Source organism: Ascaphus truei, chromosome 15, assembly GCF_040206685.1.
Source record: "Ascaphus truei isolate aAscTru1 chromosome 15, aAscTru1.hap1, whole genome shotgun sequence".
NCBI classification, from domain to species: domain Eukaryota; kingdom Metazoa; phylum Chordata; class Amphibia; order Anura; family Ascaphidae; genus Ascaphus; species Ascaphus truei.
In genome coordinates this window covers 18,691,801-18,763,889 of record NC_134497.1, presented here as the reverse complement: position 1 = coordinate 18,763,889, position 72,089 = coordinate 18,691,801, and the positions used below count along the sequence as shown (strand labels likewise).

General features: G+C 47.3%; 1 protein-coding gene and 1 pseudogene across 1 annotated transcript; one reads left to right on the top strand and one right to left on the bottom strand.

The window, feature by feature from the left end:
- The first annotated feature begins 21,532 nt into the window (after positions 1-21,532).
- Positions 21,533-22,720, top strand: LOC142466354 (uncharacterized; annotated as a pseudogene).
- Positions 22,721-33,413: 10,693 nt separating this feature from the next.
- Positions 33,414-64,544, bottom strand: LOC142466639 (uncharacterized). The gene is made up of 5 exons (XM_075571886.1): positions 64,506-64,544; positions 44,834-44,960; positions 44,532-44,630; positions 35,117-35,236; positions 33,414-34,962 (listed from the first exon to the last, which is right to left on the bottom strand). The coding sequence occupies exons 2-5, from the start codon at positions 44,865-44,867 to the stop codon at positions 33,809-33,811; spliced, it is 1,407 nt and encodes a 468-aa protein (XP_075428001.1). The 5' UTR covers positions 44,868-44,960; positions 64,506-64,544; the 3' UTR covers positions 33,414-33,808.
- Between the last annotated feature and the right edge of the window lie 7,545 nt (positions 64,545-72,089).

Below are 72,089 nucleotides of genomic sequence, written 5' to 3'. Positions count from 1 at the left end.
GGACAGGCCGGAATACACGGGATGTAAACGGGGACAGGCCGGAATACACGGGATGTAAACGGGGACAGGCCGGAATACACGGGATGTAAATGGGGACAGGCCTGAATACACGGGATGTAAACGGGGACAGGCCGGAATACACGGGATGTAAACGGGGACAGGCCGGAATACACGGGATGTAAACGGGGACAGGCCGGAATACACGGGATGTAAACGGGGACAGGCCGGAATACACGGGATGTACAAGGGGACAGGCCAGAATACACGGGATATAAACGGGGACAGGCCGGAATACACGGGATGTAAAGGGGGACAGGCCGGAATACACGGGATGTAAACGGGGACAGGCCGGAATACACGGGATGTAAACGGGGACAGGCCGGAATACACGGGATGTACACGGGGACAGGCCGGAATACACGGGATGTAAAGGGGGACAGGCCGGAATACACGGATGTAAAGGGGGACAGGCCAGAATACACGGGATGTAAAGGGGACAAGCCGGAATACACGGGATGTACATGGGCACAGGCCGGAATACACGGGATGTAAACGGGGACAGGCCGGAATACACGGGATGTAAACGGGGACAGGCCGGAATACACGGGATGTAAACGGGGACAGGCCGGAATACACGGGATGTAAAGGGGGACAGGCCGGAATACACGGGATGTAAAGGGGGACAGGCCGGAATACACGGGATGTAAAGGGGGACAGGCCGGAATACACGGGATGTAAAGGGGGACAGGCCGGAATACACGGGATGTAAAGGGGGACAGGCCGGAATACACGGGATGTAAAGGGGGACAGGCCGGAATACACGGGATGTAAAAGGGGACAGGCCGGAATACACGGGATGTAAAGGGGGACAGGCCGGAATACACGGGATGTAAAGGGGGACAGGCCGGAATACACGGGATGTAAACGGGGACAGGCCAGAATACACGGGATGTAAAGGGGACAGGCCGGAATACACGGGATGTAAATGGGGACAGGCCAGAATACACGGGATGTAAAGGGGACAGGCCGGAATACACGGGATGTAAAGGGGGACAGGCCGGAATACACGGGATGTAAATGGGGACAGGCCGGAATACACGGGATGTAAACGGGGACAGGCCGGAATACACGGGATGTAAAGGGGGACAGGCCAGAATACACGGGATGTAAAGGGGGACAGGCCAGAATACACGGGATGTAAAGGGGGACAGGCCGGAATACACGGGATGTAAAGGGGGACAGGCCAGAATACACGGGATGTAAAGGGGGACAGGCCGGAATACACGGGATGTAAAGGGGGACAGGCCGGAATACACGGGATGTAAAGGGGGACAGGCCAGAATACACGGGATGTAAAGGGGGACAGGCCAGAATACACGGGATGTAAACGGGGACAGGCCGGAATACACGGGATGTAAAGGGGGACAGGCCGGAATACACGGGATGTAAATGGGGACAGGCCGGAATACACGGGATGTAAAGGGGACAGGCCGGAATACACGGGATGTAAAGGGGGACAGGCCGAAATACACGGGATGTAAATGGGGACAGGCCGGAATACACGGGATGTAAACAGGGACAGGCCGGAATACACGGGATGTAAAGGGGGACAGGCCGGAATACACGGGATGTAAAGGGGACAGGCCGGAATACACGGGGTGTAAAGGGGGACAGGCCGGAATACACGGGATGTAAAGGGGACAGGCCGGAATACACGGGATGTAAAGGGGACAGGCCGGAATACACGGGATGTAAAGGGGACAGGCCGGAATACACGGGATGTAAACGGGGACAGGCCGGAATACACGGGATGTAAAGGGGGACAGGCCGGAATACACGGGATGTAAAGGGGACAGGCCGGAATACACGGGGTGTAAAGGGGACCAGGCCGGAATACACGGGATGTAAATGGGGACAGGCCGGAATACACGGGATGTAAAGGGGACAGGCCGGAATACACGGGATGTAAAGGGGGACAGGCCGGAATACACGGGATGTAAAGGGGACAGGCCGGAATACACGGGATGTAAAGGGGACAGGCCGGAATACACGGGATGTAAAGGGGAAACAGGCCGGAATACACGGGATGTAAAGGGGGACAGGCCGGAATACACGGGATGTAAATGGGGACAGGCCGGAATACACGGGATGTAAAGGGGACAGGCCGGAATACACGGGATGTAAAGGGGGACATGCCGGAATACACGGGATGTAAAGGGGGACAGGCCAGAATACACGGGATGTAAAGGGGGACAGGCCGGAATACACGGGATGTACATGGGGACAGGCCGGAATACACGGGATGTAAAGGGGGACAGGCCGGAATACACGGGATGTAAACGGGGACAGGCCGGAATACACGGGATGTAAACGGGGACAGGCGGGAATACACGGGATGTAAAGGGGGACAGGCCAGAATACACAGGATGTAAATGGGGACAGGCCGGAATACACGGGATGTAAAGGGGGACAGGCCGGAATACACGGGATGTAAACGGGGACAGGCCAGAATACACGGGATGTAAAGGGGACAGGCCGGAATACACGGGATGTAAACGGGGACAGGCCGGAATACACGGGGGGACAGGCCGGAATACACGGGATGTACATGGGGACAGGCCGGAATACACGGGATGTAAAGGGGGACAGGCCGGAATACACGGGATGTAAACGGGGACAGGCCGGAATACACGGGGTGTAAAGGGGGACAGGCCGGAATACACGGGATGTAAATGGGGACAGGCCGGAATACACGGGATGTAAAGGGGACAGGCCGGAATACACGGGATGTAAAGGGGGACAGGCTGGAATACACGGGATGTAAAGGGGACAGGCCGGAATACACGGGATGTAAAGGGGACAGGCCGGAATACACGGGATGTAAAGGGGGACAGGCCGGAATACACGGGATGTAAAGGGGACAGGCCGGAATACACGGGATGTAAAGGGGGACAGGCCGGAATACACGGGATGTAAATGGGGACAGGCCGGAATACACGGGATGTAAAGGGGACAGGCCGGAATACACGGGATGTAAAGGGGGACAGGCCGGAATACACGGGATGTAAAGGGGGACAGGCCAGAATACACGGGATGTAAAGGGGGACAGGCCGGAATACACGGGATGTACATGGGGACAGGCCGGAATACATGGGATGTAAAGGGGGACAGGCCGGAATACACGGGATGTAAACGGGGACAGGCGGGAATACACGGGATGTAAAGGGGGACAGGCCATAATACACGGGATGTAAATGGGGACAGGCCGGAATACACGGGATGTAAAGGGGGACAGGCCAGAATACACGGGATGTAAAGGGGGACAGGCCGGAATACACGGGATGTAAAGGGGGACAGGCCAGAATACACGGGATGTAAAGGGGGACAGGCCATAATACACGGGATGTAAAGGGGGACAGGCCAGAATACACGGGATGTAAAGGGGGACAGGCCGGAATACACGGGATGTAAACGGTGACAGGCCGGAATACACAGGATGTAAACGGGGACAGGCCGGAATACACGGGGGGACAGGCCGGAATACACGGGATGTACATGGGGACAGGCCGGAATACACGGGATGTAAAGGGGGACAGGCCGGAATACACGGGATGTAAACGGGGACAGGCCGGAATACACGGGATGTAAACGGGGACAGGCGGGAATACACGGGATGTAAAGGGGAACAGGCCGGAATACACGGGATGTAAAGGGGGACAGGCCAGAATACACGGGATGTAAACGGGGACAGGCCAGAATACACGGGATGTAAACGGGGAACAGGCCAGAATACACGGGATGTAAACAGGGACAGCAGAATACACGGGATGTAAACGGGGACAGGCCAGAATACACGGGATGTAAAGGGGGACAGGCCGGAATACACGGGATGTAAAGGGGGACAGGCCGGAATACACGGGATGTAAACGGGGACAGGCCAGAATACACGGGATGTGAACGGGGACAGGCCAGAATACACGGGATGTAAACGGGGACAGGCCAGAATACACGGGATGTAAACGGGGACAGGCCAGAATACACGGGATGTAAACGGGGACAGGCCGGAATACACGGGATGTAAAGCTGGACAGGCCGGAATACACGGGATGTAAACGGGGACAGGCCGGAATACACGGGATGTAAAGGGGGACAGGCCGGAATACACGGGATGTAAACGGGGACAGGCCGGAATACACGGGATGTAAACGGGGACAGGCGGGAATACACGGGATGTAAAGGGGAACAGGCCGGAATACACGGGATGTAAAGGGAGACAGGCCAGAATACACGGGATGTAAACGGGGACAGGCCGGAATACACGGGATGTAAACGGGGAACAGGCCAGAATACACGGGATGTAAACAGGGACAGGCCAGAATACACGGGATGTAAACGGGGACAGGCCAGAATACACGGGATGTAAAGGGGGACAGGCCAGAATACACGGGATGTAAAGGGGGACAGGCCGGAATACACGGGATGTAAAGGGGACAGGCCGGAATACACGGGATGTAAAGGGGGACAGGCCGGAATACACGGGATGTAAACGGGGACAGGCCAGAATACACGGGATGTAAAGGGGACAGGCCGGAATACAAGGGATGTAAACGGGGACAGGCCGGAATACACGGGATGTAAAGGGGACAGGCCGGAATACACGGGATGTAAATGGGGACAGGCCGGAATACACGGGATGTAAAGAGGGACAGGCCAGAATACACGGGATGTAAATGGGGACAGGCCGGAATACACGGGATGTAAAGAGGGACAGGCCAGAATACACGGGATGTAAAGAGGGACAGGCCGGAATACACGGGATGTAAACGAGGACAGGCCAGACTACACGGGATGTAAACGGGGACAGGCCGGAATACACGGGATGTAAAGGGGGACAGGCCGGAATACACGGGATGTAAAGGGGGACAGGCCGGAATACACGGGATGTAAAGGGGGACAGGCGGAAATACACGGGATGTAAAGGGGGACAGGCCAGAATACACGGGATGTACATGGGGACAGGCCGGAATACACGGGATGTAAACGGGGACAGGCCGGAATACACGGGATGTAAACGGGGACAGGCCGGAATACACGGGATGTAAACGGGGACAGGCCGGAATACACGGGATGTAAATGGGGACAGGCCGGAATACACGGGATGTAAAGGGGGACAGGCCAGAATACACGGGATGTGAACGGGGACAGGCCGGAATACACGGGATGTAAAGGGGGACAGGCCGGAATACACGGGATGTAAAGGGGACAGGCCGGAATACACGGGATGTAAAGGGGGACAGGCCGGAATACACGGGATGTAAAGGGGGACAGGCCGGAATACACGGGATGTAAACGGGGACAGGCCGGAATACACGGGATGTAAACGGGGACAGGCCAGAATACACGGGATGTACATGGGCACAGGCCAGAATACACGGGATGTACATGGGCACAGGCCAGAATACACGGGATGTACATGGGCACAGGCCAGAATACACGGGATGTACATGGGCACAGGCCAGAATACACGGGATGTACATGGGCACAGGCCAGAATACACGGGATGTAAACGGGGACAGGCCAGAATACACGGGATGTACACGGGGACAGGCCGGAATACACGGGATGTAAACGGGGACAGGCCGGAATACACGGGATGTAAACGGGGACAGGCCGGAATACACGGGATGTAAAGGGGGACAGGCCGGAATACACGGGATGTAAAGGGGGACAGGCCGGAATACACGGGATGTAAAGGGGGACAGGCCGGAATACACGGGATGTAAACGGGGACAGGCCGGAATACACGGGATGTAAACGGGGACAGGCCAGAATACACGGGATGTACAAGGGGACAGGCCAGAATACACGGGATATGAACGGGGACAGGCCGGAATACACGGGATGTAAAGGGAGACAGGCCGGAATACACGGGATGTAAACGGGGACAGGCCGGAATACACGGGATGTACACGGGGACAGGCCGGAATACACGGGATGTAAACGGGACAGGCCGGAATACACGGGATGTACACGGGGACAGGCCGGAATACACGGGATGTAAACGGGGACAGGCCGGAATACACGGGATGTAAAGGGGGACAGGCCAGAATACACGGGATGTAAAGGGGGACAGGCCGGAATACACGGGATGTAAAGGGGGACAGGCCGGAATACACGGGATGTAAAGGGGGACAGGCCGGAATACACGGGATGTAAAGGGGGACAGGCCGGAATACACGGGATGTAAAGGGGGACAGGCCGGAATACACGGGATGTAAACGGGGACAGGCCGGAATACACGGGATGTAAAGGGGGACAGGCCAGAATACACGGGATGTAAAGGTGGACAGGCCGGAATACACGGGATGTAAACGGGGACAGGCCAGAATACACGGGATGTACAAGGGGACAGGCCAGAATACACGGGATATGAACGGGGACAGGCCGGAATACACGGGATGTAAACGGGGACAGGCCGGAATACACGGGATGTAAACGGGGACAGGCCAGAATACACGGGATGTAAAGGGGGACAGGCCGGAATACACGGGATGTAAACGGGGACAGGCCGGAATACACTGGATGTAAAGGGGGACAGGCCAGAATACACGGGATGTACATGGGGACAGGCCGGAATACACGGGATGTAAAGGGGGACAGGCCGGAATACACGGGATGTACATGGGGACAGGCCGGAATACACGGGATGTAAAGGGGGACAGGCCGGAATACACGGGATGTAAAGGGGACAGGCCAGAATACACGGGATGTAAAGGGGACAGGCCTGAATACACGGGATGTAAAGGGGGACAGGCCGGAATACACGGGATGTAAATGGGGACAGGCCAGAATACACGGGATGTAAACGAGGACAGGCCGGAATACACGGGATGTAAACGGGGACAGGCCGGAATACACGGGATGTAAACGGGGACAGGCCAGAATACACGGGATGTAAACGGGGACAGGCCGGAATACACGGGATGTAAAGGGGGACAGGCCGGAATACACGGGATGTAAATGGGGACAGGACTGAATACACGGGATGTAAACGGGGACAGGCCTGAATACACGGGATGTAAACGGGGACAGGCCGGAATACACGGGATGTAAACGGGGACAGGCCGGAATACATGGGATGTAAACGGGGACAGGCCGGAATACACGGGATGTAAACGGGGACAGGCCGGAATACACGAGATGTACAAGGGGACAGGCCAGAATACACGGGATATAAACGGGGACAGGCCGGAATACACGGGATGTAAAGGGGGACAGGCCGGAATACACGGGATGTAAACGGGGACAGGCCGGAATACACGGGATGCACATGGGGACAGGCCGGAATACACGGGATGTAAACGGGGACAGGCCGGAATACACGGGATGTACACGGGGACAGGCCGGAATACACGGGATGTAAAGGGGGACAGGCCGGAATACACGGATGTAAAGGGGGACAGGCCAGAATACACGGGATGTAAAGGGGACAGGCCGGAATACACGGGATGTACATGGGCACAGGCCGGAATACACGGGATGTAAACGGGGACAGGCCGGAATACACGGGATGTAAACGGGGACAGGCCGGAATACACGGGATGTAAAGAGGGACAGGCCGGAATACACGGGATGTAAAGGGGGACAGGCCGGAATACACGGGATGTAAAGGGGGACAGGCCGGAATACACGGGATGTAAAGGGGGACAGGCCGGAATACACGGGATGTAAAGGGGGACAGGCCGGAATACACGGGATGTAAAGGGGGGCAGGCCGGAATACACGGGATGTAAAAGGGGACAGGCCGGAATACACGGGATGTAAAGGGGGACAGGCCGGAATACACGGGATGTAAAGGGGGACAGGCCGGAATACACGGGATGTAAACGGGGACAGGCCAGAATACACGGGATGTAAAGGGGACAGGCCGGAATACACGGGATGTAAACGGGGAACAGGCCAGAATACACGGGATGTAAAGGGGACAGGCCGGAATACACGGGATGTAAAGGGGACAGGCCGGAATACACGGGATGTAAAGGCGACAGGCCAGAATACACGGGATGTAAACGAGGACAGGCCGGAATACACGGGATGTAAACGGGGACAGGCCGGAATACATGGGATGTAAACGGGGACAGGCCAGAATACACGGGATGTAAACGGGGACAGGCCGGAATACACGGGATGTAAAGGGGGACAGGCCAGAATACACGGGATGTAAAGGGGGACAGGCCGGAATACACGGGATGTAAATGGGGACAGGCCTGAATACACGGGATGTAAACGGGGACAGGCCGGAATACACGGGATGTAAACGGGACAGGCCGGAATACACGGGATGTAAACGGGGACAGGCCGGAATACACGGGATGTAAACGGGGACAGGCCGGAATACACGGGATGTAAACGGGGACAGGCCGGAATACACGGGATGTACAAGGGGACAGGCCGGAATACACGGGATGTAAACGGGGACAGGCCGGAATACACGGGATGTAAAGGGGGACAGGCCGGAATACACGGGATGTAAAGGGGGACAGGCCGGAATACACGGGATGTAAACGGGGACAGGCCGGAATACACGGATGTAAAGGGGGACAGGCCAGAATACACGGGATGTAAAGGGGACAGGCCGGAATACACGGGATGTACATGGGCACAGGCCGGAATACACGGGATGTAAACGGGGACAGGCCGGAATACACGGGATGTAAACGGGGACAGGCCGGAATACACGGGATGTAAAGGGGGACAGGCCGGAATACACGGGATGTAAAGGGGGACAGGCCGGAATACACGGGATGTAAAGGGGGACAGGCCGGAATACACGGGATGTAAAGGGGGACAGGCCGGAATACACGGGATGTAAAGGGGGACAGGCCGGAATACACGGGATGTAAAGGGGGACAGGCCGGAATACACGGGATGTAAAAGGGGACAGGCCGGAATACACGGGATGTAAAGGGGGACAGGCCGGAATACACGGGATGTAAAGGGGGACAGGCCGGAATACACGGGATGTAAACGGGGACAGGCCAGAATACACGGGATGTAAAGGGGACAGGCCGGAATACACGGGATGTAAATGGGGACAGGTCAGAATACACGGGATGTAAAGGGGACAGGCCGGAATACACGGGATGTAAAGGGGGACAGGCCGGAATACACGGGATGTAAAGGGGGACAGGCCGGAATACACGGGATGTAAACGGGGACAGGCCAGAATACACGGGATGTAAAGGGGACAGGCCGGAATACACGGGATGTAAATGGGGACAGGTCAGAATACACGGGATGTAAAGGGGACAGGCCGGAATACACGGGATGTAAACGAGGACAGGCCGGAATACACGGGATGTAAACGGGGACAGGCCGGAATACACGGGATGTAAACGGGGACAGGCCGGAATACACGGGATGTAAAGGGGGACAGGCCGGAATACACGGGATGTAAATGGGGACAGGCCTGAATACACGGGATGTAAACGGGGACAGGCCGGAATACACGGGATGTAAACGGGGACAGGCCGGAATACACGGGATGTAAACGGGGACAGGCCGGAATACACGGGATGTAAAGGGGGACAGGCCGGAATACACGGGATGTAAAAGGGGACAGGCCGGAATACACGGGATGTAAAGGGGGACAGGCCGGAATACACGGGATGTAAAGGGGGACAGGCCGGAATACACGGGATGTAAACGGGGACAGGCCAGAATACACGGGATGTAAAGGGGACAGGCCGGAATACACGGGATGTAAATGGGGACAGGCCAGAATACACGGGATGTAAAGGGGACAGGCCGGAATACACGGGATGTAAAGGGGGACAGGCCGGAATACACGGGATGTAAATGGGGACAGGCCGGAATACACGGGATGTAAACGGGGACAGGCCGGAATACACGGGATGTAATGGGGGACAGGCCAGAATACACGGGATGTAAAGGGGGACAGGCCAGAATACACGGGATGTAAAGGGGGACAGGCCGGAATACACGGGATGTAAAGGGGGACAGGCCAGAATACACGGGATGTAAAGGGGGACAGGCCGGAATACACGGGATGTAAAGGGGGACAGGCCGGAATACACGGGATGTAAAGGGGGACAGGCCAGAATACACGGGATGTAAAGGGGGACAGGCCAGAATACACGGGATGTAAACGGGGACAGGCCGGAATACACGGGATGTAAAGGGGGACAGGCCGGAATACACGGGATGTAAATGGGGACAGGCCAGAATACACGGGATGTAAAGGGGACAGGCCGGAATACACGGGATGTAAATGGGGACAGGCCGGAATACACGGGATGTAAACAGGGACAGGCCGGAATACACGGGATGTAAAGGGGGACAGGCCGGAATACACGGGATGTAAAGGGGACAGGCCGGAATACACGGGGTGTAAAGGGGGACAGGCCGGAATACACGGGATGTAAAGGGGACAGGCCGGAATACACGGGATGTAAAGGGGACAGGCCGGAATACACGGGATGTAAAGGGGACAGGCCGGAATACACGGGATGTAAACGGGGACAGGCCGGAATACACGGGATGTAAAGGGGGACAGGCCGGAATACACGGGATGTAAAGGGGACAGGCCGGAATACACGGGGTGTAAAGGGGACCAGGCCGGAATACACGGGATGTAAATGGGGACAGGCCGGAATACACGGGATGTAAAGGGGACAGGCCGGAATACACGGGATGTAAAGGGGGACAGGCCGGAATACACGGGATGTAAAGGGGACAGGCCGGAATACACGGGATGTAAAGGGGACAGGCCGGAATACACGGGATGTAAAGGGGAAACAGGCCGGAATACACGGGATGTAAAGGGGGACAGGCCGGAATACACGGGATGTAAATGGGGACAGGCCGGAATACACGGGATGTAAAGGGGACAGGCCGGAATACACGGGATGTAAAGGGGGACAGGCCGGAATACACGGGATGTAAAGGGGGACAGGCCAGAATACACGGGATGTAAAGGGGGACAGGCCGGAATACACGGGATGTAAACGGGGACAGGCCGGAATACACGGGATGTAAACGGGGACAGGCCGGAATACACGGGATGTAAAGGGGGACAGGCCAGAATACACGGGATGTAAATGGGGACAGGCCGGAATACACGGGATGTAAAGGGGGACAGGCCGGAATACACGGGATGTAAACGGGGACAGGCCAGAATACACGGGATGTAAAGGGGACAGGCCGGAATACACGGGATGTAAACGGGGACAGGCCGGAATACACGGGGGGACAGGCCGGAATACACGGGATGTACATGGGGACAGGCCGGAATACACGGGATGTAAAGGGGGACAGGCCGGAATACACGGGATGTAAACGGGGACAGGCCGGAATACACGGGGTGTAAAGGGGGACAGGCCGGAATACACGGGATGTAAATGGGGACAGGCCGGAATACACGGGATGTAAAGGGGACAGGCCGGAATACACGGGATGTAAAGGGGGACAGGCTGGAATACACGGGATGTAAAGGGGACAGGCCGGAATACACGGGATGTAAAGGGGACAGGCCGGAATACACGGGATGTAAAGGGGGACAGGCCGGAATACACGGGATGTAAAGGGGACAGGCCGGAATACACGGGATGTAAAGGGGGACAGGCCGGAATACACGGGATGTAAATGGGGACAGGCCGGAATACACGGGATGTAAAGGGGACAGGCCGGAATACACGGGATGTAAAGGGGGACAGGCCGGAATACACGGGATGTAAAGGGGGACAGGCCAGAATACACGGGATGTAAAGGGGGACAGGCCGGAATACACGGGATGTACATGGGGACAGGCCGGAATACATGGGATGTAAAGGGGGACAGGCCGGAATACACGGGATGTAAACGGGGACAGGCCGGAATACACGGGATGTAAACGGGGACAGGCGGGAATACACGGGATGTAAAGGGGGACAGGCCATAATACACGGGATGTAAATGGGGACAGGCCGGAATACACGGGATGTAAAGGGGGACAGGCCAGAATACACGGGATGTAAAGGGGGACAGGCCGGAATACACGGGATGTAAAGGGGGACAGGCCAGAATACACGGGATGTAAAGGGGGACAGGCCATAATACACGGGATGTAAAGGGGGACAGGCCAGAATACACGGGATGTAAAGGGGGACAGGCCGGAATACACGGGATGTAAACGGTGACAGGCCGGAATACACGGGATGTAAACGGGGACAGGCCGGAATACACGGGGGGACAGGCCGGAATACACGGGATGTACATGGGGACAGGCCGGAATACACGGGATGTAAAGGGGGACAGGCCGGAATACACGGGATGTAAACGGGGACAGGCCGGAATACACGGGATGTAAACGGGGACAGGCGGGAATACACGGGATGTAAAGGGGAACAGGCCGGAATACACGGGATGTAAAGGGGGACAGGCCGGAATACACGGGATGTAAAGGGGGACAGGCCGGAATACACGGGATGTAAACGGGGACAGGCCGGAATACACGGGATGTAAAGGGGACAGGCCAGAATACACGGGATGTGAACGGGGACAGGCCAGAATACACGGGATGTAAACGGGGACAGGCCGGAATACACGGGATGTAAAGCTGGACAGGCCGGAATACACGGGATGTAAACGGGGACAGGCCGGAATACACGGGATGTAAAGGGGGACAGGCCGGAATACACGGGATGTACACGGGGACAGGCCGGAATACACGGGATGTAAAGGGGGACAGGCCGGAATACACGGGATGTAAAGGGGGACAGGCCGGAATACACGGGATGTAAAGGGGGACAGGCCGGAATACACGGGATGTAAAGGGGGACAGGCCGGAATACACGGGATGTAAAGGGGGACAGGCCGGAATACACGGGATGTAAAGGGGGACAGGCCGGAATACACGGGATGTAAACGGGGACAGGCCGGAATACACGGGATGTAAACGGGGACAGGCCAGAATACACGGGATGTACATGGGGACAGGCCGGAATACACGGGATGTAAAGGGGGACAGGCCGGAATACACGGGATGTAAAGGGGGACAGGCCGGAATACACGGGATGTAAACAGGGACAGGCCGGAATACACGGGATGTAAAGGGGGACAGGCCGGAATACACGGGATGTAAAGGGGACAGTGCCCGGGCCTGCCAAGGGTCATCACAAAGGATCCTGATGACGGCTGAATACAGGAACTACCGTCCGGGGTGATCCCACCCGGGTGGCTGCTGCAGCGACAGCGAAGGTCTGAGCCCAAACCTCTGGATGGACGCGCAGTGTCTGCTGTGTCCCTAACTGGCTCTGGATAGTAAGGGGCAGGGTCCCTAACCTGGGGCCTGTCCCTGACACAACTCACACTACTGGGTGACTCAGGACTATCTGGGGCCTTGGGGGCTGCTGGCCTAGTGCAGGGAGTCACTGACTCCCGCACCCTAGCTCCTTCCCCTAGCTTCTCCTGGCGCCGACTGCCCCTCTCCTCAAAACCCCGCGAAATGTATCTCTTTTCCTTGCAGGGCAATCCTCCAGCCCTATTGGCCACTCTGGGGCACCTGGTACCTTCCCCCCTTAGCCTCCCGGGAATTGTAGTCCCGTGGAGGCTATTCCTACATTGGGGCCGCGTGCCCTGCACTGCACTGCACATACGCAACTCCTCAATGGCCACCGCACTCCCTGGCCTCATCCGCGCATGCGCGATCACGTCGCATGCGCGCGCAACTACAATGGCGGCCCCCGCTAGCCGGGTGCGCCGCCGAGCCTCCTAAGGCTCGAACCGCTCCCTGCTCCGGCCCCCACCATTGGAAGCAGCCGGCGGGTCTGCCGCTGGCTCCGGCGGCACCCGCAACCGCGCTGCCACAAAGGAGGGGGGTCTCTAGGAGCCGCCGGGGACCGGGACTACACATGTATGTGTGCGGGGGGGGGGGGGGCGGACATGTATGTGTATGCCGGTATTACGTCTCCGGACTTAGTAACCAATCGTGGGATTTCCCTGAGCAGGGAGCGAGCAGGGCTGCTGCTGCTAGGGGGCTGGGAAGCTTCCGCCATCCTGATTGGCTGCATTACACAGCAGCAGCCAATCAGGAGGATGTGGCAGGAGCCTGGGGGTGGGGACAAAGAGCAGAGGAAAAGCATGGAGCAGAGAGGGGTGAGGCTGTGTCCTGTGTCCTGTCTGTGTGTCTCCTGTGTCTCGTGTGTGTGTCCTGTGTCTCGTGTGTGTGTGTGTCCTGTGTCTTGTGTGTGTGTGTGTCCTGTGGCCTCTGTGTGTGTGTGTGTCCTCTGTGTGTATTTGTGTGTGTGTGTCTGTGTCCTGTGTATTTGTGTGTGTGTGTGTGTTTGTACTTGTACTTGTACTGTTTTGTGTGGTTCCTAGGCTCTTAGCACAGGCTTCGAGCATTATATTACATACATTATTCTATTGGAGCCTTTAATATATATTCTCAAAGGATACAGGAGACACAGTATGTGTGCAGTGCCTGAATAATCAGTATTATAAATATGAGTACACACAAATAAAACCAGTGATCAATGCCTTATGTCTCCTGCACGCCCAGCAGACCAAATAAAGTTATGTACTGTATGTAATGCAAGTTCTGCCACCTCTTCTTCTTATGAGGGGGGGGGGGGGGGGGTCAACGAGAAACTCCATCTAGTGATTATGAATGTACTAGGCACTGGGCTGTAGTAATAACTGGGGGAGAAGAAATACTTTGTCTAAGACATTTTGGTTTTAAAGGATGAATATTTTTTTTGTTGTTTAGATGTAAATATTACTTTGTGTACATACCAAACATAACAGAGGTCACCTGCAGGTCCAGTGTTAGCCATACATCTATCTGTACACCACCTACTTCCCATCGTACCTGCAGCGCTGCCAAAGTTCTAGCTTGTGACATCGATGATGATGTCACAATACACAACCAGATAACTTGGCTCAATCAACTTCAAAATGAGAAAATCGTTGTGATGCAGCTCAGCCAGTTATAAATACAGCAGGCCATTTAATTTGGGGGTTTGATAGTTCAGAAGAATTTACATTGTATTAATTTTGTGAGTGAAATTGAAAGAGAAGTGTGCAGGCCAGCCCCGCTGAGGAGTCCTATATATTTCCTTTCTATTTTTGTTTATGGAACTGCTGATTTTGAGAAACCTATTTGGAAGAAAAATAAACCCCTCCGTGTGCAATCCCAGCAATGGATTGGTGGTGTCTCGGCTGAAACCCCTGTCACAGCCATGAAGAAGTGAAGGTTTCTCAACCAGATTAGTGAAGACGGAGTTCTTTATTCTCAACTGTGCTCTGTTAGGGGACCTCACACACTCACACAGGTTCCCTGAAACCCTGCAAGGCCTGATTACACAAAATATACTTTCTAGGTTTCTCTGTTCCTCTCTCACCCCCCTCCCTTCATCCTCTCACCCACCCTCTCTTCATCCTCTCATCCGCGCTCTCATCCTCTCTCATCCCCCCTCCATCCTCTCAACCCCCCCATCATTATCACCCCCACAGGACAGCCAGAGAAACCACACACACACACACACACACACACACACAAAGAAAACAGTACAAGTACAAACACACACACGACAAGGGACACAGGCAGGACACAGAGGATTTAGCTCTCCATCCAACAAACCATAAGTGATCCACTAATTAGACGTGTTTTAAAACAGTTCTTTCCATAGATATGAAAGACAGTGAAGGGAGGGGGGGATGAGAGAGGATGAAAGGAGGAACAACCTTCCCCACCCCCAACGATTCTTGTGCGCGTCGCACCTTTCACCATTGTGTCCAGTATTTTTGGACAAGCCACTTGGCAAGCCTACCTCCAGTCCATTGGTGAAGGCCAAAAGAAGAGGTTAGGGAGATAAAAAAAAGAGAGCCAGGATTCAAGGTGAGAAAGGCAGAAGGGGGATGAGTAGAGGTAGGTGGGCGATAGATGACCGCCGCATGGACAGGGAGTGGAGAAAAAAGCTGGACAGTGTGAGCCTCAAAGGAAGGAAAGAGAGGGAGGAATAGGAAGGGTACGGTAGCGGTAGATAGAGGAGAGCAGGAGCCCCACGCCTCCACCCCTGCCATCAGGGCGCGGAGTGTGGGAGAAAGAAAGGCCACCATAAGAGAGGGCAGCTTCCAGAGCAGAGTCAGACTGAGTGAGCCAGGTCTCAGTTATAGCAAAGAGGAGCAGAGAGTGAGAGAGAAAGAAGTCATGCACAGATATACACACAAATAATAAGAAATAACAATCCTGAAAATAACAATGATAGATAATAACACCGATACGGAATATAGCATTGAACAGTAATAGTTCTGCATACTAATAATAATAGATCACCCTTTTAGTGACACATGCTGAGATAAAGCAGACAGTGTAATACTGAGATCACATGGAAGAAACTCAGTCTCCCCCCTCCCTAGGTGATCTGCAGTGATTGGTCAATTGATCTCCCTTCATTGCAGGGTGTTTTCCGGGAGTTGTAGTCCCGCTCCAGTTCCAACGCTATCTAAATAATAGGCAGAAGAACAACACGTCCCATAATTCCTTGGGTTAAAGCCAATGATGTACCAAAGATGAGCCAATCAGTGTAGACGTTTGCTAACCACACCCCCTGCCCACTCCTTACCCTCCCAGACACCTGCAATAATGAACTTGAAATACATTGTAAAGCTGAGATAAAGGGGGCTGGGAGACGCTTGTAGCCCTAGCACAGGGGTCGGCACGCATGAGGCTCTTTCAGCACCTACATGCGGTTCTCCTTTGTCCAAAGGTTGCCAGTCCCCAGCTGCTGCCTCTCTTCCTGACTATGCTACCGGTTGCTGTATCCGAAATGTAAGCTACATGAATTCCACCTTTTGTCAGAACATGCTAGACTTAATGAATGATGGAGAAGTGTATACGGAAAGAAGAAGTACTAAGATCCACCATGGCTTATCTGGAATTTCAGAGAGTAAGCAATGTTACCAATTAATTTGGGGTTAATTGTTGTTTCAAGTATAAAAAGGGGAAACTGTGAAAGAATTATGGACAGGAGGGCTGTAGAGAAGAGAAAGGGTCTGGGGTTACTGGTCTTCCATTTTGTCTCCTGTTTTGAGGTATGTCTGATAAGTGTTTTTTTGGTCATTCGGTGTACGTGATGGAATGTATGGTTGGGCAAGGTTTGTTCTGGGATTTTCCCAGGTAAATCATTTACTTCCTGGGAATCGAAACCTAAGTTTGGGAAAAACAACCATTATGGGATAGCTGGAATGTGCAATGTGGAACTTGAGGATTGGGTGAAGTGATAATACATGCATATAAGATAAGGGTTATATGTAATGTATAAATACTGAAACTGGGATGAGCCCCACCTCAGATCACACTGAAACGACTTGTTAATGTGCCATCTCCTTGTGCACTCGTAAATAAAGATTCCTTGATACTCACCGAACCTGCCTGCAGTTCTTTATACCCCGGGGGTACCCCAGAAAAGGCTGGGATCACACCGACTATCTGAACAAGCTCCTCACCCCTACCACACGCAACACTTATCTTCTGATATCTGACTCCAAAACACTGTTCACGCTCGCAACGTTCAACAAAGTATCTGGTCGCTTCTCCTTCTCTTACTGTGCAGCTTACAACTGGAACAGTCTACCTAAGTCTCTCAAAGCCGCCCCCAGTCTAAGTTCTTTCAAGACTAAAGCTGTCTCTCATTTTAATCGTGTCCATAACTGTTACATACGCCTATAACATATATTATCTTTAACTCTTCATGCAATGTCTTTATATATAATGTATAAACCTCTGGTTCATTTAATGTAACCATGTATTGTCATCGTTACTCTGTGCCCAGGACATGCACGAGAACGAGCGGTAACTCTCAATGTATTACTCCCTGGTAAAACATTTTATAAATAAATAAAGCAAGATGGCGCCAGTGAGTGAAGTCGCATCCCCCATGAGCTCCACTGCAGCTTCCATGAGCAAGAACACCCGCCTCCAACCGACATGATCCTTTCCCGGTTCCTAACAGACATGCTCATTCAGGCATTACCACAGAGCTACCTCCAGGGTTCCGAGACGATTTAATCGTTTCCTGGGGCATTGACAGGGTTACTTCACTGGTTCTAACCAAATTACTTATCAGCTTAACCATTTTTGGGGTCTAATCAGACTACAGAGTCATGTTAATTGGTCGGCATGAATGCATCCTTATTAACGGATTAATCCATCTAGCCCTCAGTAATTACATGGGCTTACCCAGGATAGGAACGCTCATTTCTGTACGCGGTTATATTTCTGGATACGAGTTTATGTGCCAACGCTGCTAATTGAATCCGGCGTGAGCTCACTCTAAGCTATATGCAGGGTTAACCATTTGCACTTTGCTCCCAACCGCATTTCCGTGCCGCAATATAAGTGGCTCATTCCAGTAGCCAGCGGTTAAAGGGTGTGTCGCAAGAGAGCCAGTGCTCGGAGCCTCTCTAATTACCAACTGTAATGCCTAGACAAACACGGCCCAAACTTCCTACATGGGAATGTATAGCAGCTGACACAGCTGTACAACCCATTTTTTGGATTTCTCTAGGTACAACTTTGTAACCTTAAAACCACAATTTATGTAACATAGTTACTTAACAACCACCAGGGCATTAGAAGAGAGCTGGGGCTCTGTGTCTCTCAGTTTGCGGGCTATTTTGCCTAATAATCATTGTTTCGTCTTTCACTAAAGGGTATTCAGCAATTACAGTACCAACCTGCACCACCTATTCTGAGTGTTAGTCACTATATAACACACAAAAGTCAACATTAACCAAAGCACATATCAGGTAGCTGTCAAATTGTAGACACACTTTATTTATATGGCCTACTACATTAGGAGAACTGTTCAAGAACAAGTGGTTTATTTGTTACCCACCATCTTTTTTTCTCAGTGACCTCACGATGACCTTGATATAGGGATCCCGAATTACCAGGTCAGTTACATAGTAGTATAGTACTGTGTTCTAGTGATAATTTCACACGAGACTCTGTACCTACCCCCTTAGTTTTAATTAAGCTACTGTGGTTATTATCATTTTACAGCCTATTCTTTTAAGATTTGTCATTAAAACTATATTTTTAATGATCTCATTATTACAAGCCTGTAGTACACCACTAAGGGATCTCTTTGTTCTTCAGTACACATGTGTACTGGTTCTATATCCTATATCTCCCAGGTAGTACACAGTTTATACATATTACCACTCCTACAAGCCCGAGCGAGGTCTCCCCTCTAACTCTACACCATTAGTTTTTTCCAGATAGTGGTTGCTAGTGGCTCAATAGTAAAAAGCAGACAGCAGAGGGGACAGAGGACAACCCTGCCTAGTTCCATTCCCGATTTTAATTTGGTTTAACTCTTCTGGCATTTTTAATGTTGCTATTGGGGAATTATATAAGGCCTGCACCCTCTCAAGAATTGGCCCATGAAGCCAATCGCTTCCATTGTTCTATCTAGGAAATCCCATTTAATTCTATGAAATGCTCCTTCAGCGTCCAAACTTAGCAACATTGCCTTAGGTCTGGCATCTATATATATAAAACGGAAAATCTTGGTTGTGAGTGTCTGTAGACCATTTGATTGGTCCGTAGGTCCGTCGGTCCGCCTGCCCTCCCACAGCTCTCATTGGCCGGTGTGTCTCTCCCCCCCCTGGGGCCCACCCCCCCACGGCTCTCATTGGCCAGTGCACTCTAACCCATGGATCCCCAACCCCCGGCCACACTGCTGCTGCCTGAGGTGAGGAAATGTTCCCTGGTGGTGGTGGCGCCGGCTGTTGCTGCTGCAAGGGGGGGCTTAACTGAGACGTGTGAGTATTTGCCCCCCCCCCCAGCTCCATTTTTGACCCCCCCCCAGCTCCGTTTTTGACCCCCCTCCAGCTCCGTTTTGACCCCCCAGCTCAGTTTTTGACCCCCCCCAGCTCTGTTTTTGACCCCCCCAGCTCCGTTTTTGACCCCCCCCAGCTCCATTTTTGCCCCCCTTACACACAGTGACACACACACACACACAGTGACAGACACACTGATTCACACAGTGACAGACACACTGACACACACAGTGACAGACACAGTGACCCCCCCCTTCCCCCCTGCCTCCCCCTGCCCCTGCCTTCCCCCCCCTGCCCCTGCCTTCCCCCCCTGCCCCTGTCTTCCCCCCGCCCCTTGCAGATAATTGTCTATTTGATCAAGGGTCACTTTTTTAGCATTGGAGTCTGTCAAATCCAGATTGTACAATTTATTATATAATCTAGAAAACTCCTTGGCAATTAATGAGGGGTTATGCATAACTTCTCCATTTTACTGTTTTATAGCCGAGACCTGTGTTCTAGTTCTGACCCCCCTAAGTTTACTTGCCAACAACATGTCAGCCTTCTAATTAGATTGTAAGCTCTTCGGAGCAGGGACTCCTCTTCCGAAATGTTACTTTTATGTCTGAAGCGCTTATTCCCATGACCTGTTATTTATATTATTTGTTATTTATATGATTGTCACGTCTATTTGTACTGTGAAGCGCTATGTACATTAATGGCGCTATATAAATAAAGACATACATCATAGTAGATTGGTTGAGTCCATTTTAAGGCCTTTTCTGTGTCCTCCAGCTTTAATCTTTGTAGCTCCTCCCTGGCCTGTCGTAATAATTTATAAATCTTTTTGCAGGGGCGTCTTTTACGTTCCTGCGACAACTCTATTATTTTCCTTGTTAGCTTTTCTTGATTGAGGTTTTTAGTTTTTTTTCCTGTGAGGCTATGGAAATGAACTGTCCCCTAAAAGTCGCTTTATGCGCTTCCCAGAGGATGGTCAGACATTCGACCGAACCTTTATTGCCTAAAAATAATCCACTAGTCAATTCCCCGTCTCCTTCTCAATCTCTACATGCTTTAACAGCGAGTCGTTCAACCGCCACTGAAAAACTTTAGGCTTAGAAAGGGGGGTGTCAAGATCAGTTCCACTGGGGTATGGTCGGACCATGTTAAAGGCCCGATATTTGTCTTAGAAACACGACCAAGGAGATTAGCTGTGAAAAATATGTAATCCTCACCCCTCTCTTCCCCTCCCTCTCTGTCAATCTCTTCCCTCTCCCCCATACCCCTTCTCCCCCCCCCCTCCCTCCCCCCTCCCCATCTACCACAGGATTAGATCCCTGTCAGCATTTGCTGCACCGCATTTCATGTTCCTGGTACAGTGAGTACCAAAAGGAGGAGTGCATGCTTCTACACAACAATTGTTTCCCACTGGCGACACAGACATACATTCTGAGCCTGTAACATTCTATGTAAAGTGCTGCTTACCGAGTGTTAGATTGAAATTGGGAAGTGCTTTGAGTCCCATTAGAGGAAAGTGCTTTATGAAATGAATATTTTGTTAACCGTTCACTTCTTTCCAACAGATGGATCCATGAGCAGGAATACCTCTGAAAGACGTCTGTGTTTACCAGATTGTGTAATGAAAGAGAGGAGTGTTACTCAGAGTTACCGAGGAACAAACTGCAGGAGTCGCAATGCACCAAGCATGAGTCTGAGAAAATCTGTGAGAAATACGGCTAAGGAATCCACTTCACGTGATAAAGGAAATCTCACAGACACCCACACTTATACAGTCAGAGAACATGCTGGAACAAAATATGCATCTACTCATAAGAAATGCACAAAAGGAAACACTACTGCACAGAAATTTCAAAAGAATGCAGGAGAGAAACCATTTGTTTGCTCTGAATGTGGAAAAAGCTTTAATTATAACGCACATCTTATTAGACATCACATAATTCACACAAAAGATAAACCATTTGCATGTTCTGAATGTGGGAAATGTTTTACCAATCACTCCAATCTTGTTGCACATCAGAGAACTCACACAGGACAGGAAACATTTCCTTGTTCTGAATGCGGGAAATTGTTGAATAGTAAGTCAGATCTTATTGCACACCAGAGGATACACACAGGAGAAAAATCATTTACATGTTCTGAATGTGGGAAACGGTTTACTAAGTGCTCACTTCTTACTGTACATCTGAGAAACCACACAGGAGAATGACCGTTTGATTGTTCTAAATGTGGGAAATGCTTTATCAGCAATTCACATCTTGTTAGACACCAGAGAATTCACACAGGAGAAAAGCCATTTGCTTGCTCCGAATGTGAAAAAGGTTTTAATACCAAGTTAGATCTTGTTACACACCAGAGAATTCACAAAGGAGAGAAACCATTTGCATGCACTGAATGTGGGAAATCTTTTAGCCATAACTCCTCTCTTGTTATACATCAGAGAATTCACACCGGAGTGAAGCCGTTTGTATGTTCTGAATGTGGGAAATGTTTTACCTATAACTCATCACTTTTTACACATCAGAGAGCTCACGCCGGAGAGAAACCATTCGTTTGCACTGAATGTGGGAAATCTTTTATTATTAAGGCAAACCTTGTTACACATCAGAGAAGTCACACAGGAGAGAAGCCATATACTTGCTCTGAATGTGGGAAATTCTTTAGCAGTAATTCAGACCTTGTTACACACCAGAGAATTCACACAGGAGAAAGACCATTTGCGTGTTCTAAATGTGGAAAATATTTTTCTGATCGCTCAAATCTTACTAAACATCAGAGAAATCACAAATAGGAAACACCATTTGTTTGCTCCAAGTGTGGTAAATGGTCTGGAACTGACCCTGGAGAAGTCACACAACAAAAGGATGCCTTGTAGAAGGGTACGCTGAAAATTATGGATTTATAACATTATTTCAAATACATTGTTAGGAAAAATTATTTCTTATAGTTGGAAAATGTATCTATGCACTATTTTGTAACTGATATATAATGGTGGAAGGAGAAAATGTGCTAAAAATTATATTGGAGTGTAGTAATTAGAAATAGGTTAATAGATCAATGTTACCATGATTGTGTCAAAAGTGAAAAAAAGTGTGAAACAATGTGAGTCCAATGTTACTGGTGAGGGAGGGCTGACCAGGTGCCAATAGGAAGTGCTGCAGCTCTTGATGGTGATCATGGAGGTCACTTGAGGTCATTAATCTATAGGAAAAAGCGCAAGAAATGCTTCTATGGCGTAATAACGTCTTTATTAGGTTTAAAAAGTAATTAAAAGTGCACACTTACAATCGCAGTGGCTGTTCATGTGAACACGGTATGCAGGCACTGTAACCTGTTGTTTCTGGGGTAAGTCAGTTTAAAGCTTGTCTGCAGGGTGAATTCCCCTTCCGTGGGGCTGTTCTCCGGCATGTCAGTGTCGGTAAATGCCCTCCCTATCCAGTTGGTGGATGATGATTTCACCTCAACTCTGCTATCAGCCAGTGCAGGTTTGCACAATTGTGCCAGTCTTGCCAGGTCTGCCTGCTTCATCACACTCACTCTACACGTTTCGTGGGTGCTCTCACTTCCTCAGGAGTCTTGGATGTGGATGGGAACGCCCATCACAAATCTAATTTAAATAGTATGACCTTTTAATCATGGTAACTTATGCAATAGGTGGTCTGATTAGTCACTGCTAATTGTATGAATCAGAGTTAACCTGTTGTTGACATCTCTGCTATACACAAGGTGGGGTATATGCAGAAAGAATCATAAAAGAAATAACACTAATATGGGGTTAAGGATATAGATATGGACTATATGGGAATCTGATTGTTAAGTGATGATCCTATATTTTTAAAAATAAACATAACAATTGTAATTAATGATTATTATAATGACATCAATCCAAATCTAAAAGGGATGGGTAACTAAATCACAGACATCATAGGGATACAGGATGGATAAAGGTGATGGAAGGAGAAATGCTGAATTAAGACCACCATATAAATACATGAATAAAAACTACATGAATGAGATAAATTGGATTACAATAAATAGATCAGAATATTAAAAATGCATTATATAAATAAATGACATAAAACATGATAAAATAAATGAGGTCAATAAAAGTAAAATAATGTAATATGGTAACGTGAATTGCTGGTACATGTAACAGGTGTTTTTAATAAAAGCAGGTACTGCACCGACACACTTTATTCGAGCAAATACCCGGTGTGTACCTGGCAGATACCTGGAATGCGCCGCTCCTCACCTCTGACAAGCCCCGTTGCATTTGCCTTCCCAGCCTGGGTTCATGCCTGGCTGACGGGCGGCTGATCTGTTAAATGATAATGATTAGGATTTAATAGGCTGCAATGCTTCGCGTGTCTACCAGATGGCATAAATTCATGAATTGTAATGCAGTTTATATATATGTACTGTGCAGTATTGCAGCCAGTGGGAATAAAATGCTTCAATCCCTGCCTGGAAAATAACTCAATGCACTCGGGCAGAAAACAGTCACAAACCTCAATACACCCGGGTATACCCGAATTCGTGGGACTAGCCGAGCTCGAATAAAGTGTGTCGCCAGTGTAGATCAATATCGAGGTTCAAGCCATGGGGGGATAATTTATTGAGAGTATATCCAGTAGCTTTCTGTCTACGTTTTAAAAAACTGTCCTCCAAAGTGTCCTCCCCTCTGGCGTCAGGGATTATGTTCTCAAAACCCTTTGTGGTTAAACCAGCTGGATTTATATAATGGTGTTTGGTGACGTTTAGAAATGCCGTGGTTTTGTAAGCCAGAGCAGATATTTATTTTGTGCTCAAGGAACCATGTTTTAAGATTCCTTTTTTGTGTGGCCAACATATTGTTTGTTGCAAGGACAGCTTTATAGATAAACCAGTGAATGAGAGTTACAATTTATATACGCTTTAATAAGGAACGATTGACAGGTTTTTGCAAGATGTAATGTGTTTATGGTCATGCGTATCCAGAAATGTGCACGTCAGACTCCTTGATGCGTTACATTTGTAACCGCCGGGCTGGTTCGTCTGATTTTCCCAGTGTACTGTTATGTAGCGGTTCAATTGTTCTGAGGTTGCTAGATGCAACTCTATCCTTCATATGTCTACTCTTCCTATAGGTGATCACCGGTTTACCTGAAATCTCGTTGCATAACATGTCACCTTCCTTTAATATGCTCCAGTATTGTTTTGAAGATATTATATATATTTTTGAAGCTCCGGTATTGTAACGGGTAATAAACCTCACATCTTGGGGTTTTTTTTTGTGATTTGTTTGTGTTCTTTATTTTGCAGCAACTCAATTCTGTTCATTTTTCTCCCTCTATCTAGAGAAGAATCAATCAGTTTGGTCTTGTAATTTTTGTCCTTGGACCTGTTTTTTTTTTTTTTGTAACTTACATTTTTATTGTTTTTTAAAGACAAGGGAAAACATAGAGTACATCCATTGTTTCTTTTAACAACCACTGTAGTACAAAAATAGCAATAAAACAGAAGGAAAACATAATACAAAGTATAGGGGGGAGAAGGGGTCCTTTCCTCTGCCTAACATCTCCCTCTTGCGGTATCGTAAGCAGCAATCGTTTGTTTTATTTAATTTAATTTTACTTTATTCAGTCTCAGGTGGTACCTGGGTTTCTACTCCCTGTGCGGTCCCATTCCTCTCCTAATCAACCGTTTCTTTATCCCTTACGGCCTCAAATGCATCCCTCTCACTGTACGAGAACGCAACTGAAACTATCATAGCCAGATTGGGGTCATCTCTACCCCTGGGATGTCTGCCTGTGCTAGCCAAGGCCGCCAGACTTTTAGAAAATTGATGCCAGTGTCTTTAACTAAACTTGTTAATTTTTCCATCTGGCACACAAACCAAATTCCGTTCTGAATCCTAGAAATCGATGACATTTCTTTCTGTTTCCATAATGGTGCGATCTCGCATCTCGTCGCTGTTGAAAAATGTGCAACTAATTTATTCTCTACTTTGGCCAGGCCCGGTGTCGGTATATTTAGTAGAAATAGCCACCAGTTCATTGGGATTTCGAGGTCAAAAATCCTCTGGAACCAATCTCTAATTTTCTCCCATAAAAGGGGCGATCCGAGGGCAGCACCACTGCATATCAGCTGATTCTCCACATTGTCTCGGGCACAATGGGGAGTATCCCAGTATAAATCTAGATAGTTTGAGAGGGGTGAGATACCATCTCATTAATACTTTATATGCGTTCTCTTTCAATGTCGTGCAGATTGAGCTGTTTTATGCTGCCGTGAAGGTCTCATTCCAGTCTTCATCTTCCAAAACTTCTCCCAGATCCGCCTCCCACTGTGTCATGTAGCTTAATTTTTGTGTGACTTCAGAGCTGGAACCGGTTACCTCTCTATACATTTGCGATGTGAGTCCACTAGTGTCTGTTTCTATGAGACAGCTTGTCAAACGTGGTCAATGGGGGGTGGGGGTTGTGTTTATTGTAAAATGCTCTGATCTGGAGGTATCTAAAAAATTCTGATAGGGGAATGTTTTTATCCGATCTGATTTGTTCAGATGATTTGATGCCATTGTTTCCCTCCAGATCTCTAAGTTTAACAAAGCCTTTTTGTTTCTTAATTGAAAAGTCAGCGCTGATTAAGCCTGGAGCGAAATCTGGATTGTCCCACAGAGGGGACATCAAAGAGTTCTTGGTGGTCAGGGCGCTATTAAATTTAGTGTCCTTTCAAATTGACAACGAATTGATCATTGAGGATAGCGGAGTTTCAGCAGACTTAAGTACTATCTTTGGGTACCAAATCAGATTGTTTATCTCCAATGGGGAGCAAACTTCTCTCTCCAATGCCACCCATCTTTTCAATTCTGGGTCCAACTGCCATTGGGAAATTTTGACATAATTGTGCCACTTTGAAGTAGGACAACAAGCAAGGTATCCCCCTTCAAGGATGGTTTCATTATCAATTTTCCCTTCACTCTCGTTTTTTTACCTCCCCAGATAAACTTGGAGATTACAGACAAACGAGAGTATATCCTTCAGTCTCAGTGGCACTGGTAAAGTCTGGAATAAATACAGGATATGTGGGAGTAAATTCAATTTAACACTATATATTTTTTAAATCCAGGAAATACTGTACTATAGGTTGACCAGATTCTAAGATCCTCTAACAATTTATGTCATAGTTTGGGGTAATTTGCCTTATAAAGAGACTTAAAATCTTTTGTGATGTGTATCCCTAGGTATTTGATATCTTTGTGCTGCCAATTGAAATTAAAGTTGATCGCTATTCATTTCTCCATCTCCTTTAGAAGATTTATGTTCAGAGATTCTGATTTTATTTGGTTAATCTTCAAGCCTGATAATTTATTGAATTTCCCCAACAAGTCGAACATATTCTGTAAAGAGGTGAGGGGTCTAGATAAAGTCAGAAAAGACATCATCTGCATATACTGTAGTGCCACTTTGTGTAGTTGTTGATTGATGTCTATTCCCGAAATGTCTGGGTTAAGATGTATCTGAGCAGCTAGTGGCTCCATACATAAGGCAAACAGGAGGGGCACCCCTGCCTCGTGCCACTTAATTTTGAAAAGATCTGATGGGAAGCCCTGGGGTACTACCCTCGCAGCCGGACCAGAATACAGTGCTAGGAATGCCCACAAAATTCTATCCCCAAAACTGAATGCTCCAAGTGTGGCTTTTAAGTATGGCCAGTCAATCCTGTCAAAAGCCTTTTCTGCATCTAGCCTTAGCACTATAACCTGTATCTTTTTTGAATTGGCTAGCTCTATCAGATCAATGATTCGTCGTGTGTCATCTGCTGCTTGTCAATCCTTAATAAATCCGACTTGATCTGGGTGAATTCATCTAGGCAGGATATGACTTAATCTATTGGCCAGTAATTTAGCAAAAATGTTGATATCTGAATTTATTAAGGAGATTGGTCTATAACTCTTGCAGTCTAATGGGTCCTTCCCCTGCTTGTAAATCAAAGAGATAGACGCCTGGAGCATGCTTTCTGGGAATTAAACCCCCGCTAACACTGCATTAAACACCCGGAGAAGGGATGGGGCAAGGAGTTTGATACATTTCTTGTAGTATAGATTGGAGAAGCCATCTGGGCCCAGGGTCTAAGATGGCTTTAGGTGTTTGTTCACCTGTTAGTTCATCCATTGTGAACTCACTCCCCATTACCTCTCTCTCCAATCTGCTCAGTCCTGGAAGGTTTGAGCTCGCCAGAACATCTTTTGGAGCCCGTTTTGTACAGTCGCTATGTGCCACTTTCTCTCCATTATAAAGGTCTTCAAATAATCTTTTAAATTCTTCTACAATTAATTTTGGGTTGGCCGTGGTGACCCCGATTTTAGTCTTAATGCCTGAATGTTATAATTTGGGTGTTTCTCAGTTTATTCGATAGCAAACAAGCTAGATACCCTGCTTTCTCAAAAATGTCATCTTTGACCAATTCAGTGAGTTATCAGCGTGGGAGTTTAGAAGCAGGTTTAATTCAATTTTGGTATCCTTTAGTTCTTTGAGGATAGCTGGGTTTACCCCTGGTTTATGTTTAGAGGAGAGCTCCTTCAGTTTAGTCTGTTGGCTGACTATTTTTGAGTTCCTCTCCCTTTTTCTTCTGGCTACTATGTTGATCAGGGAACCTCTTAATGTAGCCTGTTCCCTAATTATAGTGCATTGTCATTCGCGGGTTTAATATTTTTTTCTCACAAGAGCTTAGCAATAATAGAAGCTTTTTGATCCTTAAAGCTGCAGTTCAGTCTTTTTTTTTTTTTTTTTTTAATTAATTTTTTTACTTTAATAGTTTAATGTGTGCAATCTCTATCTACCTAAAGAACTGTATAGCTGTCAGTCAATCCGTTCTCCATGTATTGATCGGCGAAATTTTTGTGACATAATAAAAGCTGGCATTTGTTTATAATTTGCCTCCGGCAGTCAGTGGAAGACTCATGAATATTCATGAGTCTCCCAGTGACGTGTGCTCGCTCCCGATCTGCCGCTGTGTGGTGCCCCCTTCTGCCCGATCCCTGTGGCTGTCAGCCTGCGCGAGATGGAGGGGGCTTGTGCCGCCAGTGGGGAGGGGGGAGCGGGAGATGTGTCCCCTTCTGCTCCGGTCCCTGTGTCTGCCTCCCTGCCCGCACGGGAGATGCAGGGGGGTTGCGCTGCCCCCGTGGGGGGTGGGGAAGGGAGGGGGGAGCGGGAAATGTGTCTCCCTTCTGCTCCGGTCCCTGTGTCTGCCTCCCTGCCCGCACGGGAGATGCAGGGGGGTTGCGCTGCCTTGTGGGGGGTGGGGAAGGGAGGGGGAGCGGGAGATGTGCCCCCTTCTGCCCCGCTCCCTGTGCCTGCCTCCCTGCCCGTGCGCGTGGGAGATGCAGGAGGGTTGTGTCCCGGAGCAGTGGTGGCAGCAAGGTGGTGATTGTGTGTGTATATATATATATATATATGTGTGTGTGTGTGTGTGTATATATATATATGTGTGTGTGTGTGTGTATATATATATATGTGTGTGTGTGTGTATATATATGTGTGTGCGTGTGTATATATATGTGTGTGTGTGTGTGTATATATGTGTGTGTGTGTATGTATATATGTGTGTGTGTGTGTGTGTGTGTGTGTGTATATTAGTGTGTCACCACAAGTACCCAGTCACTCACCCTCCCACTCACCCTCTCCCACCCACCCACTCACCCTCTCCCTCTCCCACCCACCCTCTCCCACCCACCCACTCACCCTCTCCCTCCCACCCACTCACCCTCTCCCTCCCACCCACTCACCCTCTCCCTCCCACCCACTCACCCTCTCCCTCCCACCCACTCACCCTCTCCCTCCCACCCACTCACCCTCTCCCTCCCACCCACTCACCCTCTCCCTCACTTATATCTGGCTTTTTTTACTAGATTAGTAAGGAACTATGTACAGTAACAAGGACTAGTTGTAGTAAAGTATAAATGTAATACAATAAATAAACTGTTATGTCAAAAACAAATGTTATTAGTTCTGACTAGGAATTTTATTCCATTTCTTTTTTTAAAAGGTGGGACTGGGGCCAGTAGATTTTTGGGTGATTTGTACAAGCGGTCTGACAGAAGTATTCTCTGACTTCCAGTGTCTGCCGCTGCTACAGCGTAACTCCTCCCTACCGCCCTCCTGTCCCGCTCCTGTCCCATTCACATGGTCCTCTTCTCCCTCCGCCACCACTGCTGTCCTCTGCCGCTGCCGAGCTTCGCTGCAGGATGCCGTCCTTCTCTCTCTCCGCCGCCGGCTGCTGTCCTCTGCCGCTGCCGAGCTTTGCTGCAGGATGCCGTCCTTCTCTCTCTCCGCCACCACTGCTGTCCTCTGCCGCTGCCGAGCTTTGCTGCAGGATGCCGTCCTTCTCTCCCTCCGCCGCCGGCTACTGTCCTCTGCCGCTGTCGAGCTTCGCTGCAGGATGCCGTCCTTCTCTCCCTCCGCTGCCGGCTGCTGACCTTCGCTATATATCCATACATACATATACATACAGTATATATATATAAAAAAAAATATATATATATATATATATATATATATGTTCTTCAGTATTTATTGATACCTTTTTTTTATTTGGACCAACAATTTGTGTCATGGGACAAGCTTTCAAGAGTTTTCCTCTTCCTCAGGTCAAGCAATACCATAAATATATACGCACATAAACATGCGCACACACAGTGTATATGTGTGCGTGAGCGCATGTATGTGTGCGTGTGCGCATGTATACGTGTGTGCATGTATCTGTGTGCACGTGTACACTACCGACACACTTTATCCTAGCAGGGCTAGTTCCGCAAGCCGGGGGATGCCCCGGCTTGCTAGCCCCACTCCCTCGGCGTGCCGCGCGTCACCGATGCGCGGTCACGCGTCATCGGGTGTCAGCGCCCCCTGCACGCACGTCCAGGGCTCCCCGAGGGAGCCCTGGTGTCCCGCGATCGCGGGACGGCGGCAGGGGGTTCCGGGGGACCCGGCGGACCCGGCAGCGGTAGGGAGAGCGCCCCGATCGGAGGGTGCCGGGCGCGCGCCAGGTTACTGCTGCGGCCGAGAACGGGCAAATGCTCGAATAAACTCGGCCGCAGCAGTATGTGTGCGCGTGCGCATGTATATGCGTGCGTGTGCATATATATCTATATCATACAAACACATACATACACACCTAAGCTCCGCAGGGCCCTGTGCCTGCAAAATGTCTCTGTAAAGTGCTATGTAAAACTAGCAGCGCTATACAAGAACAAGCCATTATTAATTTTAATAACACATTGAATTGTACACATTCACATACACACAAAATTAAATATACATATTGTTTACAGTATTATATATACAGATTTGATTTTAAATGAGTTGTTAATATTTAACATTAACTACACACGTGCAATGTAATAAGGTTTAATTAATTAATTCTGAGCTACTCTCCTTTTCTGCTGCTGCTCTGTCAGTTCTGGGGGAAGATCATGTGACCAGGCAACGACTGATACATTTGTGCTCATGTACGTGCACAGCTGTGGTGGGGGCAGGACTCACAAAGGGGGTAAGCGCGGCCCTCCAAACCTAGCCGCCAACGCTCCCTTACCCCCCCCCGCCCGCTCCCTTACCCCCCCGCCCGCTTCCTTACCCCCCCGGCCACTAACTCCCCGGCCGCTGGGGGGCCAAGCAGCCTCGGATCTGCGCCAGTCCCACTCTCCACCACCTCTCACTCCCGTTGTGTGTGTGTGTGTGTGTGTGTAGGGACATTTTACTCCTGCCAACAATTTGTGCCTCACTTTCACCCCACCCACCCCCTACCCCTGTCCTTCACCCCCCCTACCCCTGCCCTTCTCCCCCCCTACCGCTGCCCTTCACCCCCCCTGCCCTTCACCCCCCCTACCCCTGCCCTTCACCCCCCCTACCCCTGCCCTTCACCCCCCTCTACCCCTGCCCTTCACCCCCCCTACTACCCCTGCCCTTCACCCACCCCTACCCATGCCCTTCACCCACCGCTACCCCTGCCCTTCACCCCCCCTACCCCTGCCCTTCACCCCCCCCACACCTGCCCTTTGACTGACGCACGCACACACCCTGACTGACGCACGCACACACCCTGACTGACGCACGCACACACCCTGACTGCTGCACAAACACACACACACACACACTGACAGAAACACACACACACACTGACACAAACACACACTGAGACACACACACACTGACACACACACACTGACACACTGACTGACACACACACACACTGACACACACACTGACTGACTGACACACACACACACACTTACTGACGCGCGCGCGCACACCCCCACACCCACGCACGCACACACACACACTGATTGAATGACTGACTGACTGCCGCACGCACGCACGCACTGACTGACTGAGGCACACACACACGCACACACTGACTGTCACACACACACACACTGACTGACACACACACACTTACTGACGCGCGCGCACACCCCCACACCCACGCACGCACACACACACACACACACACTGACTGAATGACTGACTGACTGCCGCACGCACACACTGACTGACTGAGGCACACATGCACATGCACTGACTGTGTGTGTGTGCGTCAGTCAGTCTGTGTGTGTGTGTTTGTGTTTCTGCGTCAGACTCACTGACGCGCGCGCACACACACTGACTGACGCACACACACTGCATGAAGCTGTAAAGGAGGGAGGGGGGGGAACTGGATTGATGTGAATGGGGGACAAACAGAGAGAGGGGGAGGGGTGAGGAGAGAGAGAGGAGCGGGAACATTACATCCCGGGCAACGCCGGGTCTCTCAGCTAGTATAAAATAAACGTAAAGAGAGGGTGCATACCATTCAATGATGGATACAAAAAAAAGGAACAACAGGACAGTCACTCTTATACTCCCAGAAAGTGAATATATATATCATTTACGTGAATCACTATCCGTATTTGAAGTGTGTGTGTATATAAATATATATATACATACAAATGAGCATACAGTAATATTTCCATTTGCTATTTGCCTTGCTATGGAGGGTTTTTGTCACTTTTTTACTCACATAACTTCACATATACATACATATATAATATATATATATTATATATATATATATATATATATATATATGCAGTGGAAGTGTATTGTGTGTATTTACCTACACACTCACTCCACATTTCAGTAACATACATATACATCTAAATAATATTCACATATACACATTTGCTATAAATGGAATTATTACAATTTTACATTATATACACGTGCAATGAATGGAATAAACACTGTAATATAAGTTTGAAATCGCCTATCCAAGCTGCTATGCATGGCTGATCCCTTTTCTCCAGCTTCCTTGAATGTACTCTATGAGGAAGATCATGTGACCAGATGCTAGTGCACGTTTAGAGAGAGGGAGGGCAGTGCTGACAAAGGGGTGTGCCTGGGTTTGTGACAGGACATGAAGGGGCAGTGCCTTAGCAAATGCTTGTTAAAATAGAATACAAGAAAATTGGTCTTTCAAAGTTGTTTTTTTAAAAACAGAAAATGCTAAAAGTATTATTTCTTACTACAGAACTGATTTATTAAAAAAACCACACATGCAGGATATTGACTGAACTGCAGCTTTAACCTTGTGAGTATCTGAAATCCCCAATACATTGCACACATTTCAAAACTGAAATACACTAAAGAGAGACACAAAAAATATCTTAGGAGAAATGTCCTATTGATACATTTTATTTTAAATCATAACCTATACGAATATAAATTCCACACATATTCCTTATCTATTTTAAGTAAAAAGAATAAAAAATAATGCAAAGAAAAATATTTTACACAATTACAAGAACCAGTATGTTTTCATAATATTAAATAATTTTAAATAAACAAAATCCATATTTCCTATCACAAGGTATCTTTTTCATGTGACTTGTCTGATTAACAAGATTTAAGAAGCATTTCCCACATTTTAAATAAACAAATGGTCTTTATGTGTGTTTGTTCTGATGTTTTGTAAGATATGATCGTTTAGTAAAATGTTTCCCACATTCAGAACATGCAAATGGCTTCTGTCCTGTATGAATTCTCTGATGTTTAACTAAATTTGCCTTCATAGCAAAAGATTTCCCACATTCAGCACAAACAAATTGTTTAGTTCCAGTGTGAACTCTCCGATGTGTAGAAAGATTTGAGTTATGTGTAAAACATTTTCCACATTCAGAACATACAAATGGTTTCTCTCCTGTGTGAATTCTCTGATGCGTAACAAGAGACGAGCTATAAGTAAAACATTTCCCACATTCAGTGCAAGCAAATGGTTTATCTCCTGTGTGAATCATCTGGTGTGTAATAAGATATGACTTCCTATTAAAGCATTTCTTGCATTCAGGACAAGTAAATGGCTTCCCATCTGTGTGAATTCTCTGATGTACCACCAAATGCGAGTTCCGCATAAAGCATTTACCACATTTAGAACAAACAAATGGTCTTTCTCCTGTATGAACTCTCTGATGAATAGTAAGATGCGAGAGCTTAGAAAAACATTTTCCACATTCAGAACATGTAAATGGGTTCTCTGCTGTGTGGATCCTCTGGTGTGTAACAAACTCTGACTTGATTTTAAAGCCGTCCCCACATTCGGAGCAAGCAAATGGTTTCTGTTCTGTGTGAACTCTTTGATGTGCAACAAGGTTTGCGTTAGCGTTAAAGCATTTCCCACATTCAGAGCATGCAAATGGCTTCTCCCCTGTGTGACTTCTGTGATGACTAATGAGATATACGTTGTGAGTGAAGCATTTACCACATTCAAAGCAAGCATACGGTTTCTTTACTGCTTTCTTGTGAATTTTCTGTGCATCAGTGTTGCCTTTGCTACACTTCTTTGTACGAGTAGATGCATAGTCTGTCCATGTATGTTCTCCGAGTGTATAAATGTGGGATTCTGTGAGATTTCTTTCATCACGTGAAGTTGATTCCTTAGCTACACTTGTCACACATTTTCTCAAATTCATGTTTGGTGGTTTCCGCTTCCTGCGCTTTGTTCCTTGATATCTCTGGGTAACACCGATATCTTCCATTACATAATCTTGTGAACACAGAGTAATGTGATGTCCTTCAGGGGTATTCTTGCTCATGGATCCAGCTGTTGGAAAGAAATATACTGTAATATTAATAACAACTTTAATTCATAAAGTGCTTTGCTCCAAATCGCTTTTCGCTTCATAATTACAATCTAGATCGTAGTGTGCAGCGCCATACATACAATTTTATAGACTTACAACCTATGTTTTTGGTACCTGAGACACAGGGAGATAAAGTGACTTGCCCAAGGTCACAAGGAGCCGACACCGGGATTTGAATCAGTGTCATTGCTTTTCGAGTCAGCCTCTTTACTAACTGAGCCTGTCCTTCAGCCACTGAGTAGAGAAGTGAAATAACATCTTCAAAATAATTGAACATGTCTGTTTGAGCCAAACATACAACAAGGTTCCCAGCACACTGAAGTAAGGAGATCTAGACAATGTTATATGCCAAAAGATATCTAGATTTGAAAAAATAATAACACATGCTACAGGGTTTGTTGTAAGAACAATGCAATGAATGATTGTGGTGAAAATGGGGCTAATCAGCGCATTATTAAAGGCAGTGTGCTCGGCTGGTTACCCCTATTTCGTATTGGGGATGAAGGGGTTAATTTTGTATGCTGTTCCCATGTCCCCTTTTTGCAGGCTTGTCCCTACCTGCAGTGCTGAATAATAGGGGCCGTTCCATTAAGCCTGCTAATTTAGGAACGGAGTGAGCCAGCACCCTGATTTTTGGTGTGCAGCCTCAGTATAACCCCCCAAGCACACACATATATTAAAAATATAACTTTGTCATAAGGGAAACATATATTTTTGATGAAGTGCCTTTCTGTTGCAGTTTTAAAATGTACCGGCAGGATGCTATTTTTTTGCTGCCTGCCTTTGTAATGCATTAAGGAACAAATGTTATGCATACATGAGCCCCCTGTTGGGGAGATGCCTATATGTCTACGGGATGAAAGACCCCAGAGTCTTAAAGTGTCACTTAATCAGGATGTTTCTGAGTAGCAGATCCTGTTTCTCCTCCTGGATATTTCACACCTTGGGACCAAACTCCAGACATTGCGTCCCCAGAAATGAGTGGCTCCTTTTTACTTAGCAGTGCTACCAAGCTGCTTACTGAGCATGCTCAGAGTTACCTGGGCTGGCTGTAGGATTTGCTCAGGTGACATGGCAGGTTCTGATAGGAGGAAGATAATTCCTTGCCAATGGGATGAGGCTAATGTAACACTTCACAGGTCCTTGTCCTTAAAAAGGCCTGTAACCCTCATTCCTGTGTTGTTGTTGGTGCTGTTACCTGATTTCTTCAAGCGGATAAGATCCAAGTACAGCGGCTACGATTCCAGAACGCAAGGGGTTAAAAACATCGCAACAAGGAAACTTGCCCTGCTTCAGGATTTCGTTAGCCCTGGGGATTCCAGAACGAACCCCAAAGAACCAGAAAAGACTTTGCACATTCACTGAAGGATTGGACTGGCTATTTATTTGGCAATTTGCAAAAGGACTATATTTTAAAAGACAATCTTCTGGTGCTTTGCACCTTTCTGGACATTATCCCCTGTTCCTATACCCGTAAGTGTAATTATTAAGTGTATTCTGCAGTTGTCGTGTGTTTGCCTACCAAGGGAATAAATCTCAGTTTATTTTGCTCAACCTGTTCTGCTCAATCAGGATCCACGAAATATAAATGTGTTATTATTTGCGTCCATCGTGACAATGATCTATCGTAATCCTTTCAAAACATGAAATGTACAATAATGCCAGAATGCCGGAACAAGTTTTTATATATACAATGACTAATATAAATGTGTGTGGGAGGGGGTTGAGGGGGGGATGGGGGTACGGGGAAAGGAAGGGGAAAAGTGGGGTGAAAGGAAAAATGGGGAGGGACAAAACAGAGGAAAAATGGTGTGAAGCAAGATAAGGGGGGCAACGTTTTGGGGTGAGGGCCCGTTTCCACAGACCCAGGGGGTCTATGGTACTTCCCTTCAACCAACCACACACTCCTACCTTATCTAGATTAAAAAATGGTATAATACACAATGGTTAGTGCAAAAATCAGGCAAGTCCGAGTGTAAATAATGCACAGTGGAACTATATGTCCACAGCTAAAAATACTACTAATCTGCACTATGATAGGTAATAGTCATACCTTAAGAAATATGCTAACAGAGGCTGTTGGTCAGAGTGACCAGAAAAAGTGACCAACCCAGGGACTGCGAACTCAAATTGGATAACCACTTATTAGAGAAAAACAGACTCCACAGAAAAACCGTCACGGATGCAAGAAAAATCCCATAAGGGGTACTCAAGCATTCAAGAAATCAGCAGGCAACAAAGCCTGGATAAGGCTTTGAAAATGAGTCCTTAGTTTACAATCCGTGTCCTTAGATGGGAGCCCACAGTCTGGATAGGGTGACGCCTGAGTTTCTGATCAGCTGGCAGTCTTTTTAGAGGAAATACGGGTCCCTGGAGGCATCCGTGGGGCGTAGATCCACCAATTGCTTGTGGATTTCATGGTGGGCGGGACGTTGGGGCGTCTGACATGAATGGTGAGATCCTTACTGCAAATATCCCATTCCTTTGTTACTGGTGAAATCTCCTTTCATCCTGTCTTAAGAGATGACCCTGTATTATTTGTACTGCCCTTGGGATGAACAGTTCTTTTGAAAGTTCCTTGTATTGACCCTGAACATATTTGTAGATAGTTATCATATACAGCTGAACCCTGTTATAACGCGGTGCTCGGGGGCCACAGAATGAGACTGCGTTATAACCGGGATCGCGAAAATAAAATTTGTATTGTCTTTTCTTTAAACAAAATGGCCACCGCGATCATGGGTTCAGCGATCACATGCCCGCTGCATGCGCCTGCACGCCCACCTTGCATCCTGGCGGCACATGCACAGTGCGTCACTGCGATCTGTACACGGGGGGCGTGGCCAAAACGGGTCGGGTGGGCGCCGCCATGACAGGGGCAGGGCCATGGCACGCACAAAGCAGCTCACAGCACTGCAGCAGCCCCACAAAACTGAGAGCACACAATCAACAGGTAGGGAAAGTGTGCGTGTGCGCGCGCTAATAAAGTTAAAAAAAAAAAAAAAGCTGTACTCTTAGATGCCCTTTTTCTAATGTAAACAAATCTAATTTAGCTAGCCTCTCCTCATAAGTCAGACCTTCCACCCCCTTTATTAATTTGGTGACCTTCTCTGTACTTTTAGTTTTTTTATGGAGTGGTACCCCAAACTGTACTCCATATTCAGTAGCAAAATTATGCTTTCTTACCTTCCATAACCTTTCATAATGCAAGAGCAGATCTGATTTGCCTTTGCAGCTACTGCCTGACATTGGGCACTATTGCTAAGCCTGCTGTCTACTAGCACTCCTAAAGCCTTCTCAAATGATTTACCTATTTTTTCCCCATTTCATTTGTATGTCGCCTGTTTATTCTTGTTTCCCAAATGCATAACCTTACGTTTATCTGTATTAAACCTCATCTGCCATTTACCTGCCCAAGTTTCCAGTCTCTCCAAGTCCTTCTGGAGAGAAATTACATCCTGCTCTGATTCTACAACCTTACACAATTTAGTATCATCAATGATGGAGACTTTGCTCTCTATGCCAACCTCAAGGTCATTAATAAACAAGTTAAAATGCAGAGGCTCCAGTACTAAACCTTGAGGTACTCCACTTACAACTTTAGACGAACCTGAAAAGGATCAATTCATGACCACTCTTTCCAGTTTTCAATCCAGGTGAAAAGATTTTCGAACAGACCGTTTTCTTTTATTTTGTACACTAACCTTGTGTGTGGAACCGTATCAAAAGCCTTTGCAATATCTAAGTAGACCACATCAACTGCATTACTTTGGTCTAAATTCCTACGTTCCTCTTCAAATAAACTAATAAGGTTAGTTTGGCACGATCATAAATCACCACTTCATAAATCCATGCTATCACTAATAATGTTGTTTTCCATTAGGTATTCCTGAATATTATCCCGTACTAAACCATCAAATAGCTTCCCCACTATTGAAGTCAGGCTTACAGGTCCGTAATTCCCCAGTGGTGATCTGGCTCCCTTTTTAAATATAGGCACCAATCCTGCTTTACGCCAATCGTGTGGTACTGAGCCTGTGGAAATGGAGTCCTTGAATATTAAATTAAAACGGTTTGGCTATTACTGAACTTGGTTCTGTTAGCACCCTTGGGTGCAGGCCATTAATGCCAGGTGCTTTATTTACCTTTATTTTAATAAACCCACCTTTACACTTCTTCCTCTGTTCACAACATGTTAGTTAAGTTTGATGTTGTGGCTTCTTCCCGTTGCAATTGATTCCTCTTTTGCTAAATACAGAGGAAAATAATGTATTGAATACCGCTGCCTTCTCCTTATCTCCAATAATTTGCCTGTCCATCTCACAGCGAAAGGGTCCTACATTCTCTTTTCTAATCTTTATGTTATGAATGTACTTTAGAAAAAACAAATAGGTAGCGCTATATCCCACAGTGAGCTGGCAGCCGGTGATATAAACCTGACCCCTAGTCAGGCTATAGAAGTGGAAAAGAAGTTATATCAGTGGCGCTCAACACTGTAATGATCAAAGCAATTCTAATAGATATTATAAAATATCTACTATATATTTCTGAGTTCACTGTATGTCTGCGTCCCTAGCGGCAATCTCATTGGTCCCTTGGCCCGCCCGCCCCCGCACACCTCTCATTGGGCTCACACACTCACACCACCCCCTTGGCCCGCCCCCCACACCTCTCATTGGCCTGAGGCGGAGTGACGGGCCAAAGGTCCAAAAAAAAACAAAAAAACCACACACACACACACACACACATACATACATCTCTGTCCTCTCCCCATCACACTCACCTCCCTCCCGCTCCACTCCCGCACTCACCTCCCTGCCGCTCCACTCCCTCTACACACCACTCCCTCCCGCTACACACCACTCCCTCCCGCTCCACTCACCTCCCTCCCGCTACACACCACTCCCTCCCGCTACACACCACTCCCTCCCGCTCCATTCCCTCCCCGGCGGGGGAACAGGCAGGCTGCCACGCGGCGCCTAAGATGGCGGACCCCCTTCCTCCCTCGCGCTCCATTCCCTCCCGCTCCATTCCCTCGCGCTCCATTCCCTCGCGCTCCATTCACCTCCCTCCCGCTCCATTCACCTCCCTCCCGCTCCACTCACCTCCCTCCCGCTCTACTCACCTCCCTCCCACTACACACCACTCCCTCCCGCTCCATTCACCTCCCTCTCCACTCACCTCCCTCACGGGGGAGCAGGCTGCCATGCGGTGCGTAAGATGGCGGACCCCCTTCCTCCCTCGCGGCGCCGAGTGAGAAGATGGCGGCGGCCGGAAGTACAGGTAGGTGTCGCGTGTGTTGCTCCCCCACCTCCCCCCCACCTGCGGCGCCGCACGGAACTGAGAAAGGGCGCATCACGGGACTGAGACGTGTGTGTGTGTGTGTGTGTGTGTGTCTGAGTGCGACACTGCCCTCCCTCCTGTCCACTGCCCCCCCCTCCTGTCCACTGCCCCCCCTCCTGTCCACTGCCCCCCCTCCTGTCCACTGTCCACTGTCCCCCGCCCCCCCCTCCTGTCCACTGTCCCCCGCCCCCCCCTCCTGTCCACTGTCCCCGCCCCCCCTCCTGTCCACTGCCCCCCCCTCCTGTCCACTGCCCCCCTCTCCTGTCCACTGCCCCCCCTCTCCTGTCCACTGCCCCCCCTCTCCTGTCCACTGCCCCCCTCTCCTGTCCACTGCCCCCCCTCTCCTGTCCACTGCCCCCCCCTCCTGTCCACTGCCCCCCCTCTCCTGTCCACTGCCCCCCCTCTCCTGTCCACTGCCCCCCCCTCTCCTGTCCACTGCCCCCCCCTCCTGTCCACTGCCCCCCCCTCCTGTCCACTGCCCCCCCTCTCCTGTCCACTGCCCCCCCCTCCTGTCCACTGCCCCCCCCTCCTGTCCACTGCCCCCTCCCCCCTTCCCACTGCCCCCTCTCCCTTCCCACTGCCCCCTCCCCCCTTCTCCCTCCCCCCTTCCCACTGCCCCCTCTCCCTTCCCACTGCCCCCTCCCCCCTTCTCCCTCCCCCTTCCCACTGCCCCCTTCCCCCTCCCCCCTTCCCACTGCCCCCTCCCCCCTTCCCACTGCCCCCTCCCCACTGCCCCCTCCCCCCTTCCCACTGCCCCCTCCCCCCTTCCCACTGCCCCCTTCCCACTGCCTCCCCCCTCCCCCCCCCTTCCCCCTTCCCACTGCCCCCTCCCCCTTCCCACCGCCTCCCCCCCCTTCCCACCGCCTCCCCCCCCTCCCACCGCCCCCTCCCCACCCCTTCCCACCGCCCCCCCCCCCCTCCCACCGCCCTATTGTTCCACGATTTATAAATAATACTACCTATTACGCATTTACATCCCGGGCAACGCCGGGTCTCTCAGCTAGTATATTATAAAATATACAACCAGAGCCACGGAAATCGCCCATCCAATCGGACGGGCGATTTCCGTGGCTCTGGTTGTATATTTTATAATATATATTTTATAATATCTATTAGAATTGCTTTGATCATTACAGTGTTGAGCGCCACTGATATGAATGTACTTTAATAACTTTGTAGGGTTGATCCTTACTTTATATTGCAGTCCTTTTTTGTTATTGTCAATTTTTGCTAATTTGATTGCCCTCTTGCAACTTCCTTATAATTCTGATACGACGTCTCCGTCCCTTTTGACTTGAAGAATCTAAACGCCTTCCTCTTCTTGTCCATTTCCTCCCCTACCTGTTTATTTAGCCACATTGGGTTAGCCTTGTTTCTTTTATACTTTTTACCCAAGGGTACACACTGATAAGTGTGCTTTTCTAACAATGTTTTAAAGACTGCCCATTTATCTTCTTGATCTTCTCCTGCAAAAACTTTATCCCAATGTATTCCTTGTAGACTGCCTTCATTTAAAAAAAGGCAGATTTGAGTAAATTAAGAGCCTTTGTTGATCCCATATACATTTAATATATATATTTTTTTTAATAGTTTCTTTCAAAATGAGAGCATGTTATGATCACTGTTTCCCAAATGTTCCCTGACTTGAATATTTGTTATTACTTCTACATTGTCTTCAACCTTTGCATTAAACGGGCAATGGATGGAAGGGAAGTAAACATAATTATGCCCCTTTATAAAGCATTAGTAAGACCACACCTTGAATATGGAGTACAATTTTGGGGACCACTCCATAGAAAACATATTATGGAACTAGAGAGAGTGCAAATGAAAACCACCAAATTAATAAAGCAGATTGATAATCTAATTTATGAGGAGAGGCTAGGTAAATTAGATTTATTTACATTAGAAAAGAGGCGTCTAAGACAGGATATGATAACTATATACAAATATATTCAGGGACAATACAAGGAGCCTTCAACATAACTATTCATCCCACGGGCAGTACAAAGGACTCGGGCGCATCCCTTAAGGTTGGAGGAAAGGAGATTTCACCAGCAACAAAGGAAAGGGTTCTTTACAGTAAGGGCAGTTACAATGTGGGATACATTACCTATGGAGACTGTGATGGCAAACACAATATATATCTTAAAAAAAAGGTTGGACATCTTGTTAGAAAGGAAAGGTATACAGGGATATAGCAAATAAGTAAACATGGGAAGGATGCTAATCCAGGGAGTAATCTGATTGCCAATTCTTGGTGTCAGGAAGGAAGTTATTTTTCCCCTTATGAGATATCATTGGATGATGTGTCACTGGGGTTTGTGTTTGCTTCCTCTGGATCAATATACTGCAAGTACGGATATAGGATAAAGTATCTGTCATTTAACTTTAGCATAGGTTGAACTTGATGGACAAATGGCTTTTTTCAACTTCATCTACTATGTCACATTTCCAACTTTGATCGATTATACACAAGGTTGCCACCTCCTACTGAAAACCAACCCGGCATCCTGCTGCAATTCTCCCTCCAACTGCAGTGAACGTGGCTGCCTTGCGTCAAACGCCGCCTTCGTTGCCATGGCAACCGGACGCAAGGTCATGACGCTAAGCAGCGCTGCCATGGCAACGTGACGCCACATAGCATCATGACGTCACGTGGCGTCCGGTTGCACGGCAACGCGGCATAATTTGACACCAGGCAGCAATGCTCACTGCAGTTGGAGGGGGCATTGCGGGAGAATGCCGGAGTTGCCGCACCACACCGCACCCCCCGGAGATTGACAGCGGCAACCCGTAGCCCGGAGGTAAGAGCCCGGAACCCGGAGTCTCTGGGTCAAACCCGGAGAGGTGAAAACCCTGATTATACAGTTCTATGCGGTGAAATGCTTCTACGGTATTTGTGATACAACTTTCCTGATTTACCTAAAGGAGAAATTATTTTGGCTAAAACATTTCCCAACTTGTGACCATGAGTGGTTATTAAAAGACCAAAAAAAAAACGATTGAAAATGGCTGTGAGTGATCACAAAGCAGCTGTATACTTAGAACAGAACAACTTTCAAACTACGGATTTAGTCAAACATTCTAAAAGAGATCCCTGTAACGTCGCTGACTGCAAGACAGGATACGAACCCGCAGGGCAGAGGTAGAGAGTAGTACACCGACCTTGGCCTGGGATCTGAGGCCTGGGATGCAGGTGTAGTAAAGTCCAATTCCGGGGTGAAGGAAGGCGGCAGGCAGGGGTGGTCAAGCACAAGCAGGTAATCACAGAGGCAAAGACAGAGCTCAAGCAGAACAAGGTACAGAGTACTTTGCACGAGCACTGACAGGGAGCCACTGCCTGCTATTTAAAGGCCAGAAGCAGCTGCTGGCAATGAGGGCCAGAGAGAGGTTGACTTCCTGTCAGGAAGTGAGGAGCAGGAATTGCCAGGAAGCAAGATGGACACGGTAGCTTTTGTGAGGGCGAGAGGTCACTTCCTGTCGGCAGCCATCTTGGGTATCCAGTCAGATCCCTTATAAGCCCATAAACATGGTCAAATGTGTAATAAATCGGATATTCAGTTAATTATTCACAAGAGAAGTGTACGTTTTACTTTGCGATCTGAGTTTCTCACCAGAATTACATACAAGTGAAAATCAGGAATGGATGTTGCACCTACATTTCCATTTTATTATGAGAATGGGTATACTTCAGAAAGGACATTAGAAAGTCCTTATTTATGAAATGTAGTATAAGTTAGTTCCCAGAGCACCCATCACTAAAGTGTGTTGTGCCCCTCAATATCCGACTAGCACCCTCTCTATCCACCTTTAAGACTCACTTCAAAACACACCTGCTTAAGGAAGCATATGAGTAGCTCCGTGGCTGATAATTTACACCTCATACATTAACCTTGGCCCCCCGCAGACGCACTTACCAGAACGCCCTCCTACTGTCTCTGTACGTTCTTCCTATCAACCAATTAGATTGTAAGCTCTTTGGGGCAGGGACTCCTTTTACTAAATGGTACTTTTGTCTGAAGCGCTTCTTCCCTTTGTGTGTCATTTGTATTATTTATTATTTATATGATTGTCACGTGTATTACTGCTGTGGATGTACATTAATGGCGCTATATAAATAAAGACATACATACAAGTGACTGTGTGATGTTAACCTTTTCTTTATTTAGTGTTTATTACTCACCTGTGCTGATAGCTGTAGGAATGTCCTTCACACCCCTTATATAGGGCTCTTCTCCTCGCTCAATCTTTGACGCAATTTCAGGCTTATCGCTGACGCATCCTGTATGTATCAGAGGAGATATGTACATTTGCACCATAAACATTTTCTCCTTATACAGACATTTTCAAACAAATATCGGACCAGATTTATTAAACTATGCTAAGAATGTGCTATCAACAGAGTTCCAGCTGGAAGGCAAGTGACATTTATATTGAAAGTGGTTTACCATCTGACAGATTAGAATTGAGGATATATTTTCTTACCTAGAGCCCGGAGAGCCTGGTAATTCTCCATCATCACATCCTTGTAAAGGTTCTTCTGTTCTTCTTCCAAATAGTCCCACTCCTCCTTGGAGAAGACAACAGCAACTTCATCAAACCCAATTGGCTCCTGAAACAGAGAATTCTTCAATCAATGTCTTCGGCACATTGATCAAGTGCGGGCATGGGTTATCGCACCCGTCTGATCAATCCTCTGTCTCACCTAATGGAAGGAATCGGGGAACACGTCCTTTGCAACGTGCTCCCTCCTTACCCGTCACAGCACAGACCTGGTTTGCATGTTGACAAACTGACATCCAAAATCTTTCCCAAACTGGGCGTATTTTATAGAAATAAAGCCTGCCTAACCCCATTGGTCAGAAAGCGCGTTGCACAGCATATGCCAATGCGCCTATGGGGATATAGGGTATAGTGCCGTGCCCCAAATTCCCTTCAGCAAACTTGACATTCTTTACAACTCAATGTGCCATTTTCTCGTATGTTTACTGGACTAGGTTGCCTATCCCTTGAGTCCAGATGCAGAATTCCTGTCTCAACTTCAAATAGTTTCTGGAAAAGTTACCCAATTATCTGAGCAGACTTCTCAACCCCCAGTGTACCCAGCACTTCTCTCCTTAGACCCTCTTCCAGAAACCTGTTTAGAGTCCCATGGTTCAATTAAGAACCCAGTTACTCTTCCATCCCGTGCCGATCTCCCCCCGTATGGCTGGGTCCCTCAAATTCGCCTCCTGTCCAAGTTCCTTCCAAACTTCAGCTGTTTCCCACGTTAAAGATGTTTGTAACTGGAACTTGTAATGTGGTCAGCTTTACTCTGTGCCCAGGACACACGTGAACACGGGAGGTAACTCTCAATGTATTACTTCCTGGTCAAATATTTTATAAATAAAATAATTTAATTAAATAAAGCTGTCTCTGCTAAAATCCCTCTCCCGGCTTCCCATTAAATCCCATATTACTTACAATATTCCCCTTCTCTCTTTTAAGACTATACCTTCCTTATATCTCACCCTAATATCTCACTATACCCCCCTCTGCCCCTCCCTACATCTCACCCTAATATCTCACTATACCCTCCTCTGCCCCTCCTTATATCTCACCCTAATATCTCACTATACCCCCCTCTGTCCCTCCTTACATCTCACCCTAATCTCTCACTATACTCTCCTCTGCCCCTCCTTACATCTCACCCTAATCTCTCACTATACCCTCCTCTGTCCCTCCTTACAGCTCACCCTAATCTCTCACTATACACTCCTCTGCCCCTCCCTACATCTCACCCTAATATCTCACTATACCCTCCTCTGCCCCTCCTTACATCTCACCCTAATATCTCACTATACCCTCCTCTGCCCCTCCTTACATCTCACCCTAATCTCTCACTATACTCTCCTCTGCCCCTCCTTACATCTCACCCTAATCTCTCACTATACTCTCCTCTGCCCCTCCTTACATCTCACCCTAATATCTCACTATACACTGCTCTGCCCCTCCTTACATCTCACCCTATCTCACTATACCCTCCTCTGCCCCTCCTTACATCTCACCCTAATATCTCACTATACCCTCCTCTGCCCCTCCTTACATCTCACCCTAATCTCTCACTATACACTCCTCTGCCCCTCCCTACATCTCACCCTAATATCTCACTATACCCTCCTCTGCCCCTCCTTACATCTCACCCTAATATCTCACTATACCCTCCTCTGCCCCTCCTTACATCTCACCCTAATCTCTCACTATACTCTCCTCTGCCCCTCCTTACATCTCACCCTAATATCTCACTATACACTGCTCTGCCCCTCCTTACATCTCACCCTATCTCACTATACTCTCCTCTGCCCCTCCTTACATCTCACCCTAATCTCTCACTATACCCTCCTCTGTCCCTCCTTACATCTCACCCTAATATCTCACTATACCCTCCTCTTCCCCTCCTTACATCTCACCCTAATATCTCACTATACTCTCCTCTGCCCCTCCTTACATCTCACCCTAATATCTCACTATACTCTCCTCTGCCCCTCCTTACATCTCACCCTAATATCTCACTATACCCTCCTCTGCCCCTCCTTACATCTCACCCTAATATCTCACTATACTCTCCTCTGCCCCTCCTTACATCTCACCCTAATATCTCACTATACTCTCCTCTGCCCCTCCTTACATCTCACCCTAATATCTCACTATACCCTCCTCTGCCCCTCCTTACATCTCACCCTAATCTCTCACTATACACTCCTCTGCCCCTCCTTACATCTCACCCTAATCTCTCACTATATACTCCTCTGCCCCTCCTTACATCTCACCCTAATATCTCACTATACCCTCCTCTGCCCCTCCTTACATCTCACCCTAATATCTCACTATACACTCCTCTGCCCCTCCTTACATCTCACCCTATCTCACTATACCCTCCTCTGCCCCTCCTTACATCTCACCCTAATATCTCACTATACCCTCCTCTGCCCCTCCTTACATCTCACCCTAATATCTCACTATACTCTCCTCTGCCCCTCCTTACATCTCACCCTAATATCTCACTATACTCTCCTCTGCCCCTCCTTACATCTCACCCTAATATCTCACTATACCCTCCTCTGCCCCTCCTTACATCTCACCCTAATCTCTCACTATACACTCCTCTGCCCCTCCTTACATCTCACCCTAATCTCTCACTATATACTCCTCTGCCCCTCCTTACATCTCACCCTAATATCTCACTATACCCTCCTCTGCCCCTCCTTACATCTCACCCTAATATCTCACTATACACTCCTCTGCCCCTCCTTATATCTCAGCATTAAAGTCTTACTCTACACCAGCTCGCCGTGTGCATTCTGCTCAAGGATGTCTTGCCTTTCCATTCTGGATCCAAAACCCTCTCCCGCCTAAAAACCCCTTCCCCTCAATTTCCAACAAGTACTTCCTCTCTCCACCGTCAAGGCCCATCTCAAAACTCACTTTTTCAACAAAGTATTTCAGTATCTCCAAAGTACTGTACTCCCCCCCTTGCAGACACACTTCCTGTAACACTCTCCTACTGTCTCCAAGTTCTCCCTAAATACCACTTAGATTGTAAGCTCTTCAGGACAGGGATGCCTTTTTCTAATTAAGTTCAAAATGCTTATTCCAATTATTTAGTTGCGTCAATTATAGCTGTGTATATGTATGTGTGTATATGTATGTGTGTGTATGTATGTGTGTGTATACAGTATATACACGTGTGTGTGTGTATATGTGTTTGCGTATATATGTTTGCATGTGTGCATGATATAGATATAGATATAAATATTATACACACACACCGTGGTGTGAAAAAGAAAGTGCACCCTCTTTGAATTCCATGGTTTTACATATCAGGACATAATAACAATCATCTGTTCCTTAGCAGGTCATAAAATTAGGTAAATACAACCTCAGGTGAACAACAACACATGACATATTACACCGTGTCATGATTTATTTAACAAAAATAAAGCCAAAATGGAGAAGCTATGTGTGAAAAACTAAGTACACCCTTACTGCTTCCTTAAGAATTAAGATGCTAAAAGTAGCAGACAGGTGCTGCTAATCAAATGCCCTTGATTAATTGATCATCAGCAAGTGTGACCACCTCTATAAAAGCCAAAGTTTTAGCAGTTTGCTGGTCTGGAGCATTCAGGTGTGTGTTAACACAATGCCAATGAGGAAAGACATCAGCAATGATCTTAGAGAAGCAATTGTTGCTGCCCATCAATCAGGGAAGGGTTATAAGGCCATTTCCAAACAATTTAAAGTCCATCATTCTACAGTGAGAAAGATTATTCAAAAGTGGAAAACATTCAAGACAGTTGCCAATCTTCAGAGGAGTGGACATCCCAGCAAATTCACCCCAAGGTCAGACCGTGCAATGCTCAGAGAAATTGCAAAATACCTAAGACTCTACAAAATACTCTACAAAATGTATACCTACAAAATACCTACATCTCAGACTCTACAGGCCTCAGTTAGCATGTTAAATGTTAAAGTTCATGACAGTACAATTAGAAAAAGACTGAACAAGTATGGTTTGTTTGGAAGGGTTGCCAGGAGAAAGCCTATTTTCTCTAAAAAGAACATGGCAGCACGGCTTAGGTTTGCCAAGTTGCATCTGAACAAACCACAAGACTTCTGGAACAATGTCCTTTGGACAGACGAGACCAAAGTGGAGATGTTTGGCCATAATGTACAGCGCCACGTTTGGTGAAAACCAAACACAGCATATCAGCACAAACACCTCATACCAACTGTCAAGCACGGTGGTGGAGGGGTGATGATTTGGGCTTGTTTTGCAGCCACAGGACCTGGGAACCTTGCAGTCATTGAGTCGACCATGAACTCCTCTGTATACCAAAGTATTCTAGAGTCAAATGTGAGGCCATCTGTCCGACAGCTAAAGCTTGGCCGAAATTGAGTCATGCAACAAGACAATGATCCCAAGCACACTAGCAAATCTACAACAGAATGGCTGAAAAAGAAAAGAATCAAGGTGTTGCAATGGCCCAGTCAAAGTCCAGACCTCAACCCGATTGAAATGCTGTGGCTGGACCCCAAGAGAGCTGTGCATAAACAAATGCCCACAAACCTCAATGAACTGAAGCAACGTTGTAAAGAAGAGTGGGACAAAATTTCTCCACAACGATGTGAGAGACTGATAAAGTCATACAGAAAACGATTACATCAAGTTATTGCTGCTAAAGGCGGTTCTACAAGCTATTGAATCATAAGGTATACTTGGTTTTTCACACATGGCTTCTCCATTTTGGCTTTATTTTTGTTAAATAAATCATGACCCGGTGTAATATGTCATGTGTTGTTGTTCATCTGAGGTTGTATTTACCTAATTTTTAGACCTGCTGAGGAACAGATGATTGTTATTATGTCCGGATATGTAAAACCATAGAATTCAAAGAGGGTGCGCTTTCTTTTTCACACAACTGTATATACACACACAATATGTACTATATAAAACTTACCACAATAGTACAAGTAAACAGAATGAATAGAAGTGAATTGAAATGCAACACGTACCTTTCACATTATAACACGGGGTGCAGGGCAAATACATAGCAAGATAAAGCACACCGGGACATATTAATGCTGCAAGGATTTATACTGAGATACATTCTTACCATCAGGGACTGGATCAGGTGCTGGAAGACAGAGGGGGATATAGTAGAAAAGTGAGTGACCGATTCATATGTATCAGCTCCTGCCTCTTATACTGTGGGATATTTGCTCTATAAAGATTTTTATTCTTGTAAGTGTGTTTTATCTTCTTTAATATGGGCATCAACACAATGATAAGTAATTAGCTAAGTTGAACGATCGATCCATTCTCCTGTGATCGATCGGCGAAGATTCGGCTCGGGGGTTCACTAAATGGCTGTCAGTGCAGCAGAAGAGGACCAAAGATGCATAATTCTGTGAGGAAGATCATGTGACCAGGTAGTCACTAGATACAATTGGGGCACTGCTAGAGAGAGAGCAGGGCTCAAAAAGGGGCGTGGCAGAGCCTGTTTCAGAAGAGGAAGGGGGTGTGACTTTGTAAATGGTTGCTATAGAAACAAAAAATGCTTGTTACATTATAATACATTAAAAATGTCAGTTTATAAAAAAATGCTACAAGTATTTTCTCATAGTACGGAACGGATTTATTAAAAGAAAACACACATGAAGGATATTGCTTGGTTTGCAGATTTAAATAATCTCCAGTGAGGAAATATCAGATGCGTTGCTGAAGAATCCCTTCTACAATTTCATAATTTGGGACAGGATTCCATTAATTGGATTTCTTGTACGCCTTAAACCTCCATTCTCTCACTCTCACACTCACACACACACACAGTGTTATATATTGTATATTTATATTTCAACACGGTTGCACTTTTTCTATTTTGAATGATCTAGTACAGTCCATGGCCCTGCCCTTGGATTGTGTGAGAGATTGAGAAGGTTCGTGACCCTGTTCTGGGGTTCTGTGAGAGGATGAAAAGGTTCCGCGTCCCTACCCTAAGGTTCTGTGAATGAGAAGGTTTAGCGACCCTGTCCTGGGGTTCTGCGAGAGGATGAAAAGGTTCCGTGTCCCTACCCTAAGGTTCTGTGAGTGAATGAGAAGGTTCCGTGACCCTGTTCTAGGGTTCTGTGAGAGGATGAAAAGGTTCCGCGTCCCTACCCTAAGGTTCTGTGAATGAGAAGGTTTAGCGACCCTGTCCTGGGGTTCTGCGAGAGGATGAAAAGGTTCCGTGTCCCTACCCTAAGGTTCTGTGAGTGAATGAGAAGGTTCCGTGACCCTGTTCTAGGGTTCTGTGAGAGGATGAAAAGGTTCTGCGTCCCTACCCCAGGGATCTGTGAGAGGATGAAAAGGTTCCGCGTCCCTACCCTAAGGTTCTGTGAGTGAATGAGAAGGTTCCATGGCCCTGTCCTGGGGTTCTGTGAGAGGATGAGAAGGTTCTGCGTCCCTACCCCAGGGATCTGTGAGAGGATGAAAAGGTTCCGCGACCCTGTCCTGGGGTTCTGTGAGAGGATAAGAAGGTTTAGCAACCTTGCCCTGGGGATCCGTAAGAGGATGAGAAGGTTCCGCATCCCTGCCCCAGAGATCTGTGAGAAGGTGAAAAGGTTCTGCGGCCTTGACCCGGGGTTCTGTGAGAGGATGAGAAGGTTCCACAGCTCTGCCCTGGGGTTCTGTGAGAGGATAAGAAGGTTTAGCAACCTTGACCCGGGGTTCTGTGAGAGGATGAGAAGGTTCCACAGCTCTGCCCTGGGGTTCCATGAGAGGATGAGAAGGTTTCTGAGGCCCTGCCCTGGGATTACGTGAGAGGATGAGAAGGTGTCTCATGTCTACCCTGGGGTTCGTGACAGGTTCAGAAGGTTCCGCGTCCCTACACTGGGGTTCTGTGACAGGATGAAAAGTATACTGAAGCCAGGGTCACGAATGGTGTATGAATGACTCCAGTAAGCTTAACTCGTGTCTCACCTCTTCCAAAGCACAAACAAGTCCTTTTCTCTTTCTAGATTTTATTGAGGGAAATCACAGGGAGATAGGTGCTTGGTGATGTAATGTAGATAGAGAGTGCTTCTCTGTCTGATGTGCAGTGTATCAATGGTGAGACAGTGTAAAACAAAAAGGCCTTGCTGGGGTAAATAGCAGGCAGTTACTCACTCAGAGTCCAGGGTGAAAAGGAAGTGAGGAGCAAGGGTCACACTAGATGGGAAGTGAGACAATACTAACTGTCAGCAAGGACAGGGAAGAACATGGGAAAGTCCATTAACTGGAGGACTGGAGATGTTGCCAGAGCAACCAGGGGTGTGACAGACTGGAAGGAAAAATGGCTACATAATGTATCCATTCTATCTGCACTGGGAGTGAACTGCAAGGAAAGTGACATCCAAGCACAACTAGCAGGCAGAACTGCCAAGGGAAAGGGGGGCTGAAACAGAAAAGGCAGACAGGGGTATTTCTGTTCCATGACACTCCCCGTCTGGTATCTGGAGATACCACTATTTTAGGTGTATGTGGAACATATGTGCAATACAACATAACAAGAATAACATCACATTCTCAAACAATGCAAGAGTCCATGTCCACATAGCGATGTGACACCGGCCGGTATCACTGGTATCAAGGTCCCTTGGCCAAGGTTCTTTGGCAAAGGATGCAGGGTGGATGCACAGCTCCAGGTCTGCTGGTTGCACCACAATGTCTTTGTGTAAAAGTCTCTGGCACTGTTTCCCTTTAGCCTTGTGAGAGAACAGTCTTTTTGTCTCTGTAGTTTTGCCCACAGAGTGCATCCCCTTGTAGGTATGCCAGCCGTGGTAGCCTGTCGATCTATCACCTGGCGTTTGGCAGAAGGAGATGGCTTTTGGCTCCATGCGGAAGCGGAACAACACTCTTGGAAGACTGGTTGTCGAGTCTAGTCCAGTAGAGAGGGCGTCGTTCAGGGGGACTCCCTGGAGCTGAGCGCTGGGGCTGAACACTATCCGGATCTGATAGGGTTCCTGAAGGTGGTAGGCCCCAGATGATTGGAGGTACCGGCATTCTTCACCTTCCTTCATTAGAGGTGCTGGCTTTGCGTGGCCGATAAGGAACATCTTCTGGATGAAGGCCACAAAGTTGTTTTTGTCTCTGGTTCCCTTTGTAGGTCGCATAGGAACGAAGTGAACCTAGAGATGGCATGTTCTCCATTGTTTGGGAAGCGCCTTCTTGGTGGACGGAATGGTAGCGGGTTCGCCCAACTGCCCGGTCCGTTTCTGACGAGCTCCTTGACCGTTGACATCAGGAATTCTCCATCTCCCATCAATGGTGTTTGCTTTTCGTCGTCCTTTGTGGGCTGGAACGCTGTGCACCCTAAGTCATTGGTGCATTCCTCTTGCAAGAGAACGTTTCCACGTATTTTGGTGATACGCCTTTGTATCTCTTTGTTGCCTGCCCTCAGGAGGTTGTTCTCTCCTTGGACATGACGAAAAACAGTCTATTTTGCCCTAGTAAATCCCTTTATGAGATGTCTCTGATATTGTCTTTTTTTAGACGTGTGAGAGGACAGTCTTTTTGACACTGTGGCTTCACCTGTAGGGCGCAATCTTTTGCGGTTATGCCAGCCGTGACAGCTGGCTGCTTTACCTCTGGATACTCTGTGGAGAGGAACGACTGTACGTCCTAGCCGTGCCATTGCTCACGAGAGGATCGTCCGATTGTTTATTGTCTTTTGGATGACCCCTTTGTCGGTCACCTTTGGGAGGTTACTTTCTTCCTTCAGTGAAGTCGACTCGTCATCCTTGGTTATCTGAACCGCTAAGCATCCTAGGCCATTGTCACAACCCCCCGATGCAAGGATGTTTTTGTTGACCTCAGGGCTATGACCTTGTCTTTTCTCTTCACTTGGCCCTTCGGTCACTTGGAGATGGCCAAGACATGGTTCAGAGAGAGATGTGTGTCCACATTCTGTTACTACCGTTCTGCGGGCGTCAACATAGTCTTGCCCGTGCTCTTTGTCGGTGCACGCGTTGCCCACTATCACCCATCCTAGGTCAAGTCTTTGGGCGTATGGCGCGTTGTGGGGTCCGTTATGCTGTTTACGGACTTTATGTACCCTCATGATGTCCCTGCCGAGCAGCAGCAAGATCTTGGCGCCTTGTTCTACCGGCAGGATGTAGTTGGCTATTCCCTTGAGGTGCGGGTAATGGCGTGCCATGTCTGGTGTGGGAATCTCGTCCCTGTTTGTGGCCATGTGGCTGCACTCGATGTGTGTGGGAAGGGACATGTTCACTTTGCCGTCTATGGAGCATATGGTGTAGCCATTCACTCTTCTCCCTGTGGTCTCCATTCGCCCTGCACACGTTCTGAGAGTGTAAGGAGAAGCACCGTCTTGTATGTTAAACATGTCGAAGAACTCTGACCTGACCAGCGATCGGTTGCTCTGGTCGTCAAGGATTGCGTACATCCGAATAGCCTTCTCAGGTTGTCCCTGGGGGTGCACTGTGACTAGGCATATTTTGGAGCAGGATATTTTGTCACCTTCTTTTCCGCAAACCTCAGTGCGCTGAGATGTGACGGATGTTGACTCTCCTTCTTCTTTCTCCCCGCCATGCTCCGCTACGGAGGATGGGTTCTTGAGTTGGTGGAGTGTCAGCGCCTCTGGGTGTAACGATGTCACGTGCTTGTCACTTTCGCACACTGTGCATTTGATCTCTTCTTTACAGTCCCTGGCTAGGTGAGTCGTGGAACCGTAGCACCTGAAGCAAACTCTGAATTCTCCAAGTAACCTCTTGCATTCCTCTAGGGACTTCATCCTGAACCCAAAGCACTTGTTGAGTGGGTGTGGCTTCTTGTGTATGGGACATTCCCTGTCTGGGTCGCTTGGTTCCTTGCCTCCGGCGACCGACTGATCGGGAGTAGTTTGGGTCGTGGGAGGCACGTCCGTCCTGCGGACCGAGATGGGTGTTTGGGTGTTACCATATCTCGTCACTGGTCTCTCGTTCCTCAGGCTGCTTGCACTGTATGTGGTTTGCGCACCCAAGATGAAACTGGGATCGTTCCTTGTCCTTGCCGCTTCGCGGATGAAGCTCAAGAAGAATGAGAATGGAGGGTAGACGACTTGCTTCTCCCTTTTGTATTTGGAACCTTGTGAAATCCACCTTTCTTGGAGGTTGAAGGGTAGCTTCTCCAGGATGGGTCTCACTCCCCGAGCTGAGTCTAGGACGTTGAGTCTTTCCTTGCGAACTCCAGTTCTTGCAGCAGGTCCCCGAGCTCTCGTAACTTCGAGTAGTCTTTGGTTGTGATCTTGGGGAAGCTGTCGACTCTTTTGAAGAGCGAATCCTCGACTGCTTCGGGGCTACCGTAGGACTCTTCTAGCCTTTCCCACACTAGGTCAAGACCTACTTGGGGTTGGTGCGCGTTTGCTGCCCGAAGTCTCTTCGCGTGCTCCCTGGATTCGTTCCCCAGGAACTTGAATAGCAGGTTGAGCTCTTCCCTTGCTGAGAAGTCCAAGCTGTTGATTGCGTCTTTGAACGTGAACTTCCACGTCCGGTAGTTCTCAGGGCGGTCGTCGAAGCTGATGAGTCCTGCTTGCACCAGGTCACGCCGGATCATGTACTTGGCTATGTCTGTCAGGCCTGAGGCATCGGCGTGTTTGTCCCATTCTGAGGTAGTTGCTGGGAGGGTCTGTGCGGTCGCCTCTTCCTTGGCGTGGACGTGTGATGACTGCTGGTCGGTGTGAGGGGCTGTGTTTTCCCGTGTGGGTGTACCTGGATGGCAAGCCTGTTGTAGTGCATCCATGTGCGCGCTGGCGTGTGGATCACTGTTGCGGCTGTGGCTATCCCAGGCAGCATGTACCATTGACGGAGCAGCATCTTCTCCTCGTGGACCTAGCAAGTCTTCGGTTTCTGTAGAGTCTCTCCCTCCGTGTTGAGATGGTGCGCTGGTGTTTACACTGAAGAGGCTCCTTACGTAGTCTTCAGTGCGTTGGACTGGATCCTCTGAGGCGATCCGTCTGTACGGTTGCTCCCCGCCATCCTGTTGCGCGGCTGCTTCTAGGACTTCGGCTTGGAATATAGCGGCAGCAGCTTCTCTTTCTTGATTTAGGGCCTCTAGGTTAACGTCCACCTCTGTCTTTTTCCGTGCAGCAGTGGCAGCCGCGGTGGCAGTGGCTGTCTGCTCCTCCTCTTCTATGCGGGCCCTTTCTAGTTTTATGGCTGCCTCTTTCCGAGCGTATGCGGCCCTGGCACGTGCGGCCTCTGCGGTGGCTCGCGCCTTGGTAGCGTTTGCGCTTGCGCTAGACACGTGAGATTGTGCTGATCTTGCTGACCTTGATGAGTTCAAATGGTACCCCTATAACTGCACTCTAAACCAATAGTGTATGTTTCTAGGGCTATAAGGTTAAGAATCCCCTATACCAGAAACTAAAATCGAAAACGGCGCAAAAAACAAAAAAGTTTTAATACATCTTTAAATTTAATAATTACACTCAAATGGATAAAATATGGGTATGAACTGACCCCTCGGAGGAGCGAAGGGAGTCAAAGATGGGGATAATAGTAAAGCTAGTAATCTCCTATGGAACATATAAGGGAGGTTAACCCCATAGACTCCTGCGTGTTATTTAGGACATATGATGCTCATGAACTAAACACATATCAAATGCATACTGCGTAGGCAAAAATAAGATAGCTGTATCAGACTTAATAGTACACAATGTTAACAGCACTACACAGATAAATATAAGTATCGCACTGTATATAGTAACGTGGTGTTAAATGGTCTATGCTCATAACCAAATAGCAACTCCTGGGACTGTGTCACTTTCAAAGGTGTTATCCCTTCCCTCAGACTCGTATGGATACAAGTGTTGCAATCAGTGTAACAAGCCTGTAACAGAAAAGCGTTGTATAATAACAGCTTCCCGGCGGCTAGCTAGAATACATACAAGCAGCTCTGCATAAGTTAGACGGCTGCTGTAATAGCAACAGCCAGCGCTATTGGTTTGCAGAAGGAAAGGGTAAGGGAGAGAAAGCAGGCTACGGCGAGCCTTAGACAGACAGAGAGAGGCATACGACCCGTTCCAGCATCCGATACAGTCCTCGCAGTCGCTCCTACGGTGACGTCACCCTCGTGACGTCAGCAACAACCGACACGTGTTTCGCGCGTGTGACGCGCTTCTTCAGGGGGAGGAGTCTGCCCTTCCGAATTAGTCTCTGATATTAATAGGGAGACTTGAACTCTTATTGGTCCATGGGTCTTTATAGCGTTTGCCTGTATGCTGCAAATAGCGAGATTAACCCTATCAGACCAGGTTTGTGTCTACAAACTAATAGTTTGGGACATGATGATTATTTAGGATATTTAGAATTCCTTATACATTTATAATTCTTCCTGACTGCTGCACATTAAGTGTAAGTGGATAAAAAATATGTATATAGAGTATGGTTAACCCAAAACAATGAGATTATGTGCATGTAGGAGTGTCTCAATAAATTATTATAGTGATCCGCCCCTAGGGTCAATACGGATCTCGACATCTTGAGTATGCTATATGGTATTAGCTCCAAGGTTGTGTAGAGACTCTGCAAGATATCACATTATTACTAGCTGAAGTAGCATATAGGAATGTAAGAGTGTAGGAGTGTATTGCCCACTTATGGTGATCCGCCCCTAAGGTCAATACGGATCTAGACTTCTTTAATATACTGTATAACATTACCCCAGAATTGTATTTAGATAGCTTTATCAATTGTAATTTATTGCCATGAGTATCTAAATATGTATGATGTTGGTTATATATATTTATTATCCACTATACACAAAGGCTAATTGTAGGTCAATAGTTGTTAACATGAGTTAACGTAAAAATGCTGAGTACATGAATCCCTCATTCAGTCCTGAGGGTGACTGGGTCTGAAGGAGGTAAATCCACCGACAGTCTCGTTGGAGTAGGATTTTGTCCCAGTCACCCCCTCGAGGGCTAGGAGGTACATGTTCAATGGCTGAAAAAGTCATAACTTGTTGATTGCCCTGATGGCACTGGGCAATATGTCTAGCAATAGGTGTATCCACAAGATTTCTTACATTGCCCAGATGTTCCAGTACACGTACTTTGAAGGGTCTGTGGGTTTTACCCACGTACCTCATTCCGCATATACATGTCATCAAGTATATGACTCCACTGGTCTCGCAGCTAATAAAATCACTTATTCTGTATGTAATTGTACCATTAAGGTTCATAAATGATTTAATATTCTGCATATAGGGACAACCTTTGCATCTCGTGCATTTAAAGAAACCCTTTGGTTTGTCTCCCAACCAGGTTTTCTTAGGTTCGGATTGGAAGTGACTGCGTACGAGTCGATCCTTGACGTTTCGGCTACGTCTACAGCTCATACTACAATATCCTCCAGGAGAATATGCCAGAACTGATTTAGGATACTTCTTACTTCCTGCCATTGGCTGCTGTATTTGCCAATAAAACGTATCGTGTTGTCTTCTTGTGGCTCATTTTTATGCACGAGTAGTTCTGTTCTCACTGACGTTAATGCCCTGTAATATGCTCTTTTGATCACCTTGTTGGAATAGCCTCTTTCCCTAAACCTTAGTGTCATATCTTTTGACTGAGATTTAATTTCCGTTAGGGAAGAGCAGTTACGTCTTAACCGTAAAAATTGACCAATTGGAATGTTATCTACAATGTGCCTCGGATGATGGCTTGTAGCCATTAGCAATGTGTTAGTAGACGTGGGTTTTCTAAAAATATTACTTTCTAGACTGCCAGTGTCAGTCTTGTGGATAGTGATGTCCAGAAAATCTAATTGTGTCTTACTGATTTGGTAGGTAAGTTTGAGGTTCAGTGTATTATTATTCAGATGGTCAATGAATTCTATTAACAGTGCCTCTGTTCCATTCCAGATGAGAAGGATATCGTCGATATATCTGACCCATAATTCAACATGTTGAGTATACCTCTCACAATCCTCAAGGAAGACTGTTGTCTTTTCCCACCAACCCATGTACAGGTTGGCATACGTGGGTGCACAAGTCGTCCCCATTGCCGTACCTTGTACCTGGTGGTAAATGAGATGGTCAAATAAAAAGAAATTATGGGTCAGAGTATATCTTAGTAGGGTGAGTACCAGGTTGTTGTGTGAAACATTATCCTCCCCTCTTGCTCGCAAGAAATGCTCTACCGCTGAAATCCCAAATTCATGGGGGATACTTGAGTATAGGGCCTCTACGTCAAGTCCTACTAGAAAAGTGTGTGGTTCTAGTGTGATGTTTTCAATTCTAAGGAGGACATCCTTGGTATCTTTCACGTGTGAAGGAAGACACGTGACGTAGGGACGTAAAAAGTTATCCAGATACACACTGACGTTTGACGTGATGTTATTGATCCCTGAGACAATAGGTCTTCCTGGGGGGGGAAATTTCCCTTTGTGTATCTTAGGCAGACTATAGAACGTAGCTACCTGCGGTTTTTTAACTAACATAAAGTCATGCTCATGTTTGGAGATTAGTTTACTTTGCAAGGCTTCTGTAAGTATATTTGTAAGTTCTTTCGTGAAAGTGATTGTTGGATTGCTTTTTAGTATTTTATAGCAATTGCGGTCGGATAGAATGCGTTTGCATTCGCTTACATAATCACTCTTGTTTAATAATACAACATTGCCTCCTTTATCAGAGGGTTTCAAAATTATGGTGGAATCAGATTCCAGGTCTTGAAGAGCCAAACGTTCATTAAAGGTTAGATTTTGTTCTCCCTTCCTTATCCTTAGTGATTCTAGTTCTTTCGTAACTAATTGACAGAACACGTCAACATTGGCACATGTATCAGGTGGTGGTACGAATAAGGATTTATTTTTGAGATTAGTGAAGGGACCTTCACCTGGGGGTCGATTGCTCTCTTCTAAGAGACCCGTAGCCTGCTTTCTCTCCCTTACCCTTTCCTTCTGCAAACCAATAGCGCTGGCTGTTGCTATTACAGCAGCCGTCTAACTTATGCAGAGCTGCTTGTATGTATTCTAGCTAGCCGCCGGGAAGCTGTTATTATACAACGCTTTTCTGTTACAGGCTTGTTACACTGATTGCAACACTTGTATCCATACGAGTCTGAGGGAAGGGATAACACCTTTGAAAGTGACACAGTCCCAGGAGTTGCTATTTGGTTATGAGCATAGACCATTTAACACCACGTTACTATATACAGTGCGATACTTATATTTATCTGTGTAGTGCTGTTAACATTGTGTACTATTAAGTCTGATACAGCTATCTTATTTTTGCCTACGCAGTATGCATTTGATATGTGTTTAGTTCATGAGCATCATATGTCCTAAATAACACACAGGAGTCTATGGGGTTAACCTCCCTTATATGTTCCATAGGAGATTACTAGCTTTACTATTATCCCCATCTTTGACTCCCTTCGCTCCTCCAAGGGGTCAGTTCATACCCATATTTTATCCATTTGAGTGTAATTATTAAATTTAAAGATGTATTAAAACTTTTTTGTTTTTTGCGCCGTTTTCGATTTTAGTTTCTGGTATAGGGGATTCTTAACCTTATAGCCCTAGAAACATACACTATTGGTTTAGAGTGCAGTTATAGGGGTACCATTTGAACTTCTTTGTTCACTCTTTCTAATATTGACCTCATACCTCTTTGCACCTAACGTTTTAAGGACCTACGGTATAATAGGTGAGCAGTTCTTCACAATCCTTATATGACCTTGATGAGTGCCTGGATGTGCTCGAGCGCTGCGATGCGGTCTCCAGGAGGAGCTCTTTTCTCTCGCTTTGGGCGTCTGCGATGGCGGTTCGCACGCGGCTATCGCGTGTCAAGTCAGTATTGTGCTGTAAGTCCCTTTCATGTAGGCTTTCACTGGTATTAGCCCTGGCCAGGTAAGTGACGTATGACTCTGACAGCCCTTGATAGCATAAGTGGTCTATCTTTAATTGAGTTATTGCCTGCTCGAGCTGTTGTACAGAATTGCCAGCGGTGGCGACATTGCGTATCCCGAGTGTGGTAGTGTTCCAGGCCAACTCTAATTTAGCGCTGTGCGCTTCAATGTCAGTTTCGTATTTTTCGCGGGCCTTTTGTGTCAGTGTGACTGTCCGTTTGGGCCTTGGGTTTGCCTGCGCCTGTTGCAGTTGCAGTTGCGCAGCAGTCTCTGTGTCTGAGTGATCGCTCTCCTGCATGATGTCTGGTGAGGCTCTGAGTTCTGCCATGCTGTAGGTGTGTGTAGGCCTTTAGCCAGTGCGTGTGGCGTGCGGTCTTTTACCTGTGTCAACGATGGGCGTCTGTCTCAGATGACGCCGAGCGGTGTCCTGCAGTGTGCAGCGTAGGGGTAGCTGTACTCACAGGTGTCCGGTGGCTCTGACCCGTGTCCGGTAGCGTGGCCCTTGATGGCGCTAGCTGGGGGGACGTGCGCAGGGGTAGGTGAGATGGTGGTTCCTCACTCTGGGGCTGTGCAGGGGGTGAACTCAGACAGAGAAAGGCAATTAGGTTTGTGTGTAAGCTGTACTGTCTATTTGCAAAGCTGCTGCCTCGTGTGCAAGGTGTATGCTGGCTGTGTCCAGTGTAAATCCGCTTGCTTATCTGAAAGGCTGCAGGCTGCGTTCAGTTTGCTGTATAAAGCTTGCTGCCCTGTCTGGCAGAGTGAAGCTGCTGCTTGTCCAGAGACTATTCTGTATAGTATAAATCTTTGAGTAGTAGCTCCTGTGTGATTCCCTAACACAGGTCTTTGTTTTACTATACTGAAGCCAGGGTCACGAATGGTGTATGAATGACTCCAGTTAGCTTAACTCATGTCTCACCTCTTCCAAAGCACAAACAAGTCCTTTTCTCTTTCTTGATTTTATTGAGGGAAATCACAGGGAGATAGGTGCTTGGTGATGTAATGTAGATAGAGAGGGCTTCTCTGTCTGATGTGCAGTGTATCAATGGTGAGACAGTGTAAAACAAAAAGGCCTTGCTGGGGCAAATAGCAGGCAATTACTCACTCAGAGTCCAGGGTGAAAAGGAAGTGAGGAGCAAAGGTCACACTAGATGGGAAGTGAGACTATACTAACTGTCAGCAAGGACAGGGGAGAACATGGGAAAGTCCATTAACTGGAGGACTGGAGATGTTGCCAGAGCAACCAGGGGTGTGACAGACTGGAAGGAAAAAGAGATACATCATGTATCCATTCCATCTGTACTGGGAGTGAACTGCAAGGAAAGTGACATCCTAGTGCAGCTAGCAGGGGGAACTGCCAAGGGAAAGGGGGGCTGAAACAGAAAAGGCAGACAGGGGTATTTCTGTTCCATGACAAGAAGGTTCAGCGTCCCTTCCCTGGGGTTGTCTGAGATGAGAAGATTCCGTGACCCTGCCCCAGGATTCTGTGAGAGGATGAGAAGGTTCTGTGGTGCTGCCCCGGGGATCTGTGAGAGGATGAGAAGGTTCAGCGGCCTTGCCCTTGGGTTTTCGTGAGAGGATGAGAAGGTTCCGCAGCCCTAAACTGGGGTTCTGTGTGAGGATGAGAAGGTTCAGCGTCCCTTCCCTGGGGTTCTCTGAGATTAGAAGGTTCTGTGACCCTGCCCCAGGATTCTGTGAGAGGATGAGCAGGTTCTGTGGTGCTGCCCCGGGGTTTTCCTGAGAGGGTGAGAAGGTTCCGCAGCCCTGCCCCGGGGTTCTATGAGAGGATGAGACGGTTCCGCGGCCCTGCCCCTGGGTTTTCGTGAGAGGGTGAGAAGGTTCCGCAGCCCTGTCCCTGGGTTTTCGTGAGAGGGTGAGAAGGTTCCGCAGCCCTGCCCTTGGGTTTTCGTGAGAGGGTGAGAAGGTTCCGCAGCCCTGCCCTTGGGTTTTCGTGAGAGGGTGAGAAGGTTCCGCAGCCCTGCCCTTGGGTTTTCGTGAGAGGGTGAGAAGGTTCCGCGGCCCTGCCCTTGGGTTTTCGTGAGAGGGTGAGAAGGTTCCGCGGCCCTGCCCTGGGCTTCCATGAGAGGATGAGAAGGTTCTGAGTCCCTGCCCCGTGGTTCTGTGAGGATGAGAAGGTTCGGCGGCCATGCCCTGGAGTTCCGTGAGAGCAGGAGAATGTTCCGCAGCCCTGCATTGGTGTCCCGTGAGAGCAGTAACGTTCCACGGCCCATCTCTGCAGTTCCATGGGAGAATGAGAAGGTTCTGCGGCCCCTTTTGATTTCCCTGATCTCCCATGGCAAAGCAGCCGCTAGGGTGCTGAGCAATTTCCTCCACCCCGATTGGTTGCATTGAGCCTGGGGGTGGGGTCCAGCAGAGTTGGAAGCAGCATGGGCAGTAGAGAGGCGTTTGTCTGTCCTGTGTGTATTTGTTCTGTCCTGTTGGTGTGTGTATTTCCCGTGACCCTCTGCCCAGTGGTGGGATTCAGCCGGTTCGCACCGGTTCATGCGAACCTGTTCCTAGCATTTCCCAAGCTCACCGAGCCGGTGCTTAATTCTTGAGACCGGCGCGGGGAGATGGTAAGCGGCAGCGGCATCAGACCCCGGGTGTTAAAGAATTAGCCGGTAGTAGAATCACTTGAGGCAGACAGAGCAGGACTGCAAGGAGGACCGTCATCTAGCAGTCTGACCCGGAACTTCCGGTGTCGGCTGCTTGAGAGCCCTCCTCACCTCGTGCTGCTCGGCTCCTGCACTGCCTCAGGTGATCCTTCTACAGGCTAATTCTTTAAGCCGGGGGCCCGCCGCTGCAGCAGACCATCTCCCTGTGCCTGTGTCCACCCAGTTAGGCATGCAGGAGGGGAGGGGGGAGAGGGACGGGGGGAGATCTGTGGATGCTATGGGGGAACTGGGGAAGATCTGTGGATGCTTAGGGGGGCTGGGGGAGATCTGAGGGGGACTGGGAGGGATCTAATGATGATGATGGGGACTGGGGGAGATCTGATGATGATGAGGGGGAAAGCTGATGATGTTGATTTTTCACTATGAAAGGACGGTAAGGTCAGAGAGAACCGGTTGCTTAAATTTCTGAATCCCACCACTGTCTCTGCCCCCTCTGACTTGCGACTGTCTGTCTCCATCGCCTGTCTTTCTCCTGTGACCCTGTCATACTATATTACACTACCCACACACACACACTCTTCCTTTTAAGAAAATACCATACAATTTAAACTAAATTTAGTAAATGATGAATATATTTTTTTTATGAAAAAAAAACTAGTTTGTCATTATTTATACATCACATTATTATTTTTATTATTATTAACGTATTCCATGGGCCTGAGGGGGGAGTGGGAGAGAGAGAGAGAGAGGAGGAAGAGCTATGGACCAAGCGCCACAAAAGATTGTGCCTACCTGCAGAGACCTGGAAGGGGCAGATCAGGAGGGTGGGGGGTGTGAGAGGCACCCCTTTCAGATCGGGTACTACATGTTAGGGTAGCCAGCCGGGGAGGGGGTAGTAGTGGGGGGGGGGGGGGGGTGGTGTGTGTGTGTGTGTGTGTGTGTGTGTGTGTGTGTGTGTGTGTGTGTGTGTGTGTGTGTGTGTGTGTGTGTGTGTGTGTGTGTGTGTGTGTGTGTGTGTGTGTGTGTGTGTGTGTGTGTGTGTGTGTGTGTGTGTGTGTGTGTGTGTGTGTGTGTGTGTGTGTCTATAGATGCAGAGTTACAATGTATTTCATGTGAACGATAACACAATAGATCAGATCATACCTTGCTGCAGCCCTGCCTGGGAGATGCAGCCTGCAGGGGGTGTGGTTAAGAGCTCCACACTGATTGGCTGATCTCTGGGCGATGTCGTGGAATTTGTTTACCAAGTGCTCATGGGACTTGTGGTTCTGCGAGCTGCAGATACTGTAGCATTAGCACAGAGGCTGGACTACAACTCCCGGAGGCGGTGTAGGGAGAGTGGATGAGTCATCAGCCAATCAGTGCAGTCCTTGGTTACACCCCCTGCACACTTCTTCCTCTCCCATATAGGGCTGCTGCAAGGTGTGATCTGACACACACAGGCACACAATTAGTGCAGGGAAAGCGCTAATACCACAAATATGCAATACAATACACTCCTGTGTACCAATAATAGCTGGCTGAAAACAAACTCTCCAGATTCATGTTGTGGAACAAGAAGCCACATCCCCTGTAGGCGCCACATTAAAAGCTCTCATGAAAAGAGAAGTTTGGAGATGCCTGAGAGAAACTAGATCCCAGAACAAATCTAAGGCCTTGGTCCCGCTGCGTCCGTCCGGTGGCGGGTGTGGCCGCATGCGCCGCCAGCCCCTTACCTGCAATCTGTTGGTCCCCGCTGCCTCCTCTCTCCGTGGCTCGCTACGTGCTGTGACGCGTCATCCGGCCAGCGCTACCAGAAGGTGGTGTTCTGGAGCGTTGACGCGTCACGTGGTGCGCGTGTGAACCAATGAGGAGGGGAGCAGGGAAGGAGCTCGTAGGGAGGCGGCCTGTTGAGCTGTGTGTCATGGCTTGTTTTTTTGCCGGCTCGTTTTCATTCAGGAGGAGGGAGCCTCAGCCCGCGATGAGAAACCCGCGGGTCAATTGATTTTCCCAAGCTACTTAAGCTACTTAAGTTATTTAAGTGCCAGAGAGTGATCGTATCTCCGGGCTCCTGCACACCGGAGGAGGGGAGGGGGGTACGAACGGAGGACCCTCCGTTCAAACCACGCCCCCCCCGCCCTGCTCAAATTACGCCCCCCCCCGCTCCGGCTCCCGCTCCCTACAGACCGCAAATAGCGGTCTGTGCCTCTCAGCGCGCTGCCTGTATGCAGTGCGGGCGCGCTGACTGAGGGAGCGGGGCCTTAGCCTAAGGATAAAATAGAGAACTTATCCCAGGAAAACTCTGACTCAGATCCTGACAGTTTAAATCAATCAACTGCCAGGAAAACCCCAAAGGGTAAAGCTGCTAAAGAAAGGAAAGCAAAGGACCGGCGGCTAAAGGTTTCTACAGGAGAAGGTAACAGCCCTGAAATAGGGTCCAAAGACTTCAGGGAAGGGGACTCACCTCAGGGTGTATCAAGTTGTGAGACAGAATCTGTTCCATCGTCCCATGGGTTAATAGCAGAAGATTTGATAAAAAAAACAATCTCTTTGCATGTAATGAAAGCAGCAGACACCTGTGAGGTTAGGTTATCTCAGACTCCCACGCTGACAAAGTTACAGAGATTTCAAAGAACTCAGGAGAGCAGCAAAGTAAGAACCTAGAAACTCTGGGAGATCCGGAGCAGGCGGGAAAGGAGTTTGTTCCTGAGAGCAGAAAGGCAATCTGGGCTGACCTGGACTTACAGAACCATCTCCCGGCTTATTAGCAAGTCCTGGGATTCAGAACCCTGGCAGAGGGTAATTTGTAGCATTGACTAGTAGTTAGCGCATGGGACTGATATGAAGGTGGAAATTGCTGCTCCTATGCAGATGGTTCCTGATAAGAGTGGCCCAATCAGACGTCGGGGTAAAGCAGGGTAATAGTATTCAAATAACCGCACTCACATAGTGCCTCCCAGCTACCGCAGCGCCGCCCCCAGCTCATTCAGAGCCTCACGCTGTGTATCTCATCAAATGCAGTCCCATTCATTGGAGTGCAGTCTCGCCCAATAGAAGGCCGTCCCATTCATTGGAGTGCAGTCTCGCCCAATAGAAGGCCGTCCCATTCATTGGAGTGCCGTCTCGCCCAATAGAAGGCCGTCCCATTCATTGGAGTGCAGTCTCGCCCAATAGAAGGCCGTCCCATTCATTGGAGTGCAGTCTCGCCCAATAGAAGGCCGTCCCATTCATTGGAGTGCAGTCTCGCCCAATAGAAGGCCGTCCCATTCATTGGAGTGCAGTCTCGCCCAATAGAAGGCCGTCCCATTCATTGGAGTGCAGTCTCGCCCAATAGAAGGCCGTCCCATTCATTGGAGTGCAGTCTCGCCCAATAGAAGGCCGTCTCATTCATTGGAGTGCAGTCTCGCCCAATAGAAGGCCGTCCCATTCATTGGAGTGCAGTCTCGCCCAATAGAAGGCCGTCCCATTCATTGGAGTGCAGTCTCGCCCAATAGAAGGCCGTCCCATTCATTGGAGTGCAGTCTCGCCCAATAGAAGGCCGTCCCATTCATTGGAGTGCAGTCTCGCCCAATAGAAGGCCGTCCCATTCATTGGAGTGCAGTCTCGCCCAATAGAAGGCCGTCCCATTCATTGGAGTGCAGTCTCGCCCAATAGAAGGCCGTCCCATTAATTGGAGTGCAGTCTCGCCCAATAGAAGGCCGTCCCATTCATTGGAGTGCAGTCTCGCCCAATAGAAGGCCGTCCCATTAATTGGAGTGCAGTCTAGCCCAATAGAAGGCTTAACTTAAGTTGTGCAGGCCTGCTCTATAGTAAAGGTCCCGGCCTGTGGTACGCAAACTCATACCAGGTGGATATTATATATCTCTGCGTGTTATTATATCTCTGTGTTATTATATCTCTGCATGTTATTATATCGCTCTGCGTGTTATTATATCTCTGCGTGTTATTATATCTCTGTGTTATTATATCTCTGCATGTTATTATATATCTCTGCGTGTTATTATATCTCTGCATGTTATTATATCTCTGTGTTATTATATCTCTGCATGTTATTATATCTCTCTGCGTGTTATTATATCTCTGCGTGTTATTATATCTCTGCGTGTTATTATATCTCTGCGTGTTATTATATCTCTCTGCATGTTATTATATCTCTCTGCATGTTATTATATCTCTCTGCGTGTTATTATATCTCTCTGTGTGTTATTATATCTCTGTGTGTTATTATATCTCTGTGTGTTATTATATCTCTGCGTGTTATTATATATCTCTGCGTGTTATTATATCTCTCTGCGTGTTATTATATCTCTGCGTGTTATTATATCTCTGCGTGTTATTATATCTCTCTGCATGTTATTATATCTCTGCGTGTTATTATATCTCTGCGTGTTATTATATCTCTGCGTGTTATTATATCGCTCTGCGTGTTATTATATATCTCTGCATGTTATTATATCTCTGCGTGTTATTATATCTCTCTGCATGTTATTATATCTCTGCATGTTATTATATCTCTCTGCATGTTATTATATCTCTCTGCGTGTTATTATATCTCTGCATGTTATTATATCTCTCTGCATGTTATTATATATCTCTGCATGTTATTATATCTCTGCATGTTATTATATCTCTGCGTGTTATTATATCTCTCTGCGTGTTATTATATCTCTCTGCGTGTTATTACATCTCTCTGCGTGTTATTACATCTCTCTGCGTGTTATTATATCTCTGCGTGTTATTATATCTCTGCGTGTTATATCTCTGCGTGTTATTATATATCTGCATGTTATTATATCTCTGCGTGTTATTATATCTCTCTGCGTGTTATTATATCTCTCTGCGTGTTATTATATCTCTGCGTGTTATTATATCTCTGCGTGTTATATCTCTGCGTGTTATTATATCTCTCTGCGTGTTATTATATATCTCTGCGTGTTATTATATCTCTCTGCGTGTTATTATATCTCTCTGCGTGTTATTATATCTCTGCGTGTTATTATATCTCTCTGCGTGTTATTATATCTCTCTGCGTGTTATTATATCTCTGCGTGTTATTATATCTCTGCGTGTTATTATATCTCTCTGCGTGTTATTATATCTCTCTGCGTGTTATTATATCTCTGCGTGTTATTATATCTCTGCGTGTTATTATATCTCTGCGTGTTATTATATCTCTGCGTGTTATTATATCTCTGCGTGTTATTATATCTCTGCGTGTTATTATATCTCTGCGTGTTATTATATCTCTCTGCGTGTTATTATATCTCTCTGCGTGTTATTATATCTCTCTGCGTGTTATTATATCTCTCTGCGTGTTATTATATCTCTGCGTGTTATTATATCTCTGCGTGTTATATCTCTGCGTGTTATTATATCTCTCTGCGTGTTATTATATATCTCTGCGTGTTATTATATCTCTCTGCGTGTTATTATATCTCTGCGTGTTATTATATCTCTGCGTGTTATTATATCTCTCTGCGTGTTATTATATCTCTGCGTGTTATTATATCTCTGCGTGTTATTATATCTCTCTGCGTGTTATTATATCTCTCTGCGTGTTATTATATCTCTGCGTGTTATTATATCTCTGCGTGTTATTATATCTCTGCGTGTTATTATATCTCTGCGTGTTATTATATCTCTGCGTGTTATTATATCTCTGCGTGTTATTATATCTCTGCGTGTTATTATATCTCTGCGTGTTATTATATCTCTGCGTGTTATTATATCTCTGCGTGTTATTATATCTCTGCATGTTATTATATCGCTCTGCGTGTTATTACATCTCTCTGCGTGTTATTACATCTCTCTGCGTGTTATTACATCTCTCTGCGTGTTATTATATCTCTCTGCATGTTAATATATCTCTCTGTGCGTTATTATATCGTTCTGCGTGTTATTATATCTCTGCGTGTTATTATATCACTGCGTGTTATTATATCTCTCTGCGTGTTATTATATCTCTCTGCGTGTTATTATATCTCTGCGTGTTATTATATCTCTGCGTGTTATTATATCTCTGCGTGTTATTATATCTCTGCATGTTATTATATCTCTGCGTGTTATTATATCTCTCTGCGTGTTATTATATCTCTCTGCGTGTTATTATATCTCTGCGTGTTATTATATCTCTGCGTGTTATTATATCTCTGCGTGTTATATCTCTGCGTGTTATTATATCTCTCTGCGTGTTATTATATATCTCTGCATGTTATTATATCTCTCTGCGTGTTATTATATCTCTGCGTGTTATTATATCTCTGCGTGTTATTATATCTCTGCGTGTTATTATATCACTGCGTGTTATTATATCTCTCTGCGTGTTATTATATCTCTCTGCGTGTTATTATATCTCTGGGTGTTATTATATCTCTGCGTGTTATTATATCTCTGCGTGTTATTATATCTCTGCGTGTTATTATATCTCTGCGTGTTATTATATCTCTGCATGTTATTATATCGCTCTGCGTGTTATTACATCTCTCTGCGTGTTATTATATCTCTCTGCATGTTAATATATCTCTCTGTGCATTATTATATCGTTCTGCATGTTATTATATCTCTGCGTGTTATTATATCTCTCTTTATGTTATTATATCTCTGCATGTTATTACAGTATATCTCTGCGTGTTATTATATCTCTGCGTGTTATTATATCTCTGTGTTATTATATCTCTCTGCGTGTTATTATATCTCTCTGCGTGTTATTATATCTCTCTGCGTGTTATTATATCTCTGCGTGTTATTATATCTCTGCGTGTTATTATATCTCTCTGCGTGTTATTATATCTCTCTGCATGTTATTATATCTCTGCGTGTTATTATATCGCTCTGCGTGTTATTATATCTCTCTGCGTGTTATTATATCGCTCTGCGTGTTATTATATCTCTGCGTGTTATTATATCTCTGCGTGTTATTATATCTCTCTGCGTGTTATTATATCTCTCTGCGTGTTATTATATCTCTGCGTGTTATTATATCGCTCTGCGTGTTATTATATCTCTCTGCGTGTTATTATATCGCTCTGCATGTTATTATATCGCTCTGCGTGTTATTATATCTCTGCGTGTTATTATATCGCTCTGCATGTTATTATATCGCTCTGCATGTTATTATATCGCTCTGCATGTTATTATATCTCTCTGCATGTTATTATATCTCTCTGCATGTTATTGTATCTCTCTGCATGTTATTATATCTCTGCGTGTTATTATATCTCTGCATGTTATTATATCTCTGTGATTATATCGCTCTGCATGTTATTATATCGCTCTGCATGTTATTATATCTCTCTGCGTGTTATTATATCTCTGCATGTTATTATATCTCTGCGTGTTATTATATCTCTGCGTGTTATTATATCTCTGCGTGTTATTATATCTCTGCGTGTTATTATATCGCTCTGCATGTTATTATATCGCTCTGCATGTTATTATATCTCTCTGCATGTTATTATATCTCTCTGCGTGTTATTATATCTCTGCATGTTATTATATCTCTCTGCATGTTATTATATTTCTGCGTGTTATTATATCTCTCTGCGTGTTATTATATCTCTCTGCGTGTTATTACATCTCTCTGCGTGTTATTATATCTCTGCGTGTTATTATATCTCTGCGTGTTATTATATCTCTGCGTGTTATTATATCTCTGCGTGTTATTATATCTCTGCGTGTTATTATATCTCTGCGTGTTATTATATCGCTCTGCGTGTTATTATATCGCTCTGCGTGTTATTATATCGCTCTGCATGTTATTGTATCGCTCTGCATGTTATTATATCTCTCTGCATGTTATTATATCTCTGCGTGTTATTATATCTCTGCGTGTTATTATATCTCTGCGTGTTATTATATCGCTCTGCGTGTTATTATATCGCTCTGCGTGTTATTATATCGCTCTGCATGTTATTGTATCGCTCTGCATGTTATTATATCTCTCTGCATGTTATTATATCTCTGCGTGTTATTATATCTCTGCGTGTTATTATATCTCTCTGTGTTATATCTCTGTGTTATTATATCTCTCTGCGTGTTATTATATCTCTCTGCATGTTAATATATCTCTCTGTGCGTTATTATATCGTTCTGCATGTTATTATATCTCTGCGTGTTATTATATCTCTGCGTGTTATTATATCACTGCGTGTTATTATATCTCTCTGCGTGTTATTATATCTCTGCGTGTTATAGCTCTGCGTGTTATTATATCTCTGCGTGTTATTATATCTCTGCGTGTTATTATATCTCTGCGTGTTATTATATCTCTGCGTGTTATTATATCTCTGCGTGTTATTATATCTCTGCGTGTTATTATATCTCTGCATGTTATTATATCGCTCTGCGTGTTATTACATCTCTCTGCGTGTTATTATATCTCTCTGCATGTTATCTCTCTGCATGTTAATATATCTCTCTGTGCATTATTATATCGTTCTGCATGTTATTATATCTCTGCGTGTTATTATATCTCTCTTTATGTTATTATATCTCTGCATGTTATTATATCTCTGCGTGTTATTATATCGCTCTGCGTGTTATTATATCTCTGCGTGTTATTATATCTCTGCGTGTTATTATATCGCTCTGCGTGTTATTATATCGCTCTGCATGTTATTATATCGCTCTGCATGTTATTATATTGCTCTGCATGTTATTATATCGCTCTGCGTGTTATTATATCTCTGCGTGTTATTATATCGCTCTGCATGTTATTATATCGCTCTGCATGTTATTATATCTCTCTGC

What these genes read in the sequence shown, in the direction of transcription:
- LOC142466639 (XM_075571886.1), bottom strand. Translation starts at nt 44,867, where the DNA reads ATGATGGAGAATTACCAGGCTCTCCGGGCTCTAG. An exon ending in TCCTACAGCTATCAGCACAG is followed by an intron (nt 35,237 to 44,531) that starts GTGAGTAATAAA and finishes TTCTCTACTCAG; the next exon opens with TGGCTGAAGGACAGGCTCAG. An exon ending in TTTATCTCCCTGTGTCTCAG is followed by an intron (nt 34,963 to 35,116) that starts GTACCAAAAACA and finishes TCTTTCCAACAG; the next exon opens with CTGGATCCATGAGCAAGAAT.